The sequence below is a fragment of the Haliotis asinina genome, chromosome 6 (assembly GCF_037392515.1).
Source record: "Haliotis asinina isolate JCU_RB_2024 chromosome 6, JCU_Hal_asi_v2, whole genome shotgun sequence".
Lineage (NCBI taxonomy): Eukaryota > Metazoa > Mollusca > Gastropoda > Lepetellida > Haliotidae > Haliotis > Haliotis asinina.
The window spans coordinates 8,812,513-8,884,601 of NC_090285.1; the positions used below are offsets into that span (position 1 = coordinate 8,812,513).

The following is a 72,089-nucleotide window of genomic DNA, read 5'->3' on the forward strand; positions in this document are numbered from 1 at the left end:
GCTCGTGTAACTTTGGGTTGACCTACGATGCATCAGCTATGTCCTGTGTTGGAAGTAGGTAACGCCAGACCAGGGCCCCGTTTCACAAAACTCTTGTAAGCCTTAGATCTCATAACTTTCCTCGTGGCTATCGTACCTTGTATACTGCATAAGAGGTACGAATACTACGATGAAAGCTACGAGATCCTAGGCTTACGAGCGTTTTGTGAAACGGGGTCCAGTTAACGAGGAAGGCTTAAATGGTAATGATTAATAGATAATTTTTTAAATTTTTTAATTAACGACATATGGCGGTAAATAATTGAGTGAGCGATGAAGTTAATATTTAGAGCCACATCGGCAATATTTCGGACATATCGTAACAAGAACAGTTGAATTTGTATGTATCAATGTTAATGTCAATAATTTGGGAACGTACAGATCTGTCATCGAATGGCAGTAAAAATACTAGAGTATCACGGATATATAAATTTAAAATTAGTACACTGTCGTAAAATAGGATCAGTATCGACAGTGCAAAATAAAAACGGGCTATAGATCACCAGCACCTAAAGGTAGATCACCATTGTAGGGTCCATGGGGCCTTACTGTTCTTTTCCTACCTGCATGGACCATAGCTGGATTTACACCATCTCTTCATGCGCTGGCGATCGTGTTTTAGCCACTATTTAAAATAACAAACGATTAAAGGACTGGCAGAAATAAATTCACTTTGAAGTGATGCGACTTACGTCTCCGGAGGGCAATAATGTTACGCTACTACAACTCTCATTGTGGGTACAGCGACTGGCACTCTCAGTTACTAATTCAAACCGCCGCTACAGTATTTGCCTAGCATTTTTAAAATGTATCCAATAATTCTATTCCCTTGAAAAAACATGGAAAATGATGCTTTCAAACTTCTTTGAAAAGAGAATCTATGCGGACTTCGCCTTTGAAATGATTCCCTTGCACCACAAGTAAGTACACCGTCGTCAGACTCCCCTTTGTTCTAAGTGCCCTTGGTTTGATCTCTTGGAAGACTGCCGGGATTCACCCACCAGGAGCACAGCCTTTCTGAAACTAACGCAGAAGGCCGCAGTGTTGCGGAGTCTACATGTTTTCTGTAAAGTTCTTGGTGGGTTGGTTCGAAGAGGCAGCGTTTCCTCCGAGAAGTACCATACCAGAACGATCAAAGCCTGATGATACCAGGATGACTGTGCCAGGATCACCCGAGCTCTGACCGCTGCATTTTAAACATCTTAATCTGTAAAGCATAACTTAACTGAATCATCTTAACACTAAACGTATACAATGTATTACTCTGAACCCACAGGGAGGACATTGAAACGAACACATCATTTTGTAAATGCATCGTTACAGGGTATGATCCAGTGTTCGGTAACCACAATTCTTACACAAATCAGTGCCACAAAGGTTAACTTGGCGTCCAAAAGGTGAATAAGAACATGTTTGTCTGCGAATGTTACATTAGATGAAGTTGAATCATAGTCATGACACCAGCCAATAGCACAACTGTTGACATCACTGCGTTGCATCACTGTGGTTTTCTCACTCTTTCAGGCTGCCAGAACTATGGAAGCAATTTCACCGAGTACCCTGAAACAATGGCGAATATAGTGCCAACTCACAGCTCTAGCACCACCGTTAATGCGCCAGAGAAATGTAAAGATGAATGTCTTCAGTCGACAAATGTGTGTGTCATTGCTTGGGCTATGCCGTACACAGGCGGGGTTTTTTATTGCAACTTTGGATCCGAAAGTTCAGCTGAATTTGTGTACAGGCAGTTCGCAACAGTTTATGTTCGGCATTGTGCCTTGGGTAACAATTAGCTAATGGTGAACACTTCTCAACAACTACATTGATTTTGATTATGATTTGGAAGCAGCTGTCGCATACGCTTATTTCTTATTGCAACATTACGACATAAAGGCATGCAGACAGCTGACATGTAATGGACATATTTTGTCTACAATTTCCATGCATGTAGGAGCTGAAGAATCTATTAAGCTTTTGTGTATGTGTTATAGTGAGTTAGTTCCGATTTTAAGTCACATCTGCAGTATTTCAGCCATATGACTAAATCAAGTTATTGATTAATAATAAGCAAAGATAAATTATAAATCAGCAAGAACTGTAAAACAACAACAACAATATTGATATAAAACTAGTACGTAATTTGAAATGTATGCTATAATGCAGGACAATACGATATGAGAAAGGGGCTGCAGATCATCAGCGACTGAAGGTAGATCACCATTCAAGGGACCATGCAGACTTATTCGTGGTACCTGCAGGAACTATAATTGGATTTACATTAACCTTTCATACTGTTGGTGATTGTGGCATCCTCAACTTGCAATTACAAAAGCACTACGTTGAAAATATTTCGTAATATTTAATTACGTACTCTTTCTGGAGGAGATTAGATATATATATGCTATAATTATTTTGTATCTGTGACCAAACCAAAGAATACGTGTATTGGAAACAAATTAAATAAATGCCACTGTCTCATTTTGTGACAGCACTGATGCAGTAATCGGGTGTATATATGGTTTGAGTTTGACTCATACCTTTGAGACTAATTTGGCAGGTACCGATCAGTACGTCAATCTGTAATAGTTTCATCATGTACTGAGTCTCCATTTTTAAACTGTTTCATAATTATTTGAAATCCACACATAAATATAGACAATTTATTGGTAATATTTTGAGGGATAGCACCTACATGCCGGACTGTCCGGACTTCAAGTAAGTATTTAAACAATGGTCCCGAAACCAGGACCCCAAAATGGCGCAATCAAATGACAGTAGCTACCTAACCAATCGAATTTCGAAGATGCTTTGTCTTTTCTCCTCTGACTCTTCCATCGAAGATATTGTCCTTTCGCGAACGCTGCTTATTTACCACAAAGATTACAAGCACCTGCATGCGACCTCTCCACTTCAGCAACTTTGCTCAATACCTTTAATTGATTTCCATAAATACCAGTAAATGTGTTTCTTAAATTCACTTCAGATAAGATAGCAAGAAAATGCCTTTAATAGGGATATTGTAGGGTAATATCTCCCTACCCCCAATTCCCCACCCCCAAAAAGAAAAACATCTGTTTAATTCATGAAATGTTTACGCTGTGGGCTTCAAACTGCTTAGGTATCAGTAAGTATATATTCTCATATGTTCTCGCCCAAAGCCGTTATAGCCTAGCATGTCTGTGTAGTACGTACTTATCCCTAAGGTACACTATGACCAATCATTATACAGAAACTATGCCTTAAATCCCCTCAAATGCCTCAAGTTACAGAAAACGCCACGGAGCACGAAACGGTCGAGCTCCAACACCTATAAATATATCGATTGCATAAGTCCCTAGTATATATTATCCATGTACGTGCTTCAGCTTTCTGAACAGGTCATAGGAACAACTTACCAACACTCTGTCTATGATGTTTCAACAGCATGGACCAATAGGCTTCGACTATCATTCTCTTTCTATCAACACATGTCGCGTTACAGATCATTTCACTCTCTGGGCGTCAGTTTATCACTTCGGTATGGTGGATGACACATGTTCTTGTGAATACGTCTGTTGATACCGGAACAAGAATTGTCTGGGAGAACTCCCTAAGACTAAGACTACGCAAATGCTTTGGGATTTTGTCAAGGAAAGTTATCTTACTTATTTTGTTCATTATAATTTTGGCATGGACGGTTTCTCAAACAAATAAGTGCAACTGGGGTTTTTGTTTCTATTTTTATGAACCCTTGGGATATGTCCTTTGAAATGTTTATCACGTCTTCAATGTGTATGGACAGGTGGTTTTGAATCCAGGCCTAAAGAATGGTGAAAATGTGGGGCAGTTCTGGCGACCGAATGGGATGTGGACAAGAGATACGAACCGATATAAAGGAAATATTGCTAGACTTATGATGACATGACTGATTCTTTGATGAGCAAAGAAAGACATCTCGAATAATAGAACTATAACTTCCTGAGTGTGAAAGAATCAGACCCAATTCCGTCGCCAGAACTGCACCACAGTTTCGCCCTGTTGAGACCAATGTTTTTCCTTTTAATGTGCTTGACCTAGTTTCCGATCTAGCAACGTTAAAGGTAATCAAGTCAGAAAAGCAACGTTGTATCTGATAAGTATGCGAATGTTTCTGTGGCATTTTGGTATCTGTGCTGGTAATAACAATTTCAACTAGGATTGCCTCCTGGGCAATACTGACGGTCAAAACCCGAAAATAGACTAAAGTTTCATTTTCCTTTAAAAGTAGCAGAAAGTCTTTCATGGCGGCCAGCTTCCGCCATGCATTAAATCAATGGACAATGATGTTGTCCACATTGGGTGAAAAGTAAGTCCATTTATTTCCTATAGTTTTGGAAATATTAGGAATCAAAGATTTTCTCCCCTTGTGTTTGGTCATTCTCCCCTTGTTCATTGTATCTATTTCAGCATACAGGCTGTCATCCCTTAAACTTTCATGAAAATCGAGCCAGTGGTTATTTCAGTAGGGAGAAGGCAAAATCGATACAAATAATAATGATAATAAGAAGAACATTCGGATAAAATATTTTTACCTATTAATGTGAATTTTGTGTAACTAAGCGATTATGGATTTGCGCCGCAATGTGTTTCAATAAATAACTCGTGCTTTACGGGGAATTCGCACTGAGTGCATTAAACACATCCAAACCAAATAAACTTTGTGAGATACGAAGACATTGCACACAAACCTATACCCTTGACAGAGGACTTGTACAAATTAGTTGGTTTGCCTCTTCTGCAAAATGTCAAAAGTCATATTCATAATATCACAACTGGCGGCAACGATGAAGATTGTCTTCTTTGTATTTCGAAAATATTTCGACCAAAGCTGCCGAAAAATGGAGACTGCACGTAATGGATAATTTTGTACAGATTGTTGATTTCAACTGTAAGAATGTGTATCAATATAGTGGGTATCTTCCAATACTGAATGCTTCATCGTTAAGAGACATGAATATTCCCGTCCGGACAGCCCCTTCCCATGAACTGATCTGAATATACATGTAACTTTGAAATCATCTGACAAATTGAAAATGAATATGTGTTCAATCTTCAACACATTTGATGGTCATTGGAGATGCCTATTGTCATCACTTCACACGTGTACAGCTTTTATTTAGCAACAACATACACATGAAAAATCATGACATTGCTCTGCAATACTGAATACAACCAATGCAACCGGAACATATTATTAGTCATAAAAGGCTTACGGGATTGTAAGACCCTTGTAAATTCCATATTACCTGAGGCTCAGCCGAACTGTTAGATCTTAAGGGTAAACTTCGTCACACGGTGCTATAAAAGGGTGTACGGGATTGTAAGACTCTTGTAAATTCCGTATTACCTGAGGCTCAGCCAAACTGTTAGATCTTAAGGGTAATAACTTCGTCACATGGTGCTATAAAAGGGTGTACGTGATTGTAAGGACCTTGTAAATTCCATACTACGTATACCTGACGTTCTGCCGATGGATCAATCATTAGCCCTACTATGTACTGATCGTAACTTAATCTACTAGCTTCGTTTAGGTAGATTGGACTTTTGTTGTTTTGAATATAATAGGACAAAGACGGTTTTCTTGTTCTTCTATGCTCTGAAGATGCTTCAAATCCTGTTTCACAATAAAGTGACTTAAGTGAAGAATCCATCCCAGACTTCGCATGCGTACTCGAAGTGAGATCTTTGAAAACTGTATAAATAATTAGTGTATTTCTGTTAAAGACATATTTAAGTTTTCTCATTAAGTGGATCATTTTAGAGGTTTTGGAAATAGGATAAGATACATGGGACGACCATTTGCCGTTCTGAGAAAGTATCATATTTATTGTGTGCATGATCGTCTACCGTTTTAACAATTTTATCGTTAAATAATAAGTCAATCGAGCAAATATCTTCTTTAACTGAGAACTGATTCTGTCTTATCTGCGTTCTGCGTAATTTTGTTTCCGACCAGGCTCCATTAACAAAGACCTTTCCATAGCGATTACACACGTAGTAGCATGGCCACTCTAACAGTGTCTCTTTAATACCATACATTTATGTATAAGCCTTCAGTGCCAAACATTATCAAAAGCCAGCTTGAAAACCGGCTTTATATTTGTACAATAGTTTGTTCTCGTTAAAATAGATATATGCGTGAATACAACTCTCAGTTTCAACAGATACATTTTATTCTATTGCGCAGGATTGTGTGATGTGCTGACTGTTTCCTCTGGTGGTGAGTGAGTGAGTTTAGTTTTTACGCCGCTCCCACCAATACTCCATCAGTATGGCAGCGGTCTGTAAATAATCGAGTCTCGACCTGGCAATCCAAGAGTTTAACAACATGAACATCAATCGATGTAATTGGGATAGAACATGTGCCAGTAAACTCAGCGAGCCTGACTACACGATCTCTGCAATCGCCGTAGAAATTCAAAACAAATCAGTCAATCATTTGCTACCTTACAGGTGTAGTTTTGCTATCATCAGTTCTTTACCCTTTTGGCACCCGTGGCGAGCCACCTCCTCGTGGTGGGTGCTTGGTAATACTAAGTGCTCGCCGACACCCCCGTAGTAGACCCGGGGGATATTTGGTCCACCAACCCGTTTGCCGTGGGTTGCGGCCCTGTGTCGGTGGAGGAAGGGATCCTGGTGGTTGAGGGCAATGGGGGCCTGCAACTGTGTTCCTGTTGCCTAATACACCACTTTGGCCTTGGCTTCATCGAGACGGGAGGTTGAATGGGCCCGGTTCAACCAATCGGCTGGTCATGCCAAGCCCTAGACTGCGTACTTTGTGTACCCCTCTGATGAGTGTGGTCTGATTTGGGATTTCACTTTCTCAGTAAAGTACAAATTCTAGTTTCTCAGTAAAGTACAAATCATAGTGAAATCATAGCTTTCGGCCGTGGGAGCCGTGCCAATTCACACTCATCAGAGGGGTACACAAAGTACACAGTCTAGACTACCAGTTGTCCGACTTTCATTTTTGTGGAAGTCGCGGTGGCTGAGCGGGTTAGGCGGCTGACTTTGTGTGCTGGCGATTAGGTGCCTGACTCTGAGGGTGCGGGTTCGAATCCCGGATGGGACTCAACCAAAAGAAGTACTAGAATTTATACTTTACTGAGAAACTAGAATTTGTACTTTACTGAGAAAGTGAAATCCCAAATATGACACATGTTGCATTTGACCACTTTCTGAATATCATCGTGTAATCATAGCTTTCGGCCGTGGGAGCCGTGCCAATTCACACTCATCAGAGGGGTACACAAAGTACACAGTCTAGACTACCAGTTGTCCGACTTTCATTTTTGTGGAAGTCGCGGTGGCTGAGCGGGTTAGGCGGCTGACTTTGTGTGCTGGCGATTAGGTGCCTGACTCTGAGGGTGCGGGTTCGAATCCCGGATGGGACTCAACCAAAAGAAGTACTAGAATTTGTACTTTACTGAGAAAGTGAAATCCCAAATATGACACATGTTGCATTTGACCACTTTCTAAATGGCATGGGATGATGAAGTTCTATGACTTCACCACGATACCCCCAAAACAACTGAAACGTACTTTAGAGGATAGTTCATCTTCTGATGATGACACAGTCTCCAAAGCCAAATCTGACCACTGGTCTCGTTATTTAGTGATTTCTTCTTCAGATGATGGTCCGTCGAAACTGAATCCGTTTGCCCTGTCAAAAGCGATTTATGGCATTGCTGGTGACGTTGTGTCAATGAAAAAGATGCGATCTGGTCTTATATTACTTGAATGCAAATCAGCGTTTCAGTCATCTACACTCTTAGCTGTTAAGCATCTCGTGTCCGTACCTGTTACTGTGTCCCCACACAAAACTCTCAACAGTTCTAAAGGCATTGTCAGAGACAGAGAACGTTGTCTGTTAGACATGTCTGAAGATGAGATAGCGTTTGAACTAAAAGACCAGGGTGTAACAGGTGTAAAACGTCTGCAAAATGGTCAGATTGTAAACTTAAATACGTATCTGCTCAACTTTTCTGTTCCTGTTCCACCGTCATCCATCAAAGCAGGCTACTGCAATATCAGTGTTGATAAGTACATACCGAACCCGCTTCGGTGTTACTCATGTCAAAAGTTTGGTCATGGTGCTAAATCTTGTACCAACAGCAAGAAATGTCATCGCTGTGAAGAACTTGCTCATGACACGTTAGATTGTCCAAACAACCCTAAATGCATTAATTGCTCTGGCGATCATGCTTCCTCATCAAAATCTTGCCCTGTCTGGCAACAACAACATCAGATAGTGAAACTTAAACATGAAAGAAACATTACTTTTGCAGAGGCTAAACGTTTGGTTGCACATGATAACACTCCAATTGCAACTGTGTCATACTCTGCAGCCATTACCCGTCAACGTACTAAGACTGTTAAATCAGTTGAATGCCAGACTGAAATCACTTGGGTGAATACTGAGACTTATTCTATGTGTGAAATGCAAACTGTTGCTTCCACGCAAACAGCATCACAATCCCGTCCACAATCTCGTTCACCATCACCTGTTATAGCAAATGCTAGCAAGACAGTGAACTATTCAAAATAGTCAGATCGGGTTCCAAAGAGTCAACGGAATCCGGTACAAATAATTAATAAATATCAACTTCTGGAAGATATGGATGTCACTCCTCACCACCGTGTGCGCCAAAAAAGTCATTCGCCCCGGTCCAGGAACAGATCGCCTGTGTTACCACCTAATGTAACATGAATAATACACTTATCCAGGGGAACTGCAGAGGCCTTAGGACCAACTTAAATGAAATACAATTATTAGTACAAGATTTTCAACCATCAGAGTTCTGTCTCCAGGAAACATATCTTAAGCAGACTGATAAATTTGACTTACGTCAGTACAGCTCTCACCATTCCTTTTCTCCTCCGCGTGACAAAGCCACTGGAGGCTCCTCTATCTTGGTGAGGCAGGGTATAATACACAGCCCTGTTGACCTTACTACTAACTTTCAAGCTGTTGCAGTTCGGATTTCGTTACACATTGCCTTTAATTTATACTCTTTGTATATCCCTCCATCTTCAAACCTCCAGAAATCTGACCTTCAAGCTCTGTATGATCAGCTTCCTCATCCCTGCATACTCATGGGGGATTTGAATGGACATAATCCTTTATGGGGAAGTAAATGTTATCAATACCAAGGGGAAAATAATAGAAGATTTTATTTCTGACAACAGTCTCTGCATATTTAATGATGGTACACACACATATTTACACCCTGCTACAGGTAGCTATTTTGTCTTGGACGTTACACTCACAGATGCAGATCTTCTGAATGAATTTTCATGGTCAGTTCATGATGATTCATGTGGAAGTGACCATTTCCCTACACTTCTCTCAGTCTCAGTCAATAACCCGTCTGATGTTCCACCCTCATCAAGGTGGATTTTTTCAAAGGCTAACTAATCTAAATTCACATCATTGTGTACTGAGAAACTCAAACATGAAATGTTCCAGAATATTGCTGACCCCATTCAATTGTTTTCAGATACACTGCATACTATAGCTACCGAAACAATGCCTAAGTCCTCTGTAAATCCACACATTTGTAAGCCATGGTTTGATGACGATTGCAAACAGGTTAGGAAAAACAGGAAGAAGGCGGAAAAATATTTTCGCAAACATCCAACTGTACATAATTTGAATAATGTTAGAGTAACCACAGCTAAAGCTCGACGTACATTCAAGCAAAATAAACGGAAGTCATGGAGGACCTATGTCTCCAAGATTAACTCCCGCACACCTATATCAAAGGTGTGGAATATGGTACAAAGGATCAAGGGCAAGGGTTCCAAAACAAGCGTTAAACACCTTAAAGACGGAGATCACATTTTGGAAGATGCTTCAGATATTGAAAACTTGGTGAAACATTAGCTAAACATTCGTCTTCATCAAACTATCTACCTAAATTCCAGAGGTACCAGAAGTTAGAAGAAAAGAAAATCATTAATTTCAACTCTGACAATGGTGAAGACTACAACGAAGTATTTTCCTTACATGAACTACAAACTGCTCTAGTGCAAGCTCATGATACAGCAACAGGGGTTGATAATATTCACTATCAGCTCTTGAAACAGTTGCCTGATTCATGTCTTGTGGTACTCTTAGACATATTTGATGAAATTTGGACTTCAGGAACATTCCCTCCCTCTTGGCGGAATGCTATTGTGGTTCCTATACCTAAGCCTGGTAAAGACCATTCAGATGCATCTAATTATCGACCTATATCATTAACTAGCTGCGTTTGCAAAACTATGGAACGAATGGTAAATAATCGTTTAGTGTGGTATTTAGAGACCAATAATCTGATTTCTAACATTCAGTGTGGTTTCCGTAAAAACAGAAGCACTATTGACCATTTGGTTCGATTGGAATCTTTCATTAAGAATTCTATTGTTAATAACCAGCATGCTGTATCTATATTTTTCGACCTTGAAAAGGCTTATGATACCACAGGGAAACATGGTATTTTAAAAGATTTACACGAATTTGGTTTACGAGGTCGTTTGCCTCATTTCATATCAAGTCCGAGTGGGGTCTACTCTCTCTGATCATTACCAACATGACCTGGGTGTTCCGCAAGGCAGTGTTTTGTCTGTGACTTTATTTAGTATTTAAAAAAAGCATCTTTCAAAGGTTTTAACAGATTCAATCAATGGTTCTCTTTTCGTGGATGATTTTAATATTTCTTGTCGTGGCAAAAACATGCGAACCATTGAGAGACAGTTACAAATCTCAGTTCTCAATCTAAAAAGAAACTGCATTCACTTCTGCCGAAAATACAAACCTCATAAAGACCCTGACTTATTTTTAAATGGTGCACCCATCAAAGTTGTCAAGGAAGCTAAGTTCCTTGGTCTCATCTTTGACTCACACTTAAGCTTTCTGCCACATATTAAATACCTAAAAACCAAATGCCTGAAGGCGCTCCATTTGTTGAAAATCGTTTCAAATACAAAGTGGGGAGGAGACCAAACAACCCTCCTACATTTATACAGGTCACTCATCAGATCTAAACTGGATTACGGCTCCATTGTCTATGGTGGAGCCTGTAAAAGTAACCTCAAAATACTTGATTCTATCCATCACCAAGGTCTAAGACTTTGTCTTGGATCATTCCGAACTTCTCTTGTTGACAGTCTATACGTTGAAGCAGACGAACCTTCTCTTGGCCACCGTCGTATTAAATTATCTTTACAGTATCTCACTAAACTGTATTCAAATAAGTCCAATCCTGCATATAACTGTGTCTTCAATCCCCCGTATGGGGATTTGTACAATGAGATGTCTTCTCTTGTTCCGCCTCTTGGACTGAGAGTTAAACCTTTTCTTTCTGCTGCTGGCATTGAGCTGGATAATATAGCTCCTTCTCGCTTGTTTTCTTCTCCTCCTTGGCAACTGGTTAGACCACAAGTTGACCTCACATTAAGTAAATATAAAAATACAATATATAAAAAACTTACAATACAAACAGGAATATAATCAATTAAAAGGTAAGTATAGTACATATAAATCCTTATTTACAGATGGGTCCAAGGATGGTGGCGCAGTTGCTTGTGCCACTGTCATTGGATCCAGAACAATATCTTCTAGATTACCAAATAGCAGTTCCATTTTTCAAGCAGAAGCACATGCCATATTAACAGCCCTGAACTATATTAAAAAACACTCTAAATATAAACAATATTTCATTTATTCAGACTCTCTTTCATGCCTCCAGGCTATTAATAATGTGTCTTCTCAACATCCACTTCTAGCAGATATTGTTGAATTGTATAATGAACTTGCTACTGGCCAATATGACATCGTCTTCTGTTGGTTACCCAGCCATGTTGGAATCTCTGGTAACACAATGGCCGATCTTGCTGCCAAGGCAGCACTCAACAAATCTGTGACACCGCTTCTCATATCCTATTCTGATTATAAGGCTGTTCTAACATCATATATCCCTGATCTAAAAAGAAGTGGGACACCCAAGTAGATATCAATAAATTACATGGAATAAAGCACTATATCGGTTATACCCACTTGGGTTGTCAGTCCAGATTTGAAGAGGTTGTTATACGACGATGTCGCATTGGCCATACGCGATATACTCACGAACACTTGTTAAAAGGTGAGGATCCTCCGTTTTGTATCCCTTGTGATGAGAGAATCACTGTTAAGCATGTCCTGCTTGATTGTGTTGATTTTGCTATCACAAGGGATAAATATTTCACTGAGAAAACTGTAAAGGATCTTTTTTTAATCATCATTTAATAATTGAATTTTTAAAGGAAATAGAATTGCTACATAAATTCTGAATATGTTTTGTACATAGATAATATATCTTTTATGCATGGTATTGTAAATTAGCAACTGCGATCGTTAGTGGCTGTGCAATCGAGGGGGGGTGAAGTAGCGTAAAATTATTGTCCTCCCAAGAGGGTACGTAAGTCCCAAAAACTTTCAAAGTCGATTTTGCTGAACCATACTTTTTAGTCGTAGTATGTTTGTTGTTTTAAATTCTGGCTAAATCTTCCCATCATCGCCAGTGTCTGAAGCGATGGTGTAAATCCAGCCAGGGTCCATGCAGGTAGCAAAGGTACCTTCAGCTGCTGGTGATGTGTATAGCCCGTGTTTTATCTTGTCTTGTCCAAATAGTTCTATCAGTTTTACCGTTCCCCACTAGTTTTATCCGTAACTGTGATATTCTAGCTGTTTTACTGTCCTTTGACGACAGTTTTTTATAGTATGCACATTTCCCATTTCACTTTTCAATCTGTTCTCGTCACGATATGGCTGAAATATTGCCGATGTGACGTTAAATATTGACTCACTCACTCACTTTGCTCTTTTGCCGTTCGCATTTGGATACCCAAGGAAATAACGTCTTTACTGTTATTGCAAGTGGAAATTGGTGAAATCACATTTACAAAACTTTCTAATACCAATGTACCAAAGAACCGCACACAGTCACACTACTTTAAGCGTTGTTAGATTGGTACTCCATGTATGTGTTAATAAGGATATTGGGATACGATGACACGTCTCAACCAAGTCAGCGAGTATGATTACCCAATTCCTGAAGGCCAGTTCTAACCCGGGTCGTCACACGCTTTAAAATGTTTAAGTTACAGTGGTAATATGTAGTGTATTTGGTATACAGAAAAAAAAAGATGACTGGCACAATTTGCTAAAAGTCCCATTCGCTGTCTGGACTATGTATAGAGGCGGCAAAGGGACTGAGCTCGTGAGCCGTACCAGCCTGACTGTGGCAGGATCACACGTACTCTTTCTGATGCATTTTTCATCTTAATCTGCAACACATAATCACAATAATAACTTCAAAATCACTTCCAACGCGTAATCCGCAAAATATATTTTTTCGTAATATCAATATCAATATCAGTAGTGTAGTGTAGTGTAGTGCAGTGCAGTGCAGTGCAGTGCAGTGCAGTGCAGTGCAGTGCAGTGCAGTGCAGTGCAGTGCAGTGTAGTGTAGTGTATTGTAAACCAGTTACGTGTTTTCACTTATCATAGCACGGGAATTTAACAAAGAATGAATCAACCGAATTAAAAACATTCTTTCGTTTGTAATTCTTAACCAGGAAACTATTATTATCACATCCTTGTTCTGTTTCCATTGTGGGAAGCCAAGTTAATATTCAGAAAAACCCACCCTTTAATCCGTTTATGCTTTATAGTGTGGTATAATGTGAACTTTAATACTGGTGTGAATGTGACAATACCAGGAATCTCAACTGCGACACAGTATAAGAATCCACATAGTTTCATACAGAGTAGGAGAATCTTTGCTTCACTGAGAACATTCCATCTTCCTTAAGTGTATATTACGCCCTAACCAAAGCTGGTTCTCGAAGCTGGTTCTCGAAGCTGGTTCTCGACGCATTGCATACGTATTCCTGTAGCAGGGCGTGGAGTCATCCCACAGATGACATCCTTACCTTGTCAGCTTGCTGACGGGGTTAACCTCTTTGGTCATGTGGACAAGGCGTCCGACTTCGGATCGGAAGGTCCGTCGTTCGAATCCCAGCACGGGACTCGGAAATTTTGTGGCCGCTACATTCCTATCATGTAACATATACCATGGTCCCTAGTATGGTGATCTACCTTCGGTTGTTAGCAATACATAGCCTGTAACATATGTCGTACTTGGGAATACACTTACTTAGTGAGGTACAAATTCTAGTACTTTTGGGTTTTGTCCCATACGGGATTCGAACGCGCACCCTCAGCGTCAGGCACCTAATCGCCAGCACACAAAGTCGGCCGCCTAACCCGCTCAGCCATAGTGACTTCCACCAAAATGGAAGTCGGGCAACAGATATTCTTGACAGCGTTCTTTGTGTACGTACCCATCTAAGAGGTGTGAATGGTCATAGTCACAGAACGTACCCAATTTCGTTATATTGCGTTCGATCAAACAGTTTCACCTAAACAAGGGTATCATTTGGCGAATGCCTTTACAGCATCAAGCAATTTACTGTTGCCCGTTTTCAATTCCACAGCATGATTGCACACTGGGCCCTTCTAATCATTTTTCTGGCCCAAACACAGTATATGTTAATATTTCTGGGTAAATACTAGTCATCACAGTTGCGGCCCCTTATCTACAAGAGTGAACACAATTCAAATCATGACTCGTCATTTTTTAGCACTGTACCGGCGTTGCTCGTGATTCTCCATTCATAAACATCATTGTGTTAGCTCAATAACCACTTTATTACTTTGCTTTGCTTTATTCGCTTCAGTTGTCACAAGTTTCAATCCATTTCATATACTTTGTATTTAAACCTCAGTGGACGAGTTGTTAGTTGGAGCACAGCTTGAATGTTATCCTTTTATGGGCGCTTTCCTTATTGTCAGTTCACGGAGATACTGCAGAGGCATATATTGAGTACATGGTCCTCCTTACTGATAGTTCAGATGGAGAAAACGTGGTTCTCATGTTTCACAACATGTCAAAGAATGCAGAAATAATTACATAGGTCTCTTGTCAACATTACTTGTAGTACTATATACATGTATACCTATATAGCAGACTGTATACTATGCTAATAAATACTCACATCACTGGCGTATATAATAACGACACGTATCGATCTAATACTTTCCGAAGTTGCTTAACACCGGCATAATGTCCTTTGTATCTAGCAGCGAATTGAAGCAGTTCAGAATGTAATGAAGTTTGGACACTAGAGAACAGTTTCAGATTCCAGCACCTTCTGGCATGTGACCCGTATCAGATCAGGATTTTATGTAATATCGTCTTTTTTTCATCATGTGACTTTGCAAATCTGTAGGAGTTTCTGACAGAGAAGGTATAGTTGAAATGGGATAGACCACAGCAGACTCCTTATTGCCACCAAAGATATATCTGTATCATTCGCTGTAGAGCTATATAAATTACCACCTCATTTGCTAAAGCAAACGTAAATGTCTGTCGATCTCCTTTGTTACTAAGTGAAAGCGACAGCTCTTGTGTTCAGTCTTCATCATCTGTGGTAAGGACGTCACCCAGTCACTGAAGTAGGTCTTACGGTCAGTTACAGATACGCAAGCTAGACGTCTAGATTAATTAGGAGATAAACATACTGTGTTGGAAAATCAGAGGTATATAACGAAATTATAATAGCTCTACATTTGATACAAAATTTAGAGCTAATATAATTTCGTTATATACGTCTGACATTCCAATACAGTACGTTTATCTCCCTTTTACCATAACCACGTTATTCAGATATGGTAGAATATGAGATCAACTATCACAGAAAAGTGCCTATACTATTCTGCCCAGAAGGAAAAGGTGCATTGTGTCAAACGATATATACGCCCATGTTACTGAAAGGTGCTCATTTATAATCAGTTAATACAGGTGTGTACTAATTGTATGATTGTATCAGGGTTGTCTGCTGAGATGAGTTATATGGTTTCTATCCCGTGGTTTGGATGCATCGATTCGCCAATTACAGTATCATTAGTAACTCCTCGGCTTATGTGCCCCACTGTAACCCTCTGTAACCCTCTGTATACCAGCCGAGATAAAGGATGAACACGAAATTGATTTAAGAAGAATCTTCAAAATTTAACAATACCAGCAAAGTTGCACGACACATTTTTGACATGGATAGCAACAAATCACAATGTTTCATGGAACGTAATACCTGTAACAGCCTGATTATGATATGTGAAATATTAAATGAATTATATCTTTTAATGAAAAAAACCATTATATCGCCAGAAAAGTTAATATATTACAAAGTGTAGGGGCCACAATGCGTCTGGACGCTGCTAATGATCATAAAATCGTTGTCGGAACGGATTGTACTTGAGGGTGTGCTAAATACTGTGTGGGCTTGAGTACGTTAGAAACGTATGTTCGTGGTTTCCATCAGGTTCGTCATGTTTGTGTTCTCAGCTTAGTCCGTCGCAGGTTATTTCAATATCAGAGTGGATGTGTACACCCCCAGTCTATCCCGACTTTACAAATATCATTTTCCTATCCAGTGGTCACTTGACTTTGAACAAATTACTATGTATGCCTCGCACACGTCCAAGCGGGCTCCGGGTATAACTGTTTGCAAGGTAGAAGAAATTATTTATACCCCGCCCCATGGTAAAGGCAACACATGCATCCACGGCAGCAAGTGAACCGTGAACCGGTGGTTGGGATCGACTGAGTCAGTACCATGTTAGGTAAATATATGTCTGAATTTCAGTTTATTTTGATGTTAGATTTACATGATGAAAGATTTGAGCATTCGATAAGATAACTTCCTTATAGCATTATCATTCCCGGCTTTTTGCGTCCATCGTCAGATTTTATCCGCCGAACCAGTCGCTCGAGATTGCCCATTTCCATACATCGATGGTATGCCATCAAATATTTAGTTACCTTAATTTATTGTTGATATAAACAACAGCTTTACCCCAAACAACATAACGACTAATTTACCGTTCAACCTCATTACTCACTACACCGTGCCTCAGAGATACATTCAGAAAATACACACGTTACATTAGAAGTAACTCCCTTGGATCCATGTCATCTTGTCCGCTGTAACATATCTTCACATCAGTAGCATCGGCAGGAATGTCTTGTTTCGATATCATGCATCCCTAATCTGGTTGTGACTCTGCTGTGCTGTTTGGGGAATATATACCGCGTTTAATATACACCTGGCGTTCTTCTATCGTCTTTTGAGGGTAGAATCACAGGTCCACACCCCTGCCTCTCGCGTGCAGGAGGGCGCGATTAATGACGCGTTCTGATCCTCTCACTGTGTGTGTTTGGGTCCTCCTAATGTGGGGCGCTGCTCAGTTTACATTGTCGTCTTAGGGTCATAGATTTGTCTGTATGCGACATGGAATATATGACGTGTACTTTTCAGATAAAGGGAGAAACCATTGTGGAAAGATTTGGGTTTCATTGCAACGATAGCGGAAGTTCACTGCTGGGTGAGCGCGTCAACTCCCACTGGTGCTATCGTTCCGATTTGTTGTAAAGGTATGTTATGTGTGACACTGAAACTGTGGTAGGAATAGTGAATGGCATTGTTGGCAAACGCGTCACAGGTGCGATACATTTGGTAATGTCTTTGTCGTGTGCACTGTTTGTGAAGCTTTATCAAGACCCTGATAAATGTTCTCTAAGGCGAAGACTGATGGAGTAATGGTTCCAACTCGTCTAACGGAGTATTTTACAACGAGCCAATATCAATATCCACATCGTGGTAATCCAGTTCGTCATTGTATGTTAAATGTGCGAGTTACGATCGTGAAGGCACAAAGATCGGAAATGTACCAATTAAGAAGTCATGATGTAAATTAACAACACGGATATCCAGAAATGGTGATGAATGTACCTTTCATGATTGATGTATTTATCGTTTTAGTGCATCTCCATATGTGTGTAATTACTTTCGGTAATGTCTGAACTCATTTTGGATCCTGTAAGTGGCTAAAGAAGCGATCACGCAAAAGCTGTTCGTTCTTGTTGTGAGCATCGACAACATGATATTAGGTTCTTCCGTGATTACACGTGCACGTTACCTTAAGTTACCATCTGGGGAATATTAAACAATTTTGCCTGTGCCCTGTGATAACTGAACCATTCCTCTCAATCAGTGTGATAGTTCTACGACTGGAGAACCACATTCAGAGCTGATATTGCACGGCTAGTCTCTGTAATCAATGACTTGCCTCCCCATAAACATATATAGAAAACGAACGTTGTGCTTTCTGAGAGTTTTTCAAAGTGGAACATCACATCACAAATACTATTCATTAAAAAACAAGAAAAATACTTAAGGTTTCATGCCAGTATGGAGTTGTGGAATGGTAAATAGTAATTTTCCTTGAAATAAGGCAGACGTATTAGCAGCCTCCTTTCTACAGTTGGCGAACATTTGCTACCGTGTTAATGTACATGTTGGCCATCTATGTTAGGAGTGGTGTGGTAACAATTCGGTTGATACATCAGCCTATAAACCCACAGTAAAATTGTTACAAGATATGCAAATTAAATTTAGCTGCCCTCGAGTGGGCTGTTACTGTAACATAGCTACATATAACTCGTAAGAACTGCTAGAGTTTGTATCATGATGAATGCGGGATATTTATTTAACCTGCATGCGACAACACGTATTCTGCTTGTTCAGCTAATGGATGACCCAGACGTGAAAACCTTCGGCTGTAACATAAAGGTATGATGCAAGGGATATACCAGTATAATGCGTAATGTACACATTTGGTCATCTACGGAAAATGTTTGCATCTACACCTGAACACGTGATCAGTGCTGATGTTGACATATTTCAGAAGTGATAGTAATTCTCTTACAAACTGCACCATTTAAGCTCGACACTTACCTGACATTCTGAACATGAAGTCAGTGTGACGTTGAATTTAACTGTACTTCAATGTTGATATTTTGGGGCAAACAATTGAACCTGTAAAGGCCATGTGTGCAAGTCTGGTTCAGTTGTATGTAATATGTGTACATACTGATCATACCGTAGTCACCATCTGACATTTCTTGGCGGATTTGAACTAGTTTTGAGCAGGAATCAGTTGAGTCATTCCCAGGTCATTAGGAACTAGGAATACACCATACCATTCAGAAAGTAATGAAATGTAACATCCGTTATATGTGCAACTACACGTTCTAAGTAAAATACATATTCTTGTGCCATTGTTGGAAGACGTGATAGCAGAGCAGGACAGGCGGTGGACGTTGTGTGTTTGTCTGATGGCGATTAGGTGCCGGTTCCCGAGAGCGTGATTGGGAACTCCGGAACTCCAAAAATATACAAGAATCTGTAATTTACTGACAAAATGTAATCCCAAATATAACCTGTGGTGTTAGAAACTCATCCACATACGTAATACTGCAGCACGGATTGCCCCACTGTGACAAACATTTCAGTTAAGGGCGTATATGTATATGTGTGTAAATGCACTGTATATCATTCAAAATGTAGGGGATATTGGATTTACAACATTGCTAAAATGCAAATAACGAAACCAAGGAGGAAACAGAAGATATTTCACCTGTATGTATATATAACTTTTTTCTCATATGCATTGGCATTACTTAGTGATTTGCCCTCAAAATGATTTATATTGTACTCCCTACTTTCCGGTGCCAGCATTCTGGAACTTAGCTCTAAAATTACCTGAACAATATTCACCAAACTTTGCATACTGCCTCTATATATCGCGTGGAAGTGCCTTTGGATGGATTGTCCTTTTTTATTTATTTTTTTCAGTTTTCATGGGAACACTGTGGACATTGTGTTTATGAAGAGTATCGTTTCAGCAGCAAATTGTGAATCTGACTGTCCCATCTTAACCACATTTGCTACACTGCCTCTCCATTTCATGTAGATGTGACTTTTGGTAGTTTGAACTTTTTGTTCAATTTTACTTTGATCTGTTTCAAACACTATTGCTAATATAAAACAAAGCGTTTAATGAGTTAACAAAGATGCTTGTTAAGGACGAATCACAAGAACGCGGATATAGTGCTAAAAGGTGTTGCTAATGGACGGATCATGATTTGAGTGATCACCAGATTCTTCAGTAGATAAGGGACGCAACCCTTTGACTAGTGACCTCCCAGCAACATTATACCATGTAGGAAAGATAGATTGTTATGGATGTCAGCTTCTTTATTATGATGAACACAACGTCAGAGGAGTGACATCTACAAAAACGTGCTTGATTATGTGTGTCACTTCTAAATGCCATTCCAAGATATTATACCATGTACTGCAGGAAAATCACTGGGATGAGTATGCAATCCTGTTGTGAAATTGAAAACAGTACATTACTTGATGGTTGATAGTTCTGATGTTCTGCAGTTATGTGACAAAGCTTAAATTCTTGTGTATTTAGCTCCTTCATCACCTCATCGCTATTGTATTGTTTCATGGACGTCCTTCAATATGAACGTCTATGTGATGCATCTTTCGTTTTCAAACAACACAATGGCAAAGATTTTGAAGTACAGTTCCTTTTAAAGGAAAAAGTTTTCCAGATATTATATTATTCCTCCTGCCTTATAGCCTCTCAGCGTTACAATTAAAGCTTTCTTGATATCAGGTTTCTTATATTCATTTTCAAATTTTAGGTTAAATAGAAAATTGGTTTACCTTGACGACAAGAACAAACTTTTTTTAGGAAAACTACAAAATGACGAATAGAATTTACTTCTGTTATCTTCTGGATCATTTTAATTTTACCCGCGTTACCACTATAACAGATTAAACATCATATAATCTCTTTCTAAGATTTCGACGTCGAATATAACATGTATGTTGCTTTCAAGACGCCTGTTAATAATGGAGTGGATATCTTTTCATAAAGCAAAATTGACGAGTTCTTTGTTCAAACATAATTGATCCATATCCAATATGTTCTTAGAAACTGTGCTTTTCTGTTTCCAACATACTATAGTTCAAAATGCTACTGGCATTTGTGCTTTTTAAAATTTAGGTTCACAGAAATTCTGGTTTTAGTTTGTTATTTGGGATAAATTGTGATTTTGGTTTATACAACAGTGCGCATTCACATGTAATGATATACTTGATAATTGGCATCTTAATTGTAACCGCGCAGTGTTCTTGGAGGAAGCAGTTCATGCAATCGGCTTTGATTGTTGGTTTTATTGTATTGTATTGTACTGTAGTCTATTGTATTGTATTGTATTGTAAGCTCATCCAACCTTCGTTCCTGTAACTGTTTTTGGCATACACCGTTTAGTGTTGTATAGATGAATTTTCGCTTTCTCTGCTGAATAAGCAGGATCACCAGGTATATCAAGATCAACAGTTGCACATTTCGCTAGTGTTTGCAATCTCGATTGATTTCATATAGCTGCATCGTGAATCATACAAGAATATATTTCGTGTTTGTGACTTTCCTGTGTGGTGTACTGTATTTCCATCATTTGTTTCCAGTATTTGTTTCATATAAAATAAGAACTATGTGAGGATGTGCATTATATTGACCACTTCGTATCATCATGTGTACATTATTCGTCTCAGTCCACACAAATAATTTTACAGTGCAAGTTGCAGCTAAGGTCTGATCATGAAATGTGCTGCCACGTAATCTCTCACATACATAGTAATAACTCACAAAGTGCCTACATGGTGGTGAGAGAATACAAATATCAAGTTAGGAAAGAGCCGAATACTCTCAAAGATGTCAGGAGGATTCATTTCACGGACACTGCTTTGATTATTGACCTCATATTACTTGTACACATCACGCTTTCAAATCTGTAACTGTGTTTGGTATAAACACCTTCTACAATCATCTCTACAATCTGAGGCTTTGAACATTGTACACAAAAAGGTGTCGAGTCTCTGAGTAAAAAAATGAACACGAAGCGAATATTGACACGTCAAGTTCAAGCCGTGGGCATTTGCTTTTGAACTCGCAAATGAGTTGACACAAATGAGTCCCACAGTTCTATAGCGACTAATACAAGAATGACGAGTCGTCTGTGGTCTAGCGCATTTCCATGATATTGTATCAGCCAGACCCAATAATCCAGACGGTTTTGTAAACATATATATATGATGATGAAAAGTCCTTTAGTATTCTAAATGGTCGCCTCCTGGTATTATTTGTGGTTCTACGAGATGTTAACCTCTTCGCATGATCAAAAGATTTCTTCCATTTCTGAATGATTCCGCAGACAAATTCTAACGGTCATTATGCATGCCACAAAGATTCAAAATCGGTATACGAATATATATGAGCTCATGTCTACAACCACATTATATCAGCCAAATGCAATGAGACACAGTATGTGCCAGACAGATTATTATTTCACAGATCTCATCCAAATTTTAATACAAATATATAACCACATTCTATTTCATGCATATATTATTTCATAGGAATAAGCATGCAATGCTCAAAGAACCAGTTTTGGATTGAATGTAAATTTTCACTGAAGAAAACCTGAACGCTCTCAATGAAACCAAAGCCACAATTTCACATTACAAACTGGTTCAACACTGATTTGGACACTTCTGATGTGCATAGCAGGAGAAAGGTATAGTTGGAGGGAGAATGCGCTTATTCGTGTGTACTATTTGTTTAACCAACCTCTGGGCCTAAACATCCTATCTGACAGACCACTGTAAAAATCCAGTCCATCGAATATCAAATAGTTTCAATATATATTTACTACCTGGAATTCTACTTTTCATTACTGTTCTAATATTATTACTTTGTTTCAAATTCATATTACCAGTAAACATCCGGTATAGCATAGGTCTTCAGCATCCCAAGCTTGCTACAAAAGGCATTGTAGTTTGGTTATATTGATTAATGCACTGTCCGTCAGTCCTTGCTATATTATAACTGTTTCAGCACACAAAGTGACAAGACTTCTTGAAAACCAATGTTGACTCTTGCAGGATATGTTGATGTATTGGCTTGTGGGACAACTACTCCATCGTCCATTAAAGAGTACCCATGTCTGTCGTCATCTGAGGCTTACAAAATCATCCTCAGAATCTGTCTAGTAACTCTACTGTGCTTATAAATGGTTTGCTCAAGGTTGACTTGTCGTTACAAAAAGAGGTAAGAATAATGAAAAATTATAATCACAGAAGGTTTGGACAACTTTGCCTGTTCTTCTGTTATCCAAAATGATGAGGTAGAAGCACTGCTGTGATTAGTCTTACATTATTCCGTCCTTGCTAAATTAAAATTACGCTTCTGCACACAAAAGAAACCAATGTTTTACTAAGCAATCTTGACTCTTGAAGGCTGTGTGTTTTGCAACTGGTTTGTCGGTAAAATGCATAATCAATCAACGTGTGAGGCTAACGTTATCTCGGGCTTATAAATTGACCTCCTTTGAGACAATTTCTTCTGACTCTAGCATTCATGGATTCATTTACGTGCTGACAAGTCGTTACAGTATAAAAATAATGAAAACAAGGTAACAGCGGGTGAAGATATAAACAGCTCTCCTTGTTCGTATATTACCCAAAATATTAATGAGGCAGAAGGTGAGTATACTCTGATTAGTTGAACGGAATCCTTAGTGTTAAATATTTATGGCTAACCGCGAACTGACAAATCCTTTATTTCTAGGTTTAGTTCTTGGATTTACTAATGCCTTTGGGGTAGTTTGTAGTAATTATAAAGCAAATGGATCACTATAATACAGAGAAGAAATACGCAACAAGTGAAGCTGTTCAGACAAAGACTCCTACTTTGTGATAAACATCGTTAAATTTTATCGCTACATTCCACTTGCACATCCGAATCTTGTCAACAGTTTTGTCATGAGACAACATTAAAGACCATTAATAGACGACCCAACGTAATTACTTTGAGATAATGATGTATCGTAACAATCGTACCGCAATGATCTAATTCTTCAGAGGACACTGTTTCAGCCAAGAAACAGAACGTCCTTTTATCCATTGTCTGAAAGGCATTATCATATATTTCTGCTTCACTTCACAATATTTCCCTAACGACTTCATTTTTTTGTGTGTCATATCCTAGAATTGAGGGGTTCCAACGTGATGACCATGTCCCATATAAATCTGATTTTGTGCATGTTTTGTAAATTTCAATCACGCTTGAAATATACTCTGCAACAATAATTTGCGTCTCAGTGTTCTGGCGAAATAAGATGTTGTGGTGATTAAAAGGTTCCTATGCTTACAGGGCACTGCCATTGTTTGCTATTCTTTCTTTCTTTTTTATGCCGCACAACAATATTTGATGCTAGTCAATGAAATAATCAATGACTCGTAATTAACCCAATATACGATTAATCACATGCAGTTTTGTTGTGGAAATAGCTAACCTAAAGCCACAACTAGCAAGACCAATGTTCAGCGGTAAGCAGACAAAGAGTGTCGTTGCATGATGGTTTCCACGAGCACACTGGGAATTCGAAGGAATGCTTCGTTGTTTTCCGTCTGATACATCCAGTAGTTCTTGCTACCACTTGTCGTGTGGTTTGAAGGTAATCCTCCTTTCACAGTTTTGGTGATGGAAGCCAGGACATCGGACAGGACAAGCTCACCTATATGTGAGCAGCAGGTATCACAGGAACTTACCATTTTGATCCATGATTTTGGTATACTCGGAATTATGCAGTGGAATCTTCTTTGTCTGAGAATAAGGAAGTGAGTGAGTTTAGTTTTACGCTGCACTCAGCAGTATTCAAGCTATATGGCTGACATATGTCAACCAAGTCAGCGAGCCTTTGTTTCATCTTATGGACACATTACAACGTAAGTCCCATTGCAGTAAAACTTAAACGGAGGCGTTCAGCGGATATTGTCGTTGGGAGTCAGTTAATATTTACATCTTGATTCAGAGATAATTTTATTTTCAAACTTACATACATGTGCGTGCGCGTCCTATCGTTGTATGTGGTAGAAAAATACAATGTACAATCACATGAAAGTTTTTATAAGCTCGTCACTGATTGTCCAGACTGACATTTCGCAATACAATGTCGGTCCCAAACCGACGATGATGTCTAAGTCAGGTGATTTCTGAGAAGAAGGTGTGGGAGGTAAAAGACGCCTTTATGCTCCAAACACAATTCCAAAACTTCCAATTGGTAAATTATCTGTCTGGTCCCTAAGTCCTTTACAGGGACTGTCGACATTGATCGCTGGCATGGGTACTAAAGGAGATGATGAACACATCCTATGTCGCCACGTTTCTCATTAGAAATCTGTTACCAGAATGAGCGTCGCATTTTGATCCTAATGACAGGGACATTTAGGCCAAGACGCACTGAAATTATTAATCGTTAACACATTGTTTCAGTGTGGGATCAGTTAATTTACATGCCGACTTTCTAGCTGGAATACTGTTGTGTGGGAAGCTAAAGGAGTAAACCTACTTTGATGGTAATATGTATGGAAGCTATTCAACACATTGTTAAATCACAGCATATATTGTCTTCGATCAAGTATAAACATTGTTGAATAGATAATCAAAAGCTACACCTGCACGTAACTGTTGAAATTAAAAGATTGAATGAATAGAGGTCATTATGTTTGTTTGTTTGTCTACAATCAGGCTGGACCATAGCCCACGTTAATAACAAATGTCTTGTTCATAAACAAATGACTGATATCATGACGAGTCTCGACGAGGGAATACCTTGACACGCTACCAGAAAAGCCGAATCTGACCAAACTGTTGGTCAATTAAACTGACTCATCTGCAAACCTGCAGGTTGACAGAGATACATTTCGACACGTATTCCATCCGAAGCAATCAATGGAGACCTTGAAACCCGCTTCGTTACCCCGAGAATTAACACCCTCGTGTATTTTCAGATACTTCATGAGTGACTATCGTGAGTTTTCAAAAAATGCACTATTCTAGATTGAACCCCACAGTGGAATTTTAGTTGGACGCAATGCTTAACGTGATGCCTCGGGCATCTGTGAAACCGGTGGTGAAACAGATACCACAGACAATCATGCGATTCTACTTTGCCATATGCATTGGTATTGTGTTAAGGGAATTTGAACCTCACAATTCAGAGATGCTATTTGGTTTAGAAATTAAGTGTGAAATTAATTTCTTGTTTTATTCGTTTTCTTTGTGTTGTTGTTCATATATGGAAGGAAACTACATCTGATTGCTCACAGTGTTTTGCTCAATTTTGAATTCCATGCAACAAAGGTGGAACAACAATGCAAGTAATAGTAATATGTTTTAAAGCAGAAATAGATAATTCGTCAGACAAGTTATCAGTGACCATTTTACGAGGATGTCTTCTTGGTAACAGTTGGTCTGCTCAGGAGAATGGAGTAAGTTGTATGAAGCACTCGTAAAGATCCGGGTTAGAATTGGCATCCGATAACTCATGCCTGTGGTAAGAGACCACTAAAGGGATCGGGTGGTCATGGTAGCTGAATTGGCTGACACGTCATCGTGTCCCAGTTACGTAGACGGAAATACATGATGTTGGCCACTGGGATGTCTCGAATCCAGTCTCGGTTATTAACAGCCCGATGCTACATTGCCATATTGAATTACTGCTGAATGCGCCGCAAACTAATTCACCCTGTGTAACGCTTACATATCTTTTGACTTAAAACACAGAGGTTCATATATGATAAAATCCGAAATTCTAAAGCCCAACTTGTATACTGGGTTCTTCTTCTGGAAATTCACAGGGACTCACTTGAAATGCTATGCCAGGCTGATCATCTTGATATGGAAGAAATAATTTTCAAAACAACTGGGCTACTTCATCAAGGCTCAGATTGTCTTTACTTGGATATAATTTTCCTATAATACGTTGGTCGACATCCATAAACATACATATTTTGGCACAGAATCATTTACATGACAAAACGTTTATCGTTTGTTTTGTGTGTATGTGTGTGTGTGTGCACGCGCGCTCGTGTGTGCGTGCGTATGTACAGAACTACCACATCATCACTAATTGTGTTTTTCTTATATGTACACCAGAGTAACAACGTCAACAAAATCCCATACATGTATTTTCACAAGGTGCAATTTTCCTCATCACGTGTAACATTATCTATGAAACCAAATCCCACACCCGTTGGTATGTAATTAAGGAAGTAATGCCTTCCTTACCGACGGGAAATAACGTAAACATGTACAGTATTTACTGGTAGCAATGAATGTATGTCAGCTACAGAGGGATTAGACTGTGGGCTACAGAGGACAACCGCCGGTCTTTGTTTGATGTGAAAACAGGAAACGGGAGGCACATGATTACAAGAAAGCAGTCTCCTCCACAGTTCTTTGTTCACTTGATGAGGTGTAATCTTTTCATATTCTTCGGCCAGGATACGCCATTACACTGATTCAAGGCTGTAAGATTGTTGATATAGGTGACAAATCCAGTTTAAAGAAATTCTACTTATGGTCTTCTAAACCATATGTATGTCGTTCGTTCTTTCTTTTTTGCTCTCTTGCGTGTTCCTTAATATGAATCCCTGTAAACTCTGATGAAATGTTTGTATAAACACGAACGTATCCCGCCGCAACGATCGCACTCATCTGTAACACATTCTAAGTCAAATTTAATTATAATACCTGTCAACTCTCACACATCTTGTGTGAGTCTCACGCAATTGAGACTCATGTCACGCACTCACGCGCAGGTACCCAAATCTCACGCATTGAGAAATTTGACACGCCTGTCAGTTAAAATATTGCCATAACTGACACGACATATTGCACTTTAGATGGACCCCGGTATTCACGCACGGTAGCCGATGACAGCCGGCTATAAATTAAAGCTGTATCATTCCTGAGTGTGAAGAATCGGTAGTTAGAACTACACCACATGTTCACCATTTGGATGTTCTGGCTTCTAGACCACGTGATTATCATCGTGTAATCATGCCATAAAAAAGAATGTAGGAGGTGTAGTGATTAGCATGCTGGCCTCTCACGCCAAAGGCCCGGGCTCGAATCTCGGTGCAGAGACCAGAAATTTTGACCTGAGTCACATACTGTGTTGAGTTCCTGGGCAAGACACGTCGTCCACACTGCACTCAGTCCTCACAACTGCTTAAAATGGCCACAGAGCAGTGACTTAGGAGATGCCAGTACTTCTTGCCCCTTCTTCAGGAAGCCAGACATGTATGTATAATCAGTCACAGAGGACCGATCAAAGGCAGGTATGTAAACAAAGATAATAGGGACAAAGTAAAGATCATAATCATCATTGTTCTTATCCTTAATTACCAATTACCACTACTAATGTTAACAGTTGTAAAACGTTTTGACTTTTGATTGTTTCCATGGATGTGTAAACCGCAACAATTTCAAATATAGAATTTGTACAATCATACACATCGTTTTCTTATCTCATCAGAATTTAGATCTCTTTGCAATTCATTTCTACTAGAAAATTTTCAAGACGCGTAACCCATCATGCACTGACACCCCACAACGCTATCGTTTGTTCCGATTGTTTTTACGTTTGAAGGTTGGCAGGGCGGCAAGCCTATCACTGTACTTTCAGTAGTTGACAAACTGCCGTCTCATACGGTTTAAGATTTGGCATTTGACGTTTCCTAAGCAACAGGATAGATGGACACGGCCTCAGACGTTTGAATTAAGAATTGGGAAGCACCTACATTGGCCACTACGAACATAACCCTTCTGTCCCCTCTGTAAAGCTGAAGGCTGCAGTGTTAGGGAGTCTGCGAAGACTGGTTGCTGTATTTTACTGGATATCACCTCCCTGTCGTTTGGACAGCGTGTCATGAGAGGTGAGCCTTCGCGTGATGATTAAACGAACCACCTGATTATTTTACGATCGTGTGGACCGTCTTTGCTGTAATCATGTAATTTAATCATTAAATAGTGCAAGTGTACAGTCAGTTCGTATTCCCAAGAACCCAAGCTAACGGTCCACTAACATCTTATCCTGACGGGTACCCAATTAATCTTGGATAAATAGAGGCATATAAAGCACAAATTCACTCGGTTACTTTGGTCCCAAGGATGGTGATCTACTTTCAGTTGTTGCCAATCTATAGTGTTTATATTGTATATTGTCCAAATAGTGATATTAGTTTTAACTTTCCATACTAGTTTTATTGCTAATTGTTATATTCTAGTTGTTTTACTACCCCTTTTATATAGGTTTTTATAATACACATATATTCCATTTCAGTGTTAAATGTTCTCGTCACGATATGACTGCAATATTGCCGATGTGGCGTTAAATATTAATTCACTCACTCACTTGATATTTTGATATTCTGGTCGGTTTACTGTCCTTCGATGTCAGTTTTGTTATGATCTACCAGAAATTACTAAGTAAACCAATTAAATGTTCACGTCACGACGTGGCGATAAATCATAATTCTCACTCTAAATACCTCCCATGGGACGACTGAGTGGCATGGACTGGCTTTCGTCACTTAAAAGTAGGCACCCCTTCCTCATTGGCCAAGCCGCGTTTTATGTGGTTCGAGCCTGACCTGATCTTGATCACATTTTTCAACTCATCGTTTATCTTCTATCCGTCCCAGCACTCGTGAATATTATCGTTAAGTAACTCCGGATCCTACCTTGTTTTACTGATCTGTTATTGTGTTCCGTCTCCCACAACGGATATGTTTGTATCTTACGACTAACTCTATTCTCGTCAGACTCTCTGTCTCCCAAGAGTGTCTAGCCCTTATCAGTCGTGAGCCAAACTGCAACTCTATATATGGAATCTGATGTAATTCTCTTTCTTTATTTACACAGGACTCACATGCAGACTTACAATCACTCCAAAGCAAACAGCCTCACTCATCCGTGTCTTACACCATCAAACCCGTTTTTCAAACTTTGCCGAAATCGTGATTTTTCATTATGAATAATATCGGACATGTAAAAGTTATGTACCGTTAGCATCTTCATTGATTGCAACACTTACTGTCCAGACTGCTTAAGTTTACGATTATCTATAGCGCCCGATCGACTCAATTCCAAGCTAAGCCCACCTTCATTAATGGCTGTCAGCGCTTACCTTATGTGATTATAATGTTTCCTAACTTTGACACAGCCTATTTGTCCATGTCTGTTGAATTCCTCAGACATTTGTGCCCCAGCACGCTCCGGGCTTCCTCTGTGTCAATTAAAATCTCCTCTGATCTTCTCCTTACGAATCTTAGGAAAACCGTAAGTAACCACTCCATACATGTGCATGTGTGTGTACACACACCGCACCCTATGGACATCGGAAAGTCAAAATAACTTGATGATTCGCATCCTTATAGCATGCATGTACTGTGAGTCGGAGAATTTAGTATGTATGTCAGAAATTTATTTTTCTTCCCAATATCGGGAGATGCGCTGTCCTGATTACACAGTGATAATGCAACAACCAATCGATATCTGCACCAACTAACTCTCTTTACTCACTAATTACCATCACAATGTCCATCAACGCATCTATTGTATAAACTCATGTTTAAACATGTTGTTTAAACCGCTATCACTCTGTACATCGCCCTACACTGCTCAAATCACTAATGAGCAAAAGAGTGAATTATCAACCTTGTCACTTGTATATACTCACCATGCAGCTACGTACATATTCCTTTTCTTACAATTGGTCCCTAGTATGGTGATCTATCTTCTGTTGTTGGCGATCTATAGCCTTTTTCATATTGTATTGTCTAGTGATGTTATCTTTAACTTTCCATGCTAGTTTTGAATTCTAACTGTGATATTCTAATTGTTTTACCGTCCTTCGATGAAAGATTTTGATCACATGCATATATTCCATTTGAATGTTAAATGTTCTTGCCACAATATGGCTGAGATATTGCCGATATGACGTTGAATATTAACTCCCTCACTCACTCTTGTTGCAATTCCTTGTATCACTACTCGTGAAGATCCGGAGTAGAATAGCAACCCATTCTTGCCATAAAAGGCGACTATGCTTGTCGTAAGAGGCGACTAACGTGATCGGGTGGTCAGGCTCGATGACTTGATTGACACATGTCATCGATTCCCAAATGCGCAGATCGATGCTCATGTTGTTGATCACTGGATTGTCCGGTCCAGACTCAATTATTTACAGACCGCCAGCATGTAGCTGGAATATTGCTGAATGCATCGTAAAACTCAAGTCACTCACTCACCCACTCCTTGTATCACTTGCTTGATAACGGTGTTAGTAAGATAGGAAAAAAGTATTTTATTAAAATGTCACATAATATACATTATCAATTAAAATGTGTCACACAGTAAAAAAATCAGTCAAAAAGTACACAGTTACCATCCGGCCTTATGGCCTACGATAAACTCTCATATAGAAGTATCACTGATAAAATCGTAGATAGCTCTAAAACACGTGTGTATATGCAGTACTGAAGTATTGTGAATTTTCTTACTTTATGACATCGGCGTCATGTCAATCCACCCCAAATACCGTCTGCACTCTTCGTCCTTATCCGCCACAGTGGCACTAGTACCAGTGCCAGTGACCCAGAACATACATTTGATGCTGAAAATGGGTAGTAACTGAGAAAAATATTTGTATTAACATTTCAGAGTGGCGTTTGCTCCCCTTACAGAAAACAGTTACAACAGCGGCTAAGGTTTTAGTAAGGTTATCATTTTGTATCAAGCTTATAAATCCTCCTTTGGGTAATTTACTGCAGATGTTGTTATCACCTGAGAAAGTCAACTTGAACAATTCATAGAGTAATTCACACTCAGTCAAAAACGATATCTCATCTCATGTAGATGGAGCGGAATCTTAGAATGCGGATATCGTACCCATTTAAAACGGCGCGAACATGAAACGATGTCTCGAATAGTCCAAATTCAATCAGCTTGTTTGCATGAATGTGACCAGTGTCATCACAGACATCGCGTCACCATTTTTCTGAGTCCAGTGTACATGTAGCCAGGTTACTTTCAATTAGGCGGAAGCCACGTAATGAATAATTAGATAAATTCAATGATGGAAGCTATGATGTGTTAAAACATTTCTGAATGACATTTTCCGAAGATTTCCGAAAACTGAATGACCATTTTCTGATTTCAGAAACAATTCTAGTAGTAGACATGGAGTTTAACTCTCTCCTAAATTTTTATTTAGCTTGCATAACCACCCCATTTCTTCACGAACAGTCACAGTTGCTACGGCCAAGAAAAAAAGCCCGCCATGCTTTGTTTTTAACAGCCTTAATGCAACCAAATACCCGATTTCAGAGGATAATCGAATCATATGGTGAAATCGGTTCTACCAGATTTAGATTGAGTGCTTTGAATTTCCTAATTATGACACCGAAGGTTCTAACTCCGAATTAACCATTTCCTCAGCAGTTTAGCAGTACAATTAAGATTTAGATGTTCTTTCGGCCGCAAACCAAGATACTTGCATGCGGAGCAAACCTCAATAGTATCGTTGCCACACTGAAAACTGAAAGCGGTTTTATATACTGAAGGTAAGCGGTTATGAAAATTTTAGTTGATCTGATATTTACCTGTAGTCACAACCTCAGACAACAATCGGGAACTCAACTGCCAGACCGCTAGAAAGAGAGTTCATCAGGGGCGATTTGAGTAATGTTGCCTCACGAAATTAGGACACTTAATAAAATTCCATCAATATCAACACCACATTGTAAACTAATAATTTCACGTGCAGATCATGTATGAAAACTGAAAATAATGTAGGGGACAACACACAGCCTTGTCCTTATACGAAAAGCCACAGAGTAACTGGTCAAGCTAACAAGCATTAATGATCGCGAAACTCCACCTGTGAGGCACGAAATATTCGATTGCTTTGTTTGATCTTGTGTATAAGATCCGTGTCAGAATCGATCTTCAGTCACCCCTGTTTGTCGTAAAAGGCGATAAATGGGATTGGGTTGTCAGGTTCGCTGACTGAGTTGACACATGTCGTAGGGCAATTACGTAGATCGATGTGCATGCTGTTGATCACTGTATTGTCTGCCAACCTCACCCAGCAATGTCGTAGTTTGCCATGTGTATACTGATGCTAAATGGTAGCTGTGGAGACATGACTCCATGACAAAAGGCATCTACAATTACCATTCGGTGTGTCGAAGATTAAACACGTTTATTTGCCAAATTACATGTATATTCAGATCAGTTCATGGGAATGGTCTGTCAGGACAGGAACATTCATGTCTCTTAATGATGAAGCCTTCAGTATTGGAAGATACCCAACATACTGATACACATCCTTACAGTTGAAATCAACCATCTGTACAAAATCATCCATTACGTGCAGTCTCCATTTTTCGGCAGCTTTGGTCGAGTTGCTTTTCGAAATACAAAGAGGACAATCTTCATCGTTGCCGCCAGTTGTGATATTATGAATATGACTTTTGACATTTTGCGGAAGAGGCAAACCAACAAAATTGTACAAGTCCTCTGTCAAGGGTATAGGTTTGTGTGCTATGTCTTCGTATCTCACAAAGGTTACTTGGTTTGGATGTGTCTTCTTTAACTTGACATACCCTTGGATATCTTTCAACATAATTCCACAAAACGTCTTGGAATAAGTGTTTATTGCGCTCGGTGCAAATTCACCGTAACGCATCTGGGACGAGAGAACAGCACGCGGGTCCCGCACAAGATATATCAACTTCAGATTAGGATCTTTGTCGATGAATAGTTCAACTTGATGAATAGTGAGGTTAATAGTTTTGAGAAAGTTAACCTTTGCTCTAGAACAAGCATCTGTCAATAGGGATAAACATTTTTCAATGCCTGCTACACCAATATGGTCCACGGTACAAAGTTTGTAGGCTCTTGTTGTTAAACTGTCGTGCCAATGTTCCTGGATTAAGGTCAAAATGTCAAGATTTTTAAACTGACATTTCAGGATTTTATCCAAAGTATCAATCTTGACATCTGTGAGAAACTTCCCCAAGTCACCAAAATAAATTCTGCAAGGAAATCAAAAAAGAAATTGAAATTAGACAATATTTTATCACAATAATACACATTAATACAATTTAACACAATAAACAGTCGAAATTTCTTCATAATAGTAACCTAATAGTTACTAGAATACGATGTTCAGATACATCAACGTTCACAAGAAACGCTTGAAACTATTTGCTTCATGTATTTGTGTCACAGGAAACAAAATGGCCATTTTGTCTCGATAGATTTAGATAATTATGTACCAAAAGGTTGGAATTATACACGCATCCGTGAAGAATAATCGATTATGTAATTACTGATGACAACGTGCATGTCGGAGGTATTCATTGGAATATATTATTCCTGTCAAAAATCTCACTTGGTACCATCTGAATTTATCTGTATATATATAAAATAACTGGTACAGTTGCAATGTACCTCACCCAGGACACCCGTTTTCGATGCAACACATGAGTGTACGTGTGAAGCCAATTTCTGGTCGAGGTGTGAAGTTGTGATGTTGCTAAAAACAACGCACAACTAAATGTGTCAGTTTATTGTGGGAAGTGAAACTACACTTGTGCAAGTCTGAAATAAATACTACAATATCACGACATCTTACCTCTTGTACTTATGCAGATACGGAATAATCTTCGGCTTGTAATACCATGTCGTATGAAAAGGTTCAAACATAAAGAACACATCCGGGTGAGTCTGGAAGAGCTCAGATGTAAAGGTCGACCCACTACGCATGTATGTCAAGAGAATCAACCTTGTTTCAGTGTGTAGTGATGCCTCTTTTTTCTGTGGAGCAGCTGTTGTCTTGACACCTGTAGTACAGAAATTAAGATGTGTGTAGTCTGGTGAAAGCTATATATTGGTGTTATTTTTTGTAAATGGCTTTCATTAACCAGCAGAACGAAAATACATTAAAATAAAATGTTCATCGCCCTCTTCTTTGACACTGTAGGTTGTAGTTTCTACCACATTTGTTTTACCTCATTAAGTTTGGTCTAAATTGTTTGTTTTGTATGATATACAAAACCAGTATTAGTTTCTTTGTTTGACTCCGCACTCAGCAATGTTCAAGCTATACGGTGGCAGGAAAGAATGTGTGGATATGTGGTGTGTGTGCGTGCTCGCACAAGCGCGTGTGTATTAACGGCCACAAGCCATTTCCGTGCCAAACATTTAGAATCGGTTGTGCGATTCAGACCTCATCATTCTTATGCATTTATGAATCACCGTCACAACCGCTTACTTTGAAACAAGATATTTGCGGTAATGTAAGTCACCTGTGCTACCTGCGTATCATTTGCCATCATACACACCACTGTTTTAAGAAGGACAAAATATGAGTTGAGATAGTAACTCAACTCAACGTCTAACACCAGGTTAATACCTGTATACATTAACTTCGAATAATTTTTTTTGTCCGTGTTCTGTTTCCTTTGTTTACACCAGGAATCAACACAATTACACAGTAATTACACAGAGAACCTGAGCAAATAAACTCATAGTATACCGTAGCTGACTTTCTCGTTTGTTTGTTGTTTAACCCAGCAATATTCAATCTACGGGATGTAAATAATCTCTCCTGGACCAGACAATGTGAGCATCGATTTACACACCCGAGGTACGTTAACATGAGTCAACCAAGCAAATCAGGACGCCTGACCACTCGACCCCTACAGTCGCTTCTCACGCCATTCATGGGTTGCTGAAGATCAGTTCTAATCTGGATCTTCACGGGTTTCAGATATTTGAGCTTGACTAAGAGTGTAGCATGCCAAAACGAAATGAGCAATCGATGTGAATGCATTTGTTTCGGCTCGTGTTTCGAAATATCTGCAGCTGCATATCCACGCCGTTTGCCAACCAGAAAAGACCATTAATGTACACATTATCGTGTCTTACCTTGTATGACATCATCCCGTGCACTCTGGGTATGTAAATAATAGGGCCAGCTCCCTAATCAGAAGAAGAAACGGAATGTTATTGATAAACCGGCAGTGATCGCATACTCGTCGTTATGCTGCATTTATATGTAATTTTGCAAGTAACAATCGTGTTCAATGAAGGGAAGCAAAGTTTGAGATAAGGTCCCACGTCATGCTGCATCTTACACAGACTTACGGGAAAGCTTAAGAAAATGCACAAGAGATCAATCATACAGGAAGCAGTGTTGCAAACAATTACTGTTAGCAGTAGCCAAATATGCTCTTCAAAAGGCTCAATAATCCGTTTGCATATAAAAAGATCAAACCTAAAATCAACGCAACACCTTATATTTTGGAGTGGCCTTGTGTGTTCAGACGGTAGCGTGTCAGAATGATCTCATTGCAGAAAGAACGGCATCGAAGCTTTTCACTTAAGAGGCAATGACATTTACTTTTTGCTGGCAGATCATTTCCAAACTCAACATATATAAGATACATTGAACCAGTAAACAACCCCAGCAGAACTGACTCAGTATGTACTGATTGTGATCTGGCACATTGTCAAAATCTGCGTGCGCAGTTAATGAAAGAAGTTTGAAACTCTCACGGGTAAAAGTGTTCGTCGGAATGCTTGACATAGTTGGTCTGTATGTCGTATGTTGGAAGCTCTCACACACACTCACTCAAGCATGCACGCACGCACGCACGTACACACAACATTGACAGTTCGCTGTATCAACGGGGTCGACTGGGTAGATTAGTGGTTGAAGAGTTCGACTCGCTACGCGGGTACAATATGAGAATCTCATTTCTGAACCTGCCGAGATATTTCTGGAATATTGCAAAAGGAGGCCCAAATTAAAACATAGACGATCGCTGTTTCGGTCAGTTGATAGAAATTCAGAATAACAGAAAGCAAATAGTGACACCTGACGTCAATTCATTACAAAAACTACGTTTATGAAATTGTTGTTACGAACACCAAGATGCAAGGGGCACATGTTTATAGCAATCAGCTACAACGTTGTTTTCTTAATTTGAAAGACCCTTAATGGTACGGGACAGAATACGCGTTCGGCAACCCATGCTTACCATTGAAGGCGACTATGCTTGTTGTAAGAGGCTAAAGGGTGGTCAGGCTCGCTGACTTGGTTGACACGTCATCGGTACCCAATTGCGCAGATCGATGCTCATGGTGTTGATCACTGGATTGTCCGGTCCAGACTACTTACAGACCGCCATATAGCTAGAACAATGCTGAGTGCGGCGTAAAACACTCTCACTCACTCACTGATAATCTGTAACGTTGGTGTATCTTCTGATTGAATGTTCACGACTCGGCTTCGAGTAAGGCTACCATTCACGTCACACAACCGATCCTATGCATGGATTAGTGAGTGAGTTTATTGTTACGCACCGCTCACCAATATTGCAGCTATATGGCGACGCCTCTAAACACAGACAGCCCAGTGATCAACATCGTGAGCACCGATATACACAAACGGGACAGGATGACATGTGTCAACCAAGTCAGTGAGCCTGACCACCCAATCTCGTTAGTCGCCTCTTATGAAAAAAACATGGGTTACTGAAGATCAATTCTAAACATTATCCTCACGATCTTACATGTAAATGTGCTTGCTATAGGTAAAACATATTGTAAATATACTTGGTCAGTTTCAATTATTTGAAAACAGAACCCAGCTGGTGATGACAACTGGTCATCGCCAGCGTAAAGGGTAAATACATAGGGAAACTGGAAAAAAACACTTAGGGTAGAGGAAATACATGTCCAGACGCACTGGAGACGCGTTAAGTATTTTAAAAGGTTCAAAGACACTGAAACAAAAAAAAACTCAGTTGTACAGCGTTCATGTATGGTCTGATAGAATTTGCGCGACTCGTGGTCTTTCACGTAAATGTAATCTAAAATGCATACATAAGGCAAACCTACATTGTCAAACTTGATTATGTAATACCAAACAGAAACCAGCTGGAGTTAAGGAACTGGGATGCGTGTACAACTGTACAGGGTAACTCAGTGATGGCACCTGATCGTTACCAGAGAGGCTAATAGATAGGGAAACCCCCTTAGAAAAATGCACTTCAGATCAATAGGAAATAAATTGTCCATACACACTATAGACAAGTTATGCATTCACAGAAACGGAAACAAAAAATCTACATGTACTTACTTATTTGAGAAACCGTCCATGCAAATATAAAAATGATCAACATCAATAGCATAACCTTCCTTGACTGTGTCCAAATGCATTTGGTTTGTCTTAAGAGGTTCTCCCAGACAAATCTTGTTCTGGTATCATCAGACATATTCACTAGAACATGTGTCATCCTCCGCACTAAAGTGATAAAACTGACACTCAGAGAGCCTAGTGGTTCACAACGCGACAGATGTTCCATTAAGTGAAACGGAATGAAAATCGAACCTGCCTTGCACATGGCTGCTCACACATCATGGACAGGGCGAAGACATACTTTGGCAAGTCGGTTTTAATGACCGCAACAGGTTGCAGGAGCACGTACATGAATCGTATCTGTTGAGACATACTATCGATATATTCTTACAACTGATGGAACTCGACCTGTCCGTGTTCAGCAATCTTGAACTTAAAAGGTTTGGGACATACTTTCTGCATAAAGCGTGGTGACTTTGCATTTGAAATCATGAGTACTCTCTTCACAAAATAGTTATGTTAATAACAGATGTTTTTGGTGATTTTGCATGTGAAACATGCGTACTCTTTCCACAAACTATTTATGTTAATAACAGAATGATGTATTTCTGGGGAGTATATTTCAGAATATAAGCAATGAGGTGTAAGGAATATGAATCGCCATTATTTTTATAAATGTTTTCCGGAGGGAAAACATAAGCTAAGGTTCGAATTAACATTTGGAGTCTTTTTAATTTAATGTGCAATGTTACAACGTTGTTAATTATATTTAACTGAATTATTGGTTTGTTTGACATTACCGCGTGGGCCTCACTTACACGATACTAAAGCCAGGAAGAAATCTAGTCATCGGACAACTGTTGCACATAGAGCTCGATATTTGTCTGATGTTTGATCATATGATACATGTATACCCGTTTTGATGACATGTAGTTTGTAAGCACGTCGAAGCTTTTTTATGAAACTTGATTTCCCACAATATCTAACATATCAGTTATTCGTTTCGTTATCTTTGTGACGAAGGATATTCTAATTAAAATTTCCCCTGTTCGTAAACCCCAGAGAGATAATGCTCTTCAGTTTCGGGAAATGCAGAATGTGATGATGATAGTGATGATGATGCTGAGAAGGGTGACAACTCTTCAGATGAAAAATACATGGGAACGCCAATGGACTCTAATATATACTGTCGAGGGTACTCATTCCTCATCCACCGTACAGTTATGTGGCAAGTGTCAGAATGCAGCTAAGGAAACACCGATGGTTCAGTTTGGTCGGGGTGTCGTTGAATACTGAACAATACTGCAGCAGGTTTCTGTATTGTGAGTATCATGACACATTATCTAAGTCTGCGAGCAAGGAATATATAATAAATGTCTATTTACGCTTTGCGCGACTTACAATGCTACATATTCTTCTTGGATGTTGTGCCCATTGAATGAACAATTCCTTATATGTGATTCTTTTACGATCGCCTTTGATTCAGTGACCCAAATTCGGTACTGTTAGAGTGAGGTTTGTCTTTTCCGTTAAATACATGCCTTTCTAGAATCCTAGAATCTTCCATCAATGTTTATTAACGATATACAAAGAGTCAGATAAATTTGTGTTTTCAGTGAGTTTTGATATTGTGATTGTCCCGTGAAGATCCAAGTTAAAATGTATCCTCATGCTTGTCGTAAGAGGCGACTTACTTGACCGGGTAGTCAGACTCACTGTCTGGGTTGACATATGTATCCCAGATGCTCAGACGGATGCTCATGCTGTTGATCCCTGGACTGTCTAATCCAGTTCCATTCAATCACTGGTATCGTGTTTCTCCAGTATAAACATATTCTTGGATGGAAGCGTCAGGAAAACTATCAGACATTCCTCATTGTTACCTCGCTTTCTGTTCTAAAATGCAATTCACCATGTGGAAAGTGACTATTGCCTACTGCCCAATGGTCCTGTCTGAAGATGTTACAGATATCAACTTTGCAAACTTTTTACACTCCAACATGAACGATCTGAATTGAATGTCGAAACTGGATGTCATTTACGGTCATTTTATGTAACATCATTCAAACCAACAAAATAGACTTTACGGAAACTGAATTGATACACGCCAAATCTGGAAACCCAAAGTAACCCAATTCGCCATCATCAAACAGCAATACATTTCTCATTGACGACAGTGATTGAAAATTGTTACTTGATGTTATTTCCTCTTTGAATGATGGGGGAAAATCATTATAGAAATAATGAAATAGGTAAACAGTGCAATAACCTGTTTTGACATGTATGCAAGTCAAGTATTACACGTCACATTGCGATCGATCAAACAGTTTCATCTAAACAAGGTTGCCGTGCTGTGGATGTCTTTACAATTAGCATCAGCTTGAAGCAGTTTACCGTTGTCCCATTTCCAATTTCACAGCATGATTGCATATCTAACCCTCCTATTGATTTTCCTGACCCAGTGGTAGTACATGTACATGTGACCCGAGAAGGTCCCGGGGTAAAATAAGTCTTCAGCAACCCATGCTTGTTGTAAGAGGCGACTAACGGGATCGGGTGGTCAGGCTTGATGACTTGGTTGACACATGTCATCGGTTCCCAGTTGCGCAGATCGATGCTCATGTTGTTGATCACTAGACTGTCTGGTCCAGACTCGATTATTTACAGACCGCCGCCACATAGCTGGAATATTGCTGAGTGCGACATAAAACTAAACTCACTCACTCACATGTACATGTTCCTGGGTCATCACTACTCATAACTGAGTTGCGGCCCTTATCTACAAGAGAATCCGGTGGCCATAGCACCAGTCATGATTCGTAATGAATAAGCATCTCACCACAATAGCCATATCAGTACAGTTTAGTACCAGTACTTTGCTATAAGATTATATTTTCACCACATCACAGAGACACCACAATCCCCTCATCCTTAGAGCTATTTCCATTAATTTCAATTTAACCTGCTTCAATGAGCGCTCATCATCAGGTGATAGGTCTAGGTAAAACAGAAATATACCCGTAGGTGTATGAATGCATGAATACACATGCACACGAAAGAGAAGAGCGTTAACGTTCTCACTGGAATATAGGTGCTTCTCGGTTGACCGATAAGGAAGAATGCCCATCTTACCACTTCTTTCTCTACGACGCTAGACGACATTACGGTAGTAAGTCCGGCCACGTATCTAGCTAGAGCGTTTTATTTGATCAGAACTAACTCTTCCCGGATTAAGTCATTCGTTCAAACAAATGCGATGACAAATGTATTTGGATGCTTAATGTATATTCTCTGTTGAGTCTGGACAGATAACGTTATTGATCATCCCAGACAATTTTCACATTTGCTATTCCATGTATGGAACTTCTGGAGTATTCCAATAATATGTCTGTCAAAGACTTCCAAGAAACGTACAGGTCAGGAGTGCCAGAAATTTCTAGCGAACCAACATTCCCCGTGCAAAGTTCCATGAAAGGACCCTATCACCATGGTTTTGAGTAGATGTAGCCATGTTTATCAATGTCTTATACAAGATTTCTTATACTCGGGTCCAAAAAAATGTATGACCGTGTGGCGCATCAACTTGTCAAGAAACTTAAATATAGTAAAATCGGTGTTAAGCTAGACTTTCTCACCCAGCGTTCATGTCATGATGATACATATTGCTGTGCTATTACTCGATACACGATTTTCTTCACATGCATAATTCGAGCATCGTCAAGCAGTTTTCATATACACGACACTGCAACGCATTTCGTTCAGAACATATAATAAAGCGGCCAGACATGGTTAAGACTGCACCAGAACTACCTTAACAAAACCACTGAAATCACGTTACCCAGTTGCTAAGCCATCGTTATTTATCAGATCGTTTTAAAGATGACAGAATAATATTTGCAATGTTGTCAAATGTGATAGAAGTAAAGTTCATGAAAATGAAAAAGAAAGCCAGCATACCTAACTGAGAAATAATAACATAAATCATATACCACTCTGGGATATGTGTCACAGCGTCACCCAACACATTGCTGGTGTAGTCATGTCATTTCAGTTAAGCCAATGGTTGGCGTTTAAGCAACATAAACTTTAATCGTGTTTAACCTGAGAGTACCGAAACGATCCGAATGATTATCGTTATTCATTTTTCTATACAAGAGAGATTAAAATAGTAGATCACAAAACACCAAGAAACTAGAGTGGGTGAGTTAATATATCTAACGTCACATTGGCAACATTGCGGCCATATCGTGATGAGAACAGTCTTGACATAGAAAAGGAATATGTACATTATGAAATAACTGTCGACGAAAGACAGTAAAACCACCAGTATATAACAGTTAGATTAAACCTAGCGTGGAAAGTTAAAACTAACAGCACTATTTGGACAATACAATATAACATCCGGCTATAGATCGCCAAAAAATGAAAGTAGATCACCTTACTAGGGACCATGGGGACTTCCAGTACCTTTGCTACCTGCATGGACTCTAGCTGGATTTACATCATCCCTTCAACCGCAGGTGATTGTAAGAAATGCTAGCCAAACAGGAAAATAGAGGAACCCTAAAATAATATCATCTTAAAGGTTAAATCATGCAACTGCATTTTTAATAAAAGTGCTGTGTATTTCGCAAGAGACAGAAATTAATCCGGACCAATGAACCCATAAATCCGGACCTATCGAACTGGACATGGGATGCTAAAATCACTCTAACAATGTTCCAATGTTCATAAAACGGAATTCCCACGACGCAAATGGCCAATTTGCTAAAGGAAATGACACGGTACGGCAGTTAGCCACAGATAATTGTGTCGTTTGCTTTGCATTCTCCGCTCCAACTTTTTCGCTCTAACAAACTAGGAACAATTAGGAAATTAGCAATATTTTGCAAAATAATGAGTCATTATAAGCAATGCCATCACGAAAGATAACCAATAACGCACAACTGTACCACTGATACCTAACTGCTTAAATTCATGTATATACAGTTCATTCTGCAACCAAGCGATATGTATATATGACCACTTTATGTTAAATACTTGTATTTAAGTCGAACAATAATATATACATGTATACATGAACATCTAACGCGACCGGAGCGTCAATAATTTCAGTTCAAGACACACTACTTGGATTACTGGGATAGCTGTGCCTTTGATCTGGAACGATCCATCTCATCTCTGGACTCTGGCAGCCTGCTCCGGTAGCGAGAACTATCCCTTCAGTTTACTCATACCCGAGTAAGAATCTGTTATCTTGAACCTCTGTTTTCCATCATCACGTAGGACCAGCAACACGGTTCCGGGTGTAAAAAGTATACAAATGCCTAGGTAAACACAGATCGATGAAACACAATATCTGCTGTCATTCCCTTGGTAGCAGATTCTTATGCATGTAACACCGAGCAACAGTGTTTTGTAGTGTGTGTTTTCATTTGGTTCTGACAGATGAGTTGACAGATGGTTGTCCACAATTGGACATAAACAAGTCAGCACCAGATATAGGACACACGCGACTGAGCCTGAACTGTTAATACCGGCTATATCTATCTAAAGCAAAACGGCCATTTACTTAAAATATATGAACATTTGGCATATTCCGTTTTCCTTTATTCTACGTGATGTTGGATTAAAGTTGTGACACACGCGAGCTCACAATATGCAATCATGTTGGCCTGTACGATCATTCTAAAATCCTCCATCTATTTTGTAAGCATCATTTCATAGTCAAATCCCGGATTAACAGATGAAGAATAGAGTCCATCTTAAAATTTAACAAGTCCCTTCGACGAAATCAACTTAATATTATTCATGACATACTTGATATCAATTTCAGTGCGGAATGCCCAGTGTATGACATGAACTGTTGTGCGCGTCCCAAAGCAAAGATCAAAAGATCAAACAAAACAGTATTAGAGGAAGTACTTCAAAGAAACCAAACATATCTTTCTGAAGCGAGGAAACGTATATCTTGGTTTGCACTGTACTTCTAGTTAGGATCATCGTCTCAATAATGACACCAGCGTTTAAAATAGATTAACAAAACACCAAAAAAACAGAGGAACAAAGAAAATAATTTTACGCGGAATTCTTTAAAAGTTGATGATTTGGACTGATTGAAGGAAAGGAGAACAAGAAACATGTTTTCGTCAAACGGAATACACTGTTAAAAAGTGAAACTAAACAGTTTCACAGGCAATTTAAGATAACCAAAGGCAGTGATGAGAAAAGGCACACTGAGGATTCCCATGGAGGTTTATACACAATTGTGGTCTATATTCGGCAACTGCAAACATGTGAAACCATGGGTAGACGATTACAAGAATAATGAACTCGACAAAATGCGAACGCCCTCTGTTTGTTTCGTTACACTCTATAGCCTAAAGTCAATATTTCATAAGTCATTTTATGGAACAGCTCACATGCAAGGTGATATTGGAATCGGATATTGGAAACTGTTCTCTTGTGTCCAAATACCATTAGTTAATGGTTTCAACTTGCAGCCGGATACAATGAACATTATGTCAGTGTAGAGCCATTTTCGAAAAATGTTTGAAGGGTACTTTTAGTTTCGATATACGCCATGGATGTGAATATTTACTAGCATATTACACAGGCTTGTGTTAATGTTGACAATACACATGTGCAATTATTTCTTTGAAATGATGTTAAACATGAGAGCTGTTTTTCTGTCATTTGTCCTGATCAGGTGAACTATCAGTAAGTAAGGTCTTTGTGATAAATATTGCAGTGATATCTCAACAGAACCGCCGCGAACTGGCAACGAAGAAAGCGCCCATAAAAGAATAACTTTCACGTTGTGCTCAAACTAACGACTCCTCAACTTCTCACTTCAGACACTGAAATACAGAGTACATGAATGCCAAAATACAACAACGAAACTGTTTCCAAATACACCAACGCTGCAAACTAACGGCTTTTAATTTCTGGATTTTAAAATGTATTCATCAATTTGAATTTCTAATCAGAACATTATCAGTCTATGTTGATTTATTTTTCCTACATATTACACCAAATCCACAAAGACATCCAATATCCAAAGTGAGGGAGTGAAGTATTTAACCATATAGTAACGAGCAATGTACATGCACAATAAATACAAGTAGTTAAATCACCAGTCATAACTGTAAAAACGCAAAGGGTCACAAAAATGTTAAAACTAGATAACATGTATTTTTAAAAGTAATGTAAAGATGGCCTATTGATCACCCAAAACTGAGGGTAGATCACCATCATCATGGGGACTTACAGTGGCTCTGCTACTTGCATGGATCTTTGCTGGATTTACACCATCGATGCAGTTGCTGCTGATTGTCGGCAAATCTAAATTAAAATGACACTAATGCTACGAACACAAAAAGCGCAAGATTAATGTTCACTTCGAAGGTTTTGGGACTTTCATATCCTCCAAGGAGGATAGGTTTAAACTACTTCAGCCTCCCTCGACAACACCTCCAGTAACAATCTACGCAAATAATTCAACAACCAATGATAAAATGTGTATCTATACACAAAAATATCCATCAACATTTATCAGTTTGTTCAATTGTTTTGTACAGTACAGTAATGAAATGACAATTAACATTGTTAAAACATCCTTAACTATTTATCTAAAGCTTTAGACAATATTTTAGTGATATTGCGTGGCGATAAGCTATGGAACATCCTCTCGAAGTGATACATGTGCTATGCACTTGCCACTCCGAGGAAACTCCACAGTACAGCCTATTATGCTGACACATCTGGCTAAATCAAAGAATGCGATAGTGTGTACGTGGTTCTGGCTTAAACTGAAATGGACAGGGATTGGTTATTCGAGGATGATGTGTTAAGGTATTACAGACGAGTTATCGAGCGTTGGAGAATTTACAGAATTTCGAAGTACAACTGACACATTGCTGGGAGACCCCAATAAATATTCAAATTCAATATCGACGTTTATTCCATTAAGTCGTATTGACTAATATTAATGACAGCTGAGCATCTCACTAAACAAATTCGCATTCAATGAATATCTACCACACGGATTATCCCTTATTCAGGAAGATTAATTCATCGGAAGTCAGATACCAGTATAGCATTTCGAAAGACAACAACAACTAGACGGAAGGGTTAATACAGTCTCATTCTTAAAAATTATATATGATACATGATATTATGAGTATATTATATGCAGTACACATAAGACAAGATATCGCTCAGCGATTCATGAAAAACTGTACATGTCTCAATATTAATCAGTGTTTTTATCTTTAAACAATAAATGTAAAAAAATAATAAATCATGTGGATCCAAATTTGCACAATCAATCGATTGTCCGCAATAGGGGTGTAGCGTTAATAGTCAGTAATACCAAACATATACATCAATGAAAATGCGTAAGGACTGATAAAATTCAGTTTGACGTTCCCTTCCAAACACAGAGACTATATCTAGTAAGAAACAATGGCGTCACAGTCGCTTCCGGTTTGTAACAGTTTGTAAAGGGGGAAGACTAGGGAAGACAACACGTGACAGAGAGGTGGTCCTGAGCATCTTTGACCACAAGTGTCTGAGGAATTCAGCTGACATGAAGAAATCGGCTGTGTGAAGAGTTAGGAAACATTATAATCGCACTGGGTAAGTCGCATCTGGAGTGTTGACAGCTATTAATGGAGAAAGTCTCGACTTGGGAGTAAGTCGACCCGACGTTACTGATAATCATTGGCTTGGATTGTCTCGATAACAAACATGCAATCTGTGTAGACATTCAAGGTATACACAGTTTTTATTTATTAAAAACCAATTTAATTTTCCGTAAAAGCTGATAAGTGGTCACAAATTTAGTAAACGTTTCCAAGTTCAGTATCCACTTTAATGCAGTAAAAATTAAAAGTTTCGAACGGAAACCTTCGCGATCAGTGCTTGGTCATGTACTTTCAAACAGCGGCCTTGAATTTGCATGTATTTGTTACGCGTGACATTCATGGTCAAGAACACTCACATCTTGCATTTTGCGAACACATGTCGTCATTCTTTGATTCGTATACCATATTTCTTTCAATGTTGAAATCGGAAAATGGTACCTGCTTTTCGCAATGAATGCACAAATTCATTTTAGCTATCGACTGTCTCTCTTCCCTACCTCAAAATATTTCTATCGCAAGAGAGTTCTTACTGACAAAGACTTGTATAATAAAACTTATTCCATTAATGCAAATTCTGAAGCATTGACGTTTATAAGTTATCGATAATATTTACAAGCTTACAAGGCTTATATATAAGCACACATCTTAAGAGGCGTTCACAGATGAATAAGGGATTGGTCCTTTACAATTCAGATGAAGACTAGATGTACGTTTCCCCACCTTATGCACTGATTCAGGATTTTTATGCATTAAACTTGATACGGACCCTTGCTTGTAACTGTGATGGTTTCCATCGCATTGCTCGTGAAATGTACGAGTTAATGAAGTGTGAAACGTTGTCATTAAACTGTCAAAAAGTTGCTAGTTTTGGTGAGTCGAGATTCATAAGGATTCCAAGGAAGCGTCCTCAGGAGAACAATTTATGCCAAAAGCGTCGTTAGGTTTAAAGGCATATGGATAGGATGTACATCGACCGCCAAGTCACGAAAATGAGGGTTACCCTATCGTGGAGTAATAGACATGTCTGAAATTGACAGATTTTATCAGAGCTACTAAGAGGAGCCTAAGAGAAAAGTCCGTTGTCATAAGACATCGAATTGAACAAATTCCATTCAAGTGATACTTGTTTCCGGTTTGGAAATTGTTGGGATTTTATCATTGAGGAGAAGCCACAAGAAGCGGTAAGAGACATAAATGTGGTCATAAACCCGCAAATGGATGTCGTGAAATTGACATATCTATCACAGATTTGATTATTTCTCGACCTTTTACAATGATCCAGAACCATTACAGAATAGAGAAGCCTGGTCTGTTTCCAGACCGTGCTGAAGGGTCTTCATGGGGATACAGGTGTTTTTCCTGTCTCGGTCTGAAACCACGTGTGTTCTTCAAGATTGTATAGGTCTCTACGGTGACCATGTGTGTATTTCACGACAGTGTAAGAGAATTATGATTTCTGAATTTCATCCCCCTTGTGCCTCTAGACTTTGTGGGTTTGTACCTAAGCAAAACCCCAAGCGCCAGAAAAAAAAAACATAATTCAGGATTGTCTGAATTCACGTATTGATTAAAAACTGTCAAGCATCACTTCCAGTCAGGCCCATATATCGCAACATGTTTCCAGAGGAATAAGTTTGACCATGCTGAAGACCTGTTTACATCAACCTCGATTCCGATAGTATAAACCAGTAAAGTGCTATACGTAATTAAACATCCTTAAGTGGGCCTTCTTTCAGAAATGTAATAACAAGGGTACCTTTAACGATATGTGTGTGTACTTGATCTCGACTTAGTGAGCAGCAATTAAAAAACTAGGGGAGAGATGGGGAGAAATATTTTTATCGACGTATTGCTAGCTTGGAATAATGTCATAATAAGATTCCAGGCACCAGGAAGATCAAATGGTCGACCTAAGTATTGTTCCGTTAAGAACCCCTTTTTAAAGAATACTGGGAATATTGCAATGAATGTACAAGACATTAATATCGTTCACATTCAGAGGAATCGAAGCATGTGTTGTTTACATTGCTATGTTTATCATGAAACAAGTATTTTGCAGTTGAAATATTAATTGATGGCTGACGCATAAAAATGGACAGTCATTACATGAAAAAAAACCTTTGCTGTCGTTTGGTAACAGTGAATCACATGTACCACATGTGAATTACCTTAAGCAAATAGCTTGGTTTGAAATATCTCCGCTTGATAAGATGGTAGATGTAACTGAAGCGCCTGACATGCAACTTGGCCTCCATATTCCCACGGAGCTGGGAATGAAAATCGACTGCGCATTGTTCTCTGTGATGAGCGCGTAGAAGTTGGTGAGTAACACTAAATACAACATATTTTACAGGAGACAACCTGTGCTCGTATAAGAAAATATGTTGAATGAAAGTCCCATATCTACCATCGTTTTAATGGTAGGATATTTGTTCTTTTAAGGCTCAGCTAATTTACTCGATAATCGCCAACACCAGTAGCGATGATATAAATCCAGCTGGAGTCAATGTAGGCAGCAACAGTACTGTCCGCATGGTCCCTTGTATGGTGGTTATTTGTTGGCGATCTATAATCTGTTTTCCACATTGTGTAGTCAAAATAGAGTTATTAATTTGAACTCCACGTGCGCTAGTTTACATTCTAACTGTGACAGTCTTGTTATACCGTCATTTGACGACAGGTTTAATAACACACACATATTCATTATCAAAGTCAAACTTGTCCCCGTTACATTATGGTTGAAATGTTTCCGACATGACGTTAAGTATTGACTCCCTCCCTCCCTCCCTCACTCACTCACTCAATGTAAATTAAAGTGTTGGGTGTTTTTGTAAGCTAGAGATACGACACTAATTTTTAACGGTTCAGATTCTGAAATCAACATCTGACTTTGTTGTTTAATTATACCCAATTAATTATCCACGTGCGCCCACGCCACATTGACCAGTTGTCAACCCATCAGTCGACTCGACAAAAAACAACACAATAAGTAGTCTAAGTCTGTGATTTCGCGGATTGAGTGTCATTGTACTAGATACGTGAACAGAAATGCTGTTACCAATTGGGGAAAAATGCTTAAATCTGAATTCGAATGAACCGATGAAAATGAGCATGAGTGTTGTTTTATGCCTCTGTAAACATACTATCCAAGCAGTATCACAGCGACGGACGCAAGGATTGGGTTTTACACATTGAACGCCGAACCCGTGTGTTTGAAATGACTCAACTCTGAATGGTGAATTAGGGGATTTACCTTTATTATACCATCAGGATGCAACGTTAAGCCTTTATATCATGGCTGCACGAGTGTGAGATCAGAGATCGGTCCGGCAACAACGGTACGGCTATTCCAAGCCAGCGTGATGTAAAGCGAATATACAAAGCTGACAATGACGTATCGTTCCATTCAACAACGCTACCACAAGTTGGTATCCCGTAGTCATAAACCTACCGACATAATTGTAAAAGTGGTGCCATATACTAGACAGACCCGAGGATACTAACACAATTAGAAGGAATCACGCAAGCGTAGATAAACTGTGTTCGATATTCCTCAGTTGCAGCTCTCTGTAATGGGCAATGATAATCAAAGCACTGGTGTGGGGAATACAAAGTAAACGACACTATTAGCTGGGGCAAACTGGCGTAACGTCGTCCCATTTCCTGTAGTAACACTATGGCGCTAAGCGATCGAGGTGGGATCGAAATGGATCGCAATTTGTGACAACTGAAGCGAATGAAGCAAGCTGGCCACTTTCATCGTGCGAACACAGAAACATATTAGCATTCGGTTGGCTGTGATATGAGCAATTGTCGTTCGGTATATCTAACTCTTACGAAATACAAACAGTTTTTGTGTTCATTGACAGTGTAACTAAGCCCACGTTATCACGATCTACCTAACCTCGATTTTTCGCAAGCATGTATTGGGCTCTGTGGTCAGATATCTCGAGGTTTGAATAAAGTTAATCGTTCAGATGGTCCCGGGAAGTTCGAGTGAGTGAGCTGATAATTAACATCGCATGGGTAATATTTCAGCCATATTGTGGCAAGAACCATTAATATTATACATAATAGTGAATGGAAAATAATCTGTCCACAAAGGACATAAAACTAGCTTATCACAGATAGATATTTTAAGCTAGTACTTAAATCTAAAACAGATTAACTACAGAGGACGCTACACTATAAAAACGGGCTATAGAGCGCCAACAACTGACCGGGACGTTTGAAGTAAATCAGGTTAAATACATGTTGTAAAACAGTTGGCCTTTCTTTTAATGATGTTACAATGAAAGGAATATTTTAGTGATGGCACACCCATAAACTGTAGTCTGGCTTGGTGCTCATGTTATGTTTTTCGAGAAACGTGATAATGTACCATAGCGAAGGGGATACTCCATTTTGTAAGCACAGCTGCAGCCAGTGCCTATGCATATGAGAAAAAGTAATATATGCCCATGCCGATGAAACATTTCCAAATTAATGGAAATTAATTAAATTAAATTAATTGTCACATTTTCCCATCATATTTCTTCATCATTTGTTTCCTCCTTTACTTCATTATCTGCATTTTATCAATCCTGTACATTCAATGTCCCTACGTTTTAATGGTATTTTGTTACGCTTAAAAATTTGCTACGACAAAAAATGTAAGAAATCCCCACAGAACCAGCAAAATACAACACTGAGAAGTGTGATATTTTCAATATTGTATTCAGCAAAACAAAACCAAGATACAAAAATTCGCAAGAGTGGTTTCACATACAATGCAAATGAGTCGAATCTGCAGTAGTGGATCACAGTTATAATGTCAATTCACCGAAGTCTTGATGTGAGAGTGAGAAACAGATGTGCAGAATGTAACACGGCGAGCGGTCATGCAGCTGTTATGTAGATCAGACGTTGACGGATATGGGCAGATATATTCCAGTTATCTGTGTGTATTTCCGTGTATTTCCGAACACGGCAACTAGCCTTAATATATACATTCAGTCATTTCCTGAAAGTTCGAGCACATACGACCATCGCCACTAACGTGGAATGTTCTAGAAGTCTCCCGGAAGTCAACAATTAATCGAAACATAAACTCAAGAGGACGTAACTCTAAAGCCCTTCCGGAAAGCCTGCTGTCAAAATACGAACACCGCTGAACATTTATGATACGAAATGTGATCCATAATAAATATCATTCAAAACAATAAACGTTTTGACCCAACAATAATTATTACTTAATTGATAATACACTTTACAGAAAATACACTCTCGTAACAATAGTAGCACCACGACTCTCTCATCATGAGATGCACTGTATAGTTTCGGACGGCGATGAAATGCGCCCATATGCACGGATTTTAGCAGTATTTCCGTTTTACCAGGGGAGACCACTCTAATGTTCAATAAGACCGGAAAGGTCGAGCAGGTAATAGGTGTACGAGACTGAGGTGACTGTGATACCTCTGTGTACACTAGGTCGGTGGTAAAAATTCATGTAGCAAAATGCAACGGTTACTAACTTATAAGCACTGGTATTGTGTTGATAAAGATTCTTTGGAAAGGAGAGTTGTGATAATCTGTGGTAATCAGATACTCTTCCGGCTTAATCGAGTTACGGAGCACAATGACACTTTGAAGAAAATTAGGACAGGGAATTGCACGAGGTAGTCTTGTAAAATAAATTCGTGCATTCAAACTGCTTTATACAAGAGATAAAAATACGACCACATTGGTATATGCGAAATTGTTTGATTGGGACTGGGAGCGTGTAAAACTAGACATGTGAAAGTAATTGTACACTGCACTGATTTCGGTATTTCAGTAACGAATCATAGCCTTCGAAGGGGTAAGGAAATAACAGCGGTCAAATACATAAGGATAACTGCTGTGTGAAAGTAAAGACTAAGGTTCATTTAAGGATATTTCAATTCATTTTTCCAGGATGTCAGCATGCTTTAGAAAAATGACATCTGACAAATTCTAACACAAGTACCTTTGAACGAATGTACAAGTACCTGCTGTAGTGTTACACTGTGAACCGACTTTTGAAAAGTATCGCAGTGAGGGAGACGAATGTTCACGGTGTTCATACAGTTGCGGCAATAACATTTATGAATTTGTAGATTCCGTACCACTTTGACGTACCACTTGATGAAGACACTGGATATTTAACATGAATAATTATTTACAGCTTTTCTCACACTGCACATTGTGACACCCATCACAAAGGACAATATACAACGTGTAAGGTTAACAGAAGGTTCATAGCAATCGGCAAAGCTGGAGGTGGTGGGTGGTACGCTAGTCACCCTTGTCGATCACAGTGGACAGTTGTATTCTGACCACATTTTCTGATGGTCTGTGCGTTGTCTCTCTGTGGGTTCATCGCAATGTTATTTCCTGTTTCGGGTGACGCTCGAGGAGTCTCTGTTTTCTTTGCGTTCTATGGTGCTCTATGAGTATGTGCAAAGGCTGATCATTTGTCTACCTGCAACATCCAGAAACATATCAAACTGTACCAAAACGAAAATCAAAATCAGGAATTAAACCAGTTTTGACACTGACAAATCCCATTTTGAAATAAAACATTTTGAACATCGATCTAGCAAAATGGAAAAGAACGATATGCATCAACACAGTGAACGATCATGTCCTTCTAGTCCCGTTAGTCGCTTCTTTCAACAACACCGGGTGTCGAAAACAGATTGTAAGCCAGCTTTTGACCGGAGTCTACAGACCGAAAACCTGTCAACACTGAAGTGCAGTAAAATTCTATTACATTTTCGAAGGTGTCACATGAGAGATCAAGTTTCAATTTAGCATTGCATCTTAAGGTCAGACTGTTAGGTATAAATGATTAAGTTTACATGAGAGTTCGTAAGAGACGAACTATCAAATATGTCAACACCAGCACTGATGCCCTGTTTAGGATGCGCAGCAAGTATTGTCAGTAGATGATCAAGTGTGTGTATAACACATTATTGTAAAACGGAGGCTGCTAATATGTCTACAGTACTTCAAGGTAAATCAATGGTTACCTTTCCACACCTTCCAAAACTCTCCAATCCCTTCCACAACGTGCCATACATTTCAAAGGTATTTCCATGCTATATCAGACATGCCTGAAATTCTGGTGATGCTTTAAAGAAAAGCATTGCAAGATACATATAATACAGGAATAAAACCATTAATATTGTCGTTTCCTGAATGAATAGCATCTGCTAAACACACAGAACTCACAGAAAGTACATACGTCGTTTTCTAAATATGTTTATCGGGAGGCAAGTCATTGATTACAAAGACTAGCCGTGCAATATCAGCGCTGAATGTGGTTCTCCAGTCGTAGATCTATCTCACTGATTGAGAGGAATGGTTCAATTATCCGTCACGCAGGGCACAGACAGAAATGTTTAATATTCCCCAGATGGTAACTTACGGTAAAGTGCACGTGGAATCAAACCACGGAAGCACGTAATATCAAGTAATCGACACTCTCAACAAGAGCTAACTGGTTTTGCGTTATCGCTTCTTTAGCCATTTACAGGGTTAAAGTGTAAATACAGACTACCCTAGGTAATATCATCTGTACTCACATATATGAAGCAAATAAGGAGATACACTAAACTGATAAATACATCAATCAGGATAAACAGGAAGCTACATTCATCACCATTCCTGGATATCTGTGTGGTTAATTTACCTCAAGACTTCCCCTTGGGTGAGTGAGTGAGTTAATATTTAACGTCACATCGGCAATATCTCAGCCATATCGTGACGAGAACATTCAACAATGAACAAGAGCATATAGACATTATAAAAACCCGTCAACGAAGGACAGTAAAACAACTAGAATATCACAATTTGTCTTAAAACTAACAGCACTATTTAGACAATACAATATAACAACAGACTATAGATCGCCAAAAACTTCCCCTTGGTCCATTTTCGATCTTTGTGCTAACACGATCGTAACTGGAATATTTAAGCGTGGTATCGACGACTTTAGTTCCCATATACTTCAGGAGGTCCAGGTGTCGACCAAGAAATGCGTCCTCACCCAATCCTGGTTCTTGAAAATTGCGTCAAACGAAGACATTTTTAAAAAGTATTTTTGAAGTATTGAATTACTACGATGTCCATGTTGATGCTTTAGCCTTACTGAACACCTATCATGGCCTTAATAAAGTTTCTCAAAAAGTCGACACGTGTAAGAAATTACCAAATGTATCGCAAAGGTGACACGTTTGCCATTCTCTATTTGGACCATAGTTTTAGTGTCTTTTAGAAACAAATAACATACATTTGCAACAGTTTGGAACGATATCACCAGTGGGAGTAGACCCGTTCAGCCAGTCATGACCATCCATTATCATCACAATGAAACCAAAAACTTTCCACAAGGGTTTCAGATCTAAAAATACACATATGTTCCATGTCGCATGCAGACAAATCTATGACCCTAACATGTCAGTGTAAACTGAGCGGCGCCCCACACCATAAGGACACATGCACACAAACTCCGATGGTCAGAACGATAATTAATGGCGTTTTCCTGCACGCAAGAGGCAGGGATGTGGACCTGTGATTCTAGCCTCAAAGGACGATGGAAGAACGCCAGAGTTATATTAAACGCGGCATATATTCCCCAAACAGCACAGCAGAGTCACAACCAGATTAGGGATGCATGATAACGAAACGAGACATTCCTGCCAATGCTACTGATGTGAAGATATGTTACAGCGGACAAGATGATATGGATCAAGGGAGTTATTTCTAATTTAACACTGTGTTCATTTTCTGAATGGTCGATCATGTATCTCTGAGGCAAGTTGTAGTTGTGTAATGAGATTGAACGGTAAAATTAGTCGCTATGTTTTGGGTAAAGCTAAATGTTGATATCAATATTAAATATTAAATATATTGCTTGGATGACATACCATCCATGTATGGAAATGGGCAATCGCGAGTCACTGGTTCGGCGGATAAAACCTGACGATGAACGCATAACAACGCTACAACGACGTTATCCTATCGAGTTGTTCAATGTTTCATCGTGTTTATCCACACAATCTCAAATCAAACTGAAATTCAATCACATATTTCACTAACATGGAACTGACTAGTCGATCTGAACCACTGGTTCGCGGTTCACTGACTGCCATGGATGCATATTTTGTAGTGTTTAAAGAATGTGTTCTCTCTTGTAAAGACCTATGCCCCGCTTGGACGGTGTACGACCGTGCACCGGGTATACATAGTAATTTGTTCAATATCATATGAACCAATCAGAAATTGATGTTCTTACAGTAGGTAAGATAATGATATTTGTAAAATCGGGGTAGATCGGGAACATACACATCCACTCTGATATTGTAATAGTTTGAACGGCGTATCTGATCTAAACCACGAACATGCGTTTCTAGCGTTCTCCGACTACACAGTATTTGGCACGCCCTCAAGGACAATCCGTCCCGACAACGATTCTGTGATCACCAGCAAAATCCAGACACAAAAAGTTCAATTTTTCACTTACCATAATCAGCGTAGAACCGATATTGCTTTCCACTGTCGTCATGAAACATTGTAATTTGTTGCTACCCATGTCACAAATGTTTCGAGCAGCTTCGCTGATATTTTTTTTCCGGGTTCATGCCTTATTTCGGTTGGTATAAAGTAGACAGACAGTTAAATTGGCGCACATAAGCCGACAAGTTACCAAGGCTATGTAATTACCGAATCGATGTATCCAAATCACGGGATCAAAGCAATATAACTCATCTCAGCAGACAACCCTGATACAATCATACAATTAGTACACACCTGTATTAACTGATTATTAATGAGCGCCTTTTAGTAACATGGGCGTATAATATACCTTCTGACACGATGTTCAAGCTGAATAGTATGGACTATCCTCTGTGACAGCTGATTTCATATTAAATGCATTTCTGTGTCCACCTTTGGTATCTCTAACTTCCGTTGACATCAAGACTGTGACTGGGTGTCGTCCTAGCCGCTTATGATGAAGACTCAAGACAGGAGCTGTAACAAACGAGTTCACCAAACATTTGCGTTTACTCTTGCAAATGAGCTGGCCATTAATTTATATAGTTCTACAGCGACTCATACAGAAATATCTTTGGTGACAATAACGAAGCCGTTGCAGTAATTTCAGCTATAGCTTTTTCTTTAGATAATGCTTTCAGTTTGCGAAGGTATATGATGAAAAAATGCCATTTGCTCGTAATTGTTTCGTTCCAACAGTATATCTGTGGTTGCTAGCAATGTTAATCTTTTCATACCATCAAAGCCATTCTCTTTTGGAAAACACTCACAATTCATTAGTGCCAACACAGACACATTCTAACAGTAATTGCGTGTAGCAACAACAGCGGTCCACTATCTATAAACGCACATCTATCAGTCCATGTGTACACGATTTTTATTTATCATCCGGAATGCATTGAAACATGGCAGACAAATTAATATTTTAGTAGCAGTTGGTGGTTAACAGCAATCCATGTTTTTAAAATATCAACCATAATATTCATGTTCCCCAATAATAATCACATCCTATGCTTATGCTGTACCCGCCCTTTCGTATTATGTAATGATGTTGACTGGTCGTAGACAAATGCAGTGCATTGACACAAAGAATCCTGTTTGGCAACATGTCTCAAAATTGTTGCTCTTCCTTCAATCGCTTGTTCACCATAAACTGTTATGGCTTTATGCATGTCGAGATTGCGCAGATCTTCACATTCTCTGGAAAGTTTCTTGGACGAGTGCAGGGGGCAAGGTGTAGGGGCAACGGGCAAGAATCATGAAGTGGGGTCCAAAAACCCTCACTCTATCAGTATCACTTGAAATCTTTTTGGAGCATGTATTCGTTTGACATAATGTCAATGAGTGTACTGACCATCCCTCGATTAGCTGAAACTTTCTGTTATATGTGATGCAGATGCTGATGCTGACAGTACACAAAGAGTTGTAGCAAGGAGCATATATTCATAGCTGCATACAGTGTGTACAATTGTCATTTGTTGAAATACACTGGATCTCTAGTTAGCAATCCAATGCATATCTACCTTGCCAGCTGTATGTGCATATACACACTGTGCAACTGTGTATATATTCTCCCTGTTACAATGCTTTGTATCACATGCTTAATACGTGTTAGTAACTACGCTATAACGTCGGACTCATTGCAAAAACGAAGCAGACTATCAACAGAGCTTGTTTGTCCTTCACCCATTCAACTTCTAAATTGCCTTTCAACGAAGAAATAAGCTTGTCCAACTACAAGCACTGTGAGTCAGAACCAAATTCTCATCTCCTTCATTACATAAACGTCTGATTTTCATCAAAATAGCTTTGTTAGGATACAGCATTAGAGAACGTTTGACGAAACCCACTTCATTATGACTTCGGGACAACAATGTATCGTCAACAGTCGTCCCTCAAATATCCATGTCTTTTAAGACGCAGTTTTTAAAAAAAAGCTCTGAAGCAAAAATGTGGTTTAATCTACTGTCTAAAAGGCTTTGTTATATTTCTGGCTCATTTGGCAGTATCTTGCTATGATGCGTCATTATGAAACGACGTTATGGTCAGTGATCGGTGGAATCACATAAATAGCTTCACCGCCGTGTTTACCGTGGGCTGTTTACTTACCATGGGCGTATGCAAAATTTCAGTTATGCCTTAAAGATAATTTGAACATTAAACAAAAGATATACAGCAGGATGTTTGCGAAATGTGATGTAAAGGAATTCCTTGCAACTGTTTGTTTGCTTCTTCAATGTTCCACAGCGGTTTGTTTGTTACATTGTTCGTATCCGATTTAGTCAAAGTTGTGAAATATTTTGTGAACCTATTCAAATACATGTAGGTGTGTTAAGTGATGTCCAATACTTTATCAATCAATGCAAACATCTGATTCAACGCATTGATTGTATCATTGCTTTTACTTGAGAGGCCGTTGTTCGCGCTGCTCTCGCGTGAACGATGAACTTGTGTTCTCATTTGCTTGTAGATGGCGTCAGCATAAATGAGTCGGGATCTCTTGGCGAACGTCAGGGGTTGTGCCTGTATGATATCTGTCACGAATACAATGTAGATACATATTGTAAATAGTCGAAATAGGAAAATAAAATCTTGTCATTATTTTGCCATATGAATATATGATTGGTCCGTCGCCCTATATAAGGCAACAAAATATCCTGCAGATATAAATTCTGGACAAACTGAATTACACATCACATTGATTTCGTCTTTCGGGTCATTACTACAATAAATGGCAACATTTTCAGTGCCTGTTACCAAATGCCATGCCATGAGCCATATACCGCACATAATAGCACTTGTGGGTCGAAACGCTGTATTTGCAAATGAAAAATGGACATCATAATGCCCGGCATTGTTTACTACTACAACCAATTGCTCCATGTGACATTTCACATTTCAATTTCTGTTGAAATTCCCTTGTAATGATGTCTTCGTCAGATCTCTTCAGAGAAGGAGGTGAGAGGCGCCCTTATTCTTCAAACAAAGTTCCAAGAATGGCTGATGGTGTGCCTGGTTAAGGAGACCAACATAACGGATTTCCGATGAGAGAGGATAAGAGAATGAAATAACCACCGTATGTCGTAATGTGTCACCTTCGACACATATTACCAGCATGAACATCGTATCTTGACATTTGTCACCTATAGACTTCGAACGTAATGATCTGAAAATAAAGCGTGCGACTACAAGGTAACCTTTTTTAACTATCTTAGTTTTACCAGTGGTGTTATGCTCTAGAACCGATCTAATACAGCATATTCTTGTCGTCAGCTAACAGGATTTTTCTGTCAAGCTTGCGGGCACATATATGATTACCTAATTGCATAGGTCAATGCCATATCAGTCACGGAAGTCTTGTAAATATAACAACAACGACACTGTCCTAATTAACACTATGTTACACTGAAGTGATATGTGTTAATCTGATGGTATCTGTTATCAAGTATAACAACAGTTGATGCAAAATACAATACATAATGTAAACACAAACAACAGAAGGCGCGAAGGGCACACTGTTTAAAACTGACCACGACCACAGCCCGGCTTAATGACAGCAGAGTACACCTTGGTTTATAAACAAGGCAGACTTCAGACTGATATAATGGCAACGAGTCGAAACGATTTCCAGCAAATTACCGGGCATTAAGACCTCATGTACTCGGTTCACTTAAATCGCCTCGTCTGACAATTGTAGTTTGTGGGAACAATTCTTTACTCGTTTCCCAGGAGCGAATGGAGACATGACAAGAAATCCCTTTCATCACTTGTCGCTTCCAGCATGCGTTATCTAATATTGCATGTGTTGCCTTGGCAAAGTGACAGTTTCAAACGCACAGTTCAAAAACATGATTAAAAAAAGCAAGAATGTCATGAGTTTGGAATTAATATTGCTGTTTTGATTGATGCGTTTAGTTAAGGCACGTTTTGTACACACGTCAGACACTAAACTTCCATTATCCTTTTAAACTAAACATCACTCGAGTGTTATTTTACACTAACAAAGATTTTAGTTCAGTCATTATTGTCTAGCGTCACTTAATATGGACATTACACGACTTACCATTTGTGTTGGACCAGGAAATCTAAGAGCACATTTGGTTAGAAAAATAAAAGTATTCAGGGGATAAAACGTGCCATGTGTGAACGGCATGACATCGTAAAATCAAGAATGAATTACTTGAGAACAATTAGAAAAAAAAACGCGCTGCTGGTCACGAACCGGTGTATCTAGACGAGACATGGGTAAATGCCTCCAATACAGCATCTTACCAATGGTAGCATCCTGACAGACAGGAGCTGAAGCGGAAGCTACCAGCTGGTAGGGGACAGAGACTTAAAATTCTGCATGCTGGCTCACACAACGGATTTCTGCCTGGGTGTGATTGATATTTAAATCTAAGTCCACCAACGGGAGAGACAAGTACCATACGAAAATGAAGGGGGCTGTCTTTACACAGTATGTAGAAGAACAACTGATCACAGCCTTCCAGAAAAGTCCTTCGTAGTCATGGACAGTGCTCCATACCACAGTTGCCGTGAGTCCGACAATCGGTGTCCAACATCCACTTGTCGTAAAGCAGAGATCATGGAATGGCTTGACAGAAACAACATCGTAAGACCTGACAAAGCAACAAAACCAGTGTTGTATGAGCGTATGTTACAGCACAAACAACCACCTTCCGATGCCATCGACAGTATGTTGAAGAACGCTGGTCAGGAGACCCTACGACTACCGCCATACCATTGCGATTTGAATCCAACTGAACTGATATTGGGGATATCAAGGAGAAGGTATTATGCTACAACACGATATTCAAGTTACCTGACGTTGAAAAAATTGTTCACACGGCAAGAGGGGAGACTGATATCAGTCGGTGGGAAGCCTGTGTCAAACATGAATTGGCAGTTGAAAATGAGTACTGGAAACTAGATGGTATTAGAGAAGAGACCATCCCACCAATCTTAATACATCTTGGAGATGAATCAGATATTGACCTGTCCAAAGAAGAGATGCTTTGTGATTTAAAAATTCTTGAAAAATTCGAGGAAAACAAGTACGTGATCAACCCCCAAAATACAAATCAAAGACCCACTTCAGTAATGTGTACATGCATAGTTTCACAGAAAAGTATGATGAATGGACTGTCAATAATGCCTAGAAAATAAACCTGTCCCCTAACTACTTGCAAGCTCAAACTATTTTCATGGAAAATAAACTATCAAAATTCTCCGTTATTAACATGTGCATGAAAAGACATCGCAATAGCAATTTGAAAACATCACATACATTATGCGACATATTTGATTTTGAGATGACCCCTTCTGCCCTATACCGGTATTGACACCGTTAACTAATGCAAAATGCACGTACTTTTAATTAAGTCACGTGACATGACCTGCCGAGTATAATGTAAGAATGTGACCGTGTCGCTGTTCTGGTAAGTAGCTCAACACCCTTGACATGTGATATGTTGTTGTGACTTGAAATAATGACAGCTCTTATACACAACTTTCTAGATCTTATTATCGAGTGATACATTATGACAATTAAAATCCTCAATGGTAGAAGAATTATAAAGCTTCATACCAAATTGGAAACGGAGAGCACTGATAGTTTTAAAGTAAAGTTACCAAACACCGTCCTGAAACATTTTCTGCCAGACTATACCTACACTACACCACTGCCCTCCCTACTGGTTATTAACGCGAATAATATAATGCACTTAAAACAAATTTCCAGACTCGTTAATTACACAATAGTTCCATACCCATTAGGCGTCTGGTATTGTTAGTACTGGTAAACTGTTTTGTAGCACTCGTCTTGGTTTCGCAGCCTGACCACGAGGGACTTTTTATCTAGAATAGAATAAATGCTTAAGAAGACTACATTCAGTGTATTCGTGACAGCAGCTAACCCGTTTTTGTACCATTACTAATGACATTCCGTTGTGAGCCTCGGTGATTCATTTGTACTAGACGATTTTCACACTGTTTCACACGGACGGAGACTTCACAGCCCTTGATAACGCCTCTTTAGATTGTTTCTGCACTCCTTTTGCATTGTTTTTACGACTTAGAAGTCTACGAGATTTTATTGTAGCCAGTCACTATTTCCATTAAAGGTTAATAGAGAGTCGGTTGATATTAGAATTTGTACCGGGCAACAAACTCTGCACGTTAACTTCAAATGGTGTGAAGAGTATTTGGTTAGAATATGTCATTCATTCACGTGAACATAAAGAATAGTTCGAAAGGGACATCAAACTTTTTCTTGTCTGAAACCTATTTTTTTCTGCTGCGACTTTCACAATAAATGATCAATTAAATCCATATCCTTGAACCTTCATATGTTGAACAAGGTCACACGGATTTTCAGGAGGCATTTTAGTTAGAAACGTATTGCAGTCTTTGAATTTGATGTAGTATTATCTGTTCTAGGTGATCAGACGAATGCCATCGGCAGAAGGCCAGCGGAAGTTGTCAACAGACGACCAGCGATCATAGTCGCAATCGTTGTGTCTTTTACCTAACCACCATTTACAGTGAATATTGCACTTTCAGTTTTGTTCTTTCGGAAATCTTTGGGCCAAAGTCTATAAATATACCTTACATGAAACCATATCTAAATAATTGACATGAAACTGTTTCTAAATACGAACTGAAATGTTATTGCAGAAGACACTCTATGATTTCGTCTGTATGATAAGCCTATGTCCAAGCAAATACTTTCCATCAGTGTTAATCGAGGCGTTTCTTAAACCCTCCCCATCGTTAAACATCTAAAGAAGTTTAAACACGGTGACGAAGACAGAAAATGTCTTATAGATTACTTAAAAAACATAATAAATGTATGACATGCGAGTCGAGTAATGAGGGACCATTGTTCGTGCAACATGGCACATATATATTAACATAAACATAAAAACAAAAGAAACAGTTTCTTTCATCATAAAATGTAAAACATTACAGATGCGGAACCAAATATTCACCAAATATTCAAATATAACACCAGATGTCAGTATTAGAGAGACACCGTTAATGACTAATATTCAGTGACTATTGACATACATCTTTGAAACGTGTACAGATCGACAAAATGCTAACTGATGCTCCGTTCCAATCACATGGGATACATCTTGCAAGAACACCATACTGGACGTTCTCCCATACGAGTAGAAAATGGCGCCATTGTGGTTTCCGGTTTGTAACATTTTCGTAAGAGGAAGATCAGAGTTGACGATAAGTGACATAGAGGAGGCTCGGAGCGTGCTGGGGCACAAATGTCTGCGGAATCCAACTGACATGGACAAATCGACAGTGAGAAAGGTTAGGAAGGATCGTAATTGCATATGGAAGTAACATCTTGAGTGCTGACAGCCGTTAATGAAAAGAGACCCTGCTTGGGATTAAGTCGATATGAGGTTACTGATAATCAAGGGCTTGGGTTGTCTGAAAAAGAACCAAAAAAATTCCCTCATTGTAGACACTCAAGTGGTGATAAATGGTGAATATTCACAAATGAATTCAAATTCCTCAGACAACTTAAATGGTGTGTTATTGCGGAAAACGTAATTTAGAGCTACTTGCAAACCATGTCATTGTGAAATCTGCCTCTCTGGCTCTGTCTCCCTCCCTCCCTCTCTCTCCCTCACACACATAAACACACACACACACACACACACACGCTGTATCATATGGTGTGTTGCTGAGTTTCTGCATGATAGTTCCACATTAAACCCGAAAACTTCCCCTTGCATGTAGGTAAGATGGTTTCCATTACCACGCTCGTCAACTAGTTATGAAACGTTGCCATTAAACAATGAAAGGTTTTACCAAAACGGGGTGATGTTGCGAAAATAAGTATGCAGAGCTATTTGCAACACATGTCAATGTGAACTTATTTTGGTAAGTCAAGATTCATGTGGAATCCAAGAACCGTCCTCCGGAGAAGATTTTAGTACCAATATCACTTAAGTGTCTTTGGTTTTAAATTCATATGGATAGGATCAGTGCACATCGACCACAAAGCCTGAAAATGAGGGGTTGGCCTGCCGTGGCGTCACAGACGTGCCTGAAACTGACAGCTGTTATCGGTGTCAGTTGGAAAAGCCGAAAAACCGCCGTTGTCAGGACGCATCGACATGAGCAAATTCCATCCTCAAAGCGATACTTATTTACGGTTCAGAAAGTGTTGGATTTCCACGGTAAACGATAAGGGACGTAAATTCGGTAATAAACCTTAAAATGAATGCTGTGAAGTTGACATGTCCATCAGATGTGTGGATATTTATTGACCATTTATAATTATCCCGAACCCACATTTTTTTTCTAAACCGGGAATGGTTCTCAACTGTGTCAAAGCATCACCACGGGAATACCGGTGTGTCTTTCCTATCTATAGGGTGCTTGGACCGAAACCGTACCGATGAATTTCACTTTAAACTAAAGAGAAAATCGGATAAGTGAAATTTAGATTGCGATCCTCAAAGCACTCAGAATTCTATTCAACATAGCATAAAATTGGTTTTATAAACGCTAGATTCAAAGCCCTATTATTTAGTATGTATTACAAGGGGGTATGATCATTAAATGAAACACCCAGAATTCGCAATCTTCATTCACCTTCATTGACCTTTTTTGTGTAAAGTGAAATTCATCGGTAAGTTTTCACTGTAAACAGACAGTAGGTAGCTGACTGTGTTCTTCCAGCTGACTGTGTTGGACCGAGAGTTACCCTTGTGTGTTTTTCTTGAATCAGGATACATGGCGTATGTCCCCGCATGTTACTTCAACTTGATATGTGCTTCAGGGCCAGGTTGCTTAGTTCGAAAGCGAAACCCCAATGGCCGCGAAAACGCATGTTTCACTGAAATAATTATTCAAAACGGTCTGGCATCGTTACCACTGAGTCCTAAACATCACAACGCTGAAGATGAACATGAGACTATGCTATGGACTTGTTTCCATCACCCTTTAAAACTCGTTTAGTGGTCTAGATCAGTATACAGACCTGGTTGTGCCTTATTTTAATCGCTGATTCACAGGATGTGGTACTTTTAACGATTACATATGGACGCCACAATACAAAACCGGTCACAACCATATGATTCCAAAGACAAGGAATGTCATTTGGATCTAAATCGTTAATTGGGTTGAAATTAAATGGACATTTTATCCCAACAATTATTTTGAGGAAATCATTAAAATAATATCTAAGATATATTTATACCTAGAACTACGTAATATCTTCAAGAAAATCCCAGACCCGAAGAATATGAAACAGTCGTCTTCTAATGACACAGTTAGACGTTAATAACTGGTGATGTCATGAATGTTTAAAAAATACGATAAATGTGCAATTTATCAGGCCCGAAATAGGGAATATTAGTACATATTGGGGGGTTGTTTTTGGTTTGTTTTTGTTTGTTTGTTTGTTTCTGTGTCTGTTTATACGTTAGCGCCCTCCTCAAGGGTAGCGATTGCTAATCTGCTTACACCACGTGGGCGCCGAATGGACTCGTTCATTGCATGTTTCACGTGCGTTTGCTGTACCGCCACAAGTTATGTGCACAAGACTTAGTGCTTTACCACTGTGTCCTCCAGAGTGAGTGAGTGAGTTTAGTTTTACGCCGCACTCAGCAATATTACAGCTATATAGCGGCGGTCTGAAAATAATCGATTCTGGACCAGACAATGCAATGATCAACAACATGAGCCTCGATCTGCGCAATTAGGAACCGATGACATGCGTCAACCAAGTCAGCGAGTCTGACCCCCCGATCCCGTTAGTCGCCTCTTACGACAAGCTGAGTCGCCTTTTATGGCAAGCATGGGTTGCCGAAGGCCTATTCTACCCCGGGACCTTCACGGGTGTGTCCTCCAGAGAACCATGACGAAGCTTTGTATCTTCACGGTCTCCGACAAATGAGTGTTGCGAAGTGTTTCTTGACTTTACAACTTCGGGATTTAATCTGGCAATGCCAGAGATGCATTCCTATCCAAATATTCATCAAGATATTGTTAAAATATATATTTTTGATCAACGAAATGAAACTTATTTCATATTCACAACCAGACCATTCGTTCAAACTAGTGTATACACTTCATCCTATACATGAAGTCACATTTGTATAGAAGCTCTTGTTCATGGAGACGCAACATTTAACTACAACCGTCTGATTTAAAGGCACTTTGAGGTCAACGAATAGCGAATATATTGTTATAAATAAATAAAAAAAACAAATCGATGATTACTAAATATATTAAGTATATGCAATACACCGAATGTTCAGTATCGAATTGACCTATCTGTAACACATTCTCCCATGTTCCAAGTAAAGCAGACAAGCACTGGGTCACAACATGTTACAGATTGTCCCTGAAATGTGTCAGAAGGCTCGTGTAAGGCAACCACTCACTTGGGGTTACCACTGTATCCCCACTGTACCAGGCTGGGGTCAGGGAGGCATTGGTAATTGAACGAACCGAACACAGGAGCGTTACAGGTGTGAATTTACTTTTCACTAACACAATCATTTAAGTGGTGCAAGTTTGTATCAAACTAACGCCGTAATGTTGCGTTTAAGTACACGTGTTGCACACACTAATTTGATCCAGTTTTCTTTCAAACAGTTGTGTGCAGTTGCGCCAAAATCAGTGAGGGCCAGAAAGCCACAGCAAACGCTATACTGAATGACGAGCAACTGGCAGTGATTGGAGAGTCGACGTAGACAGTATCCAGGTCAGGCTAGAACACATCAAGGCCACCTCTGCAACCTCTTAACTCCACCGACACCCTGACAGCAGCACAAACCAGATATGCATCGAAAACTCCGCTGTAATATTGTATTAAAAATAACTGATGTCCAAAATTCCGTGTGAGATACGTCGAGGTCTGACTTATATACAATCTGGTAGATAGTCCAGCTGCTAAATAATATACCCTGTTTTTATCCATACATCAGCCTCTGCACGTGCATGAACAAGGGGTTGATACACGGGAAATCCACCTGTCAGAACAATGAACATAACATACCCCAGTGGGGTAAGTTTCCAGTTGGATTCTGTAAGCGCGAAAAGTAGTTTGCCTCAGAGGCGGTGTATTCAAATGTCATTTCATAGTTCGTAGCTAGTGTGCCCTGTCACAGTTCAGAGATGGTCATATTTGCTCTAAAGTAAAAGGACCAGTTGCACAGTCGCGGATGATTCGTTTTGGAATGGTGTGACGTAACGGTGTGGCATTTACCTTGCCTTCGGAGCCTCATATTTGCTTGTATAGCCCCACCAAACTAAGAATGAAAAAGTGAGAACACACAGATTCTCGCATCGGGATAGATTAACATGTACACATCCCTATAAGCATTCACATAGTGAATTTATTATACATGTAGACTAGTGTACACACGTACAATTACTTTAAAGTTATTCAGCTGCAGGTATTATCAGAATCTCTAATCAGTTGTTGAAAGTAAGTGGACTGGGTTAGTTTAGTAATATTCCAGCAATATCACGGACACCAGCAATGGGCTTCACACATTGTGCTAATGTGGGGAATCGAACCCGGACCCTCGACGTGACGAGCGCCTTCGCTCAAAAACAATTAGGCTACCACATCTTCCTTATAGAATGTCACATGAAGGGAATATGTTGATTCTTAAGAGGTTCCATCTGCTCAGAATACAGTATCACTTAAACAAGAAATGAGGATTCCAAGAACCACGCATTTTCATGAGCTTCGATTGCAACGTCCAGTTGGCAGGACAACTGTCTATTCTGACACTCAAACACAGTGAGGTATCGCAAGTGGTTAAATTCCATGATTATGGATCATCATATTCACATCCGAATTAATGATTACGAATTTAGCTACCCAAAGGATGTACTGGAACAGTGGTGCTCCTTCGCCATGAAATAGTACTAAACTTAAATAATGAATCGGAGTATCCAGACACAGAAAAACTTTCTGCACAATACATCGTACCTGGTCACTTGTGCCCTAGGGTTGGTACTGTAATACAACAAATCACGGGGGCACATATACGAGATGACGTGTATCGTTCGGCAGCAAAGGCAAGGCTATCCCAACGCAAGACTGATACATCATGACTAGACAAAGTTGACAATGACATATAGCTCCATTCAACAACGCAAGTACTATTTTTGTAACCCACAGCCATAAACCTACCGACATAATTGTAAAAGTGTTGCAATATACCAGACAGACCAGAGGATGTTAACACAATTAGAAAGGATCGTGCAAGCGTAGATAAACTGTGTTCGATATTCCTCGGTTGTAACTCTCTGTAATGGGCAATGATAATCAAAGCACTGGTGTGGGTATTACAAAGTAAACGACACTATTAGCTGGAGCAAACTGGCGTAACGTCGTCCCATTTCCTGTAGTAACACTATGGCGCTAAGCGACCGAGAGAGATATTTCATGAAATGGATCACAGTTTGTGATAACTAAAGCGAATGTAGCAAGCTGGCCACTTTCGTCGTGGGAATTGAGTTTATTGCACACTGAAACATTGTTACGAGTGATGTTAGCATTCCCTGGCTGGTTAAATGAACATTCGTCTGAATTTATTTCTTACTCTTGTCACATTCCAAGCACTTTGGTTCATTGAAAGTTCAGTAAAGAGTTTGTTATTGCAACATCTTATCTCCATTCATCGTTTAAGACGATATTATTTCAGTTTAATGTATTTTAGTGTTCGGTCGAATATTTGAATTTCACTTTTCTCGAATCATGGTCAGCGATCATCGTTCGGACAATCACTGGAGTAACAAATCAAACAGTTGTTGAATACATGTAGCTCCAGGGTGGGACCTAATATGGCTTCAACACTTTAACGGACATGAACGCAGTGATCAATATAGACAGAGAGACTTAATTCCTGACTGTCTCTGTCTGATCAGTAACATGATCCTTATATTAAGATCTAATAAAATTAATTACGGATGGTTCAACAGCTGGGGACCAATTTGATTGCAACTATTTAACTTTGAATATTCAGAATCCTCAGATTAATTTAAAATAGACACACAACACAGGACATAAATCCGTTGATCCCTGTTATTTATTCTCAGTTGTGTCCATGCATGTAACTTTATTGTTGGTGGGAAGCTGCCAAACTGAGATGACTGTGATACCACATTTAAAATTACTTCAGAAATATGAAGCCTGTAGCTGAGCATTTCAGTTAAACTATTTAGCACTTGTATTGTGCTGACTAATATTCCCGGACGTGACGAGTAACAATTTGAACTCGAATCATCTCTAGATTCTCTTCCGGCTTAGCCTGGCTACCTTGAACGTCAATTAATTTTTGCAGCAATTTCTACGTGGCGATATACTTATAGCGAATACTAATTCCAAAGATATCCACCAGGTTAGTTGAAAATGTTCGATTAATCGCTGTTTATTGCACAATACTTGACATCCTCCCCATAAAGTGCGCATTGTTAAATGAGTGTCGGTATTGAGTTTTGTCCGTATTCAATTTATGTGAAGTGTGGTATGTGGCTAGTTTGAATGATGTGACAGGAAAAGACGACAGATGGCATTTAATTCAAACGGTCTACAGTCATTTACCTATGTAAATTGCAAATGTACATAGTACAAACCGCTTTGGTGTAAATATGTAATTACTAGAGTGTTGCATTGTTTTTTGAAGCTTGTGGCGAGACGTGTATAGTGTTAGAGATGACAAATTTACAACTTTCCCACAGGTTCCATGGATAACGAAATTTGTGGATTCGATTCACACTTTTTGTGTAATGTTTATTTTTCCTACTTTTGCAGAGTGCTCTGGAAGCTATTCTGTACAATACTGAGAGCGTGTCATATGATCAATAACATGACTGTATCTTACAAAAATCAAAAGAAAGAGGATATTTGAGTTTTAAGCTTACCTTTCACGTAGCATATTATATTTCAAAGCAGTAGTAGTAGAAGTCAAAACAAGTGCAGTTTACGAAGCGCAGAAAGCTATTATTTCTGCATTATCACCAGGCAAAGGACAATACAAAAATAAGCTTGTTTCTGGAACATAAGAATGAAGATTCTTTATATGAGAACACAACGTTTCGGAGTTAGTGCTTACTCCTTCATCATTTTTTTCACTTCTAAATGTTGTTTCTGGAACACTGCAGCTGAGAAGAAACGTCACGGAAACCAACATTTCCAGTTGGTTTCCAGGGAGTTTCCTACAGTTTCATTGTGGTTTCCATGCAACTGAAACTGCACCATTTCAGGATGGTTTCCAGTTCGTTTCATTACCCACTCCTCCAAGCGGGACCCAGCTGGTTTCCATGTTTTTAATTTACTGTAGGTCTCCGTGAGAACTGAAACTGAATTTTACACAATTTCCGGATGGTTTTCAGTTCCTTTCATTACATCCAAGCAGGATCCAGGATCGACTATTTCCATGTACGAGTTTATTGATGGTTTCAACCTGGTTTCCATGTTGTAGTTTCCAATCTAGTTTCCAACCTAGTTTCCAACCTAGTTTCCATGAAACTGAAAGTTACTTATGCCGATCCTTTACCCGCTCCTCCGGAAAAGAGGTTGTTTCATGTCTCATACGATACGGTATCGACTATTTTAAACAGTTGCATAATGGTAAAACCCCCAGGATGACAAACAACAGAATAGAAAATAAAGTCATGGAAGTTCATTATCAAATTTCAACAAATTTCAACAACTATGCACCCATAAATTAATTAAGTACTAAAAATACATATTTCCAAAAACAGCTTTATGATTTGACCATGCACAATTCACGTTTAAGAAAAGAACACATCCCGTGCTATTTATTCCCTTATGAAAAAAATATAGATCCTTTTCATAATTCCAGAGTCTCTTTCAACAGTCATATTCGATGGTGTTGGTCAGATGCTCTTCTTCACCTGGACTTCTTACTGCTCAGCTGGGAATATCCAGTGACACATCACTTTCCTTCATGTCGGCGGGATGTCTTGCCCATGTTTTCATGTTCTTCCGACCTCTTGCACTGGCTTTATATAATAGCTGGTAGTCCAGCTGTCTCTTGTAGATGACAGTTTCTTGCTTTCCCAGGAAAATCCAGCTGACAGCAGCACATTGTCATCTTCTTCATCTGACACCATAGATGATGCGAGCCTCAAGACGGGAAGAACTTTCTCCTTGTTCTTCTCTGACCAGTCTCTTGTCAATAATGCTTTCTTCCTGCTTTCCAATTTCTGAAATTTGGAGAACAGTACAACCAGTAACAAGTATTCATTTACAATATCCATAGATAGAGAAAATAAAATTTAGCAATATTGCTCCAGATCAATAAATCAACTGACCTGAAGAGTAACATAGAGTTTAATCACAGGACAACTTTATAAAATTTGACACAAGTGAGAGAAATACATATTTTTTTAGCTTGGGTTGGATATTTGATGAATGATTCTCTTCCAGTAAATAAAATCAGGGAGTTACGGAAAACACTGCATAGAACTGTGAATGATCCATTATTGTGGAAAAACTGTAGGGCCATTTTTTTACTAGAAATGGGATCATAAATGAAAACTAATGCAACTAACAAGTATGGTTCTGTTAATAACGATATATTCACACGGTGGAATGTCCAGACCAAAACCAAAGGTGGAAGAAAATACTGTACAAAGGTACTTTACTATTTAAAAGTTTGGATGTTCATTTCTTTGGAATACCAATACAATTCAAGAAATTTGATTGATTGTTTCCAGCACGACT

The 72,089-nt window shown here is 39.2% G+C and overlaps 1 protein-coding gene across 1 annotated transcript; it reads right to left on the minus strand.

Annotated features, from left to right (window-relative positions):
• Window positions 1-33,206: 33,206 nt before the first annotated feature.
• On the minus strand, window positions 33,207-39,894 carry LOC137286825 (carbohydrate sulfotransferase 1-like). The gene is made up of 3 exons (XM_067818832.1): window positions 39,827-39,894; window positions 33,947-34,017; window positions 33,207-33,808 (listed from the first exon to the last, which is right to left on the minus strand). The coding sequence occupies exons 1-3, from the start codon at window positions 39,892-39,894 to the stop codon at window positions 33,207-33,209; spliced, it is 741 nt and encodes a 246-aa protein (XP_067674933.1).
• Window positions 39,895-72,089: the final 32,195 nt, after the last annotated feature.

What these genes read in the sequence shown, in the direction of transcription:
- LOC137286825 (XM_067818832.1), bottom strand. Translation starts at nt 39,894, where the DNA reads ATGAGCATCCGTCTGAGCATCTGGGATACATATGTCAACCCAGACAGT. An exon ending in GAGTCTGACTACCCGGTCAA is followed by an intron (nt 34,018 to 39,826) that starts GTAAGTCGCCTC and finishes ATTTCCTTGCAG; the next exon opens with AATTTATTTTGGTGACTTGG. An exon ending in TTTGGATAAAATCCTGAAAT is followed by an intron (nt 33,809 to 33,946) that starts GTCAGTTTAAAA and finishes CCCTATTGACAG; the next exon opens with ATGCTTGTTCTAGAGCAAAG.